Below are 70,778 nucleotides of genomic sequence, written 5' to 3'. Positions count from 1 at the left end.
ATCTACATCTATTTTCTTACCTATTTTCTCACATCAACTGAGTATGACACATACACACTCTCACTTTGTCTCTGTCCTTGTTCCATTTCAGACAGATGGAGTATGTGTGAAGTTCACACAGAGAACATGTCCACCTTCCCTCTCACAGCCAGAGACATTAACCACTTTCAAAGTGGATTGCGTTAGCTCGCTGAGCTGATTAAGGAGGTTACAGGGTCTATTTTTCCTTTGAAAACCCATTACCAAGGTAACAAATAACCCACAGCTACATCTAAATGTAATTTAGCTGTGGCAGCATTAAGCCCTCACCCCTTTAACCAGGTTTACACTCTGCATCAACACTGGGCAGAAAAATTGGATTCTCCCCAATCGTGACCTGAATAGCCCAGTCTGTCACTCCTCACAGCAGGTAGTCTAAGGGTAGTCTAGTCTATAAGGACGTCTGACAGCATTCACTCTAGGTCAAGGTAACTGTAGAAGTATATGGACACTGTACAGACACAGTGTGTAACTAGCAGGGTACTGATAAGCATACAGAGGGTCATTAGGATGGATTTCAGAAGTCATAAACTGAAGCCAACCGCATGGGATTCTCTGCTACGTGCTGCGATTCAGGTCCATAGTATACGATGTGTCTGCATAGTGGTGAAATGTTTATGGTGTTGACTGGGTGAAAGGTGAACTTCCCTTCAGGGCTGGCTCAGGAGTGCGCTCACTGCCGTTTGGAAAACGGATCAAAAGCAAATGCAAAATCATAGTGGAATGGCAGGGGTCTTTACAGATCTGAAAATTAAAACGGCAGTGCATACAGTATACCACTTTGTAGGGCCGGTTGTGTGCAGCCTGGCTCCCTACCTTGAACACGTTGATGGGGATGGCGATGAGGATGTACAGCAGATCCCCCAGGGCCAGGCTGCCTATGAGAACGTTGGGACTGTTCCTCATGCATTTGTTCTTGTAGATGATCCTCAGGAGCGTGGAGTTGCCGATGATGCCCACCACAAAGATCACGCAGGACACCACCGTGTTCACATACTTGAAGGCGTGCTTGATCTCTGTGGGGTTGACGCACATGGGGGGGTGGAGGCCGTTGGGGCGTGCGGGCCGGGGGTGGGTGGGGAGGGTGCTGTTGGGGGCCTCCACCTCCCCCGGGGTCTGGGAGTCTCGGCTGAAGCGGGATGCTGCACCCAGACCAGCCCCGGCCGCAACCAGGACACACAGCAGCACTACTGCCCTCATACTCGGACACATGAACACACACTCTCACGCTTATACACTCGAGATAAGTGTGCGCACACACAAACACACTCACACAAAGAGACACGCACGCTCCTGCTCGTGGACACACATAAAGACACACTTACACACACACTCCTGAGACTAGCGAGAGTATGTAAGCCCGTTCTTGTTAATTTCCTGCAGAAACAAGCAGAGACGATAGCCTTATCAGTAAATATGTTTTCAACATAGGCTGATTCAATATTTCAACAGTTTCATGACATAAAATAACTTCTCAAACAGCCAAACTAAGCAGTAATGTTGCTTAAACTCAAGAGTATTTTCTAGTTAGGGTTTAGTAGGTATGTTGTCTAATGGTATCTTGATTAGAGACTGTCTTCTAGGCAGTATTTTTAGCGTTGTGGTTTAGGAATGATAATGTGGATGAGAACTGGGTAATGACAAAATGGGGTTAAGGATGAGAAACCCAAAAGGAGGGGCAAATGTAGAGGTGAGAGGTAATGCTGAGGGTCAAGAGAAGGGTGAGGTAGGCCTGTGTTTGCATGTGTGTGTGTGCATATTTGTGTGTGAGGGTGTGTGTATGGTAGAGACTGATAGACAGAGAAACATTGTTTCCCAGAGTACTCCACAGTCATGAGTCCCCCAAAAATGCCTTGGGGCATCTTTTGATGAATGGGCTAATTGAGGGGTGGGTGGGACATAGTGGAACAATGCTATGCCCACAGACACTCATACACTTGGGCACACATGCTCTGTATCTCCTTGTATTTTCTTTCCTTGCTTTCCTATTTCATACTTTACTGACAACCATGACTGACTGACACAATAGGGTCAAAATGAAGTGAAGACTGGAGAGAAGCAAAAAGTTCTTCATGAGCAACAATCCTCTAACGTTACTTTATATAATTCAACCTTCAAAATTCTAAAAGGAGGAATGTAATGACTGCTCTCTCTCCTGCATGCACAAAAAACACAAACACACTCACATGGCACTTTGCACTCATACCACAAGGAATTTGTTTCTAAGTAAATTGGGCCACCTCTTTTCCTCAAGGGAGGCCTGCTTTGAACTCTGAGTTTTAATTGAGTTGATGTGTTTAATCTGAAAAATGAGTTTAGAAACAGTCTCTGGCAATTACACTCTCCTCTCCTGACTCCAATCACATTTGAGAAGGAGCGGACCTGCAGGGGAAAATGGGAAGCTTTCGAGGGGTAATGATAAAGGAAAGGGTGGAAAGGGGAAAAGAAGATATGGAGATAGAAAACTAAAAGTGGAGAAGTTAGAGAAGACCGGGAGAGAGGGATGTGTGGAGTTAAAACCGAGTTGCACTTCTTCTGCATCAAAACAAACAAAGTGTTCAAATGTACCCAAGTTATGAGATCTAGCATACATTTACATAGAAATGCCACTAACATAGCGTCAGTCTGGGCAGATGGAAAACTTGTGAGATGTCAAGGATCCTGTCTGGAAGCGTAAGTCATGATTCTAGAACACTGGGCAGAGGAAAACATCAACACAGCTGTGGTAGGAGGGCCCTGGACCACTCATGAACCACAACCACCCAACACAACCAACAATATTTCAACTGTAGCCCACTCATATGGGTTTTGTGAAAACCAATTACGCCCCTACCAAGTCTAAATAAAATATTTCAAGTATTCTAGTTACAGTTGTTTAAAAATTCAAATATTTATGTTATTATATTACAATTGACTTTGACAATGCTGCAGTTTGGTATTTATGTTTCAGTCTAAATAAAAGGATTTAAGGGGAAAGATAGACCTAAGTGTAAGAAATTATAAGTCTGTGCCATGGCAACCAATATTTTTATATTAACATATTTAGTCTACATTCATGATCATCATGCCTTAAAAGTAATTAGAAGTAATTGTTAAATGTAGGTCATTAAAATAATGTATCAGGCTAGCGGTTATATGTAACCTGTTTTGTTACATTTCATTTTAGTTACATTAGCAGTTACATTTTAGTGCTTCTGGCTTTCAATGTAAACATTTAGCGATGTTTTCCTGGTCTTGCATGAAGACACTAGGAGCTGTGCTTGTGCGTGCGTGGGTGCGTGTGATAGAATGGCTGGTGTAGTCTACAAAATAAATCATTACATTATTTTGCTTGTTTCATTTTGACACACATCTCACTCAAACTCAAAGCTACTTAACAAACATAGGCTATGGGCATCCATGGCAGTACATTATAGCCTGCTTCTATTTAAATATATACATTTCATCGAAATGGTTTCTGTGTAACTAAGTATCTGCATTTATGTCACGGCCCAAGAAGAACGAACCTGTAAATAGGTTTATGGGAGATTGATAAAATTGGTAGACCACAGCTATCAAATTCAAATCATTAAATTAAAACTAAGAAACCTTAATTTATGTGTACATACTTGTTGTGAGTAACCGAATATGTAATGTGATAACCCAAATCAATTACAACGTTGCATGAGGTTGAGCGTAGAGCTACATAACCCGATACCCTACCCAAAACGCAAAATTAAATCAAGGTCAAGCTTAATAACATTAAAAGCGTTAGTGAAGTTGAGGCATCTCTCCGACCCAGCTCAGAGTTTGGATGTTGATCTTACCCTTTTTGTTGTTTTCGACAGTCCCAATCAACAACCCAGCACATCCGTATGTGTTCAAATCCACTAAATGACCAAGTGTTCTCTGTGTTTGCTCCTTTCTTTGCAGTTTTGACTTTCGTTAAGCTAATTCGACTCCTTGTTCCGCCAGACGCCACCTACATCATTTGTCCAAACTACTTCTCTCTGCTGGTGATGGACTGGCGCGCGGGGATAGTGCAGTACTTTATAGCCGCGAGCCCGTAGACGCTGTTTCAACAACCAATCAAATCGCAGACACATGTGGCAGGACCCAATCTTCCTCTGGTCTTTAAACTAAAAGCCGACCATGCTCTTCTACTACAAACTATGTAGAGTGGGCTGGCATTGATGTACGCCTAAATTGTAAGTTGGACTGTCTAAATGCAGTAAATGGCATGTTCATGAGAGAGCTTCAATAGGCTTCAGTAGGTTATTGCTGAGCAGCATTTACCCTATCTGCTTTACAAACAACACATTGCTTTTTATTCCTCTTATGTCAACAATGTAGCCTTTGAGCTACTTTCGCATGTGACTATTACTTCTGCTTTTCTTGTGATGCATCCTACCTAAAGCCTCACACAATCCAACTGTAGAGATGTATAGGCTAACACATAACTCTTACTCTAAAGCATGCACATTTGGGTTCCAATGTGTATCCAGTGTGTGAACAGAGGAACTGCACCAGCTTCTCTAAAATATCTTACACATAAGAGACAATAGCCAGCTCACTCCTCCACCCCATCCATCTCCCCAAATTAAATCCGTATGATGGATGGTCAAGCTTTGTCTAGAGAACATTCTTTTACTGAATGGGACCAGCTACAACAAGCTAAAAGGGTTTTGTGTTTGTGGTCAAACAGAAAAGTCCAATGCAGAACCACATCTGTATTATTAAGCCTCAGAAATTCAAATGACATGCACACATACACACACACAGAAATATCTTTTTAACGGCTCTGGGTGTGTTAATGGTCCACTGGCACACTAATTATAGAAACACCCCTCACTTATTTTATTTTTAGGGAAGTTGTTATTAATAACCTGTCATTATTCTCATGAAAACATTACAATGTAATTATCACAGATCATCTTCATTACACACCTCAACCACACACTATGTGCGTGTGCGTGTGTCTATTTGAGCATGCATGCTTTTGTTTGTATGACTAATGAATCGTGTGGACGTGCTGCTGCTCCTGTGCTATGGCCTGCTAGGAGACAGAGCATCGTAGGGATAAACTTTAAACCCATCTTCCTGATCCCACTGTAAACACCCTTCATCCTCTCTCACAGGAAATCACTCCACGTCAGGAGCTGGTAGATACACAGGACCTGGATCATCATAAAGATCTCCAATATTTATCAAGGCTCACATCATCTCTGGGCAGATATCTTTGATGACAAACTCAATATTTATCACGGCTCACATTATCTCTGAGCAGATATCTTTGTTGACAAACTCCTCTCTCTCTTCAGATGGTCCAGAGTTGTGGTTCCTCAGGCCCGTTCTCAGTGAGAGGATTCCTGCTCGTAGGGTTCCTGGGGCGGGCTTGGTCCTAGAAACTCATGTAGACCCCTCCAGGGCTGCAGAGGAGGTCTCTATACATCGATATGAAAGCTTTCTGTTTTCACAGAGCCTCTCATAGCTGAGAAATTTAGAACAATCAAGTTTTACCGACAGTTCCGTTTTTCTTCAGACTTGTTATCGTATTTTATGAAACCTCAGACAGCAGAGAGTTAGGCCCAAGGGCTTTCCTGCTCAGTACAGTGTATGTAGGCCATACATGGAAAAAACTGTATGTACAGTATGTACTGAATAAAATGTCATGTGTTGAGCTGGGAGCTGTCTCTGTCTTTTTCTCTTGCTATATCCCTCACCGCTCTGGCCACTCTCTGCTCTCATGGCTCAGGCTTGGTTTCACAACAACGTATATACATGGCAGAGATACCGTACTTACACACATTGTGTGAGAGAGCCAATGCAGACAACTCAGACGTTAAATTATTTGAGTTTAGACTTTAGACCTGGGCTCCAAAGACACAACCCAGCACGTACACAGTGCTCAAAGCACACACACGGGCCGCACCCTACGTTTTGGGCCATGTGGATTTGGTGAGGTCACAGGCTTGTGTTCAAACCTTTTTCTATAACATATACAACTAACTATTGTCTAGTGAATAGCATGAAACATTATGACCATGTCTCTTTGTTGTTTTCCCACCCAGTGCTTCATCATTGATATACCTTCATGGGGACTGTAGATTCACGTCCTCCTGTGCTGTGCCACTGTCCCAGTTGGTCATGTTATTTCAAACCGTCAAAAATGGATTTGTGTTTTTAAGATATGGTTGTCAAAAAGAAAATGAAAATGACTTTCAGGATTTGATAGTGTGTAAATCAAAGGGTGTAACTTCAGTTTGCATGCAGGAGGTGTGCTTTCTCCAGCTGTCTGGATTTACTCCATGTGTCTGATCCTCTCAGGACTAGGCCTCTAAAATGAGACACGTTTTTGTGATTGTCTCTGTCTGTGTGAGTGTGTGCACATGCTGTTTTGATATGTATGTGTTTTGTGTAAGGGTCTGTATGTGTCTGGTAAATGTGTGTGTTTATATGCTTTTGTTTTTGTTTTAACAATGTGTGTGTCTGTGTTTTTGTCCATTGGTTGGGGTCAATATGGTTTATTGACTGAATTAATGTTTTTAACATTTCCAAAAAACAAGAAACACAGAATGGAACATGAACTGGAGCTGGATAAAATTAGTTTGGAGTTTGGAGTATTTCACATCATTGAACGAGAAGCATTTCTTCTAAACTCACATTATAGACAACTATAATACTTTTGTAACTAAATCGTCAATCCAAGTCAATTTGCAATCAATTTATCTACCGTTGTTAAAAGCCATTTCTTTCCTCCAGCTGGGATCAGAGAGCTGTTGCACTTGGCCATTCCACTTGTCCCTGATCCCAGTAGCTGTCCAGCAGGCATAACACAGGCTGCATTAGTAACAGACCAGTAGCAGACAGAGACATCACAGTAGCAGCAGTGTCAGGATGGCTGAAGGAACTCCCAATCTCACTGCTGATGAACAACAAGCAGCAGCTAGCTAAGGTGAATTACAGTTTACAGATCCCAGAGACACTTGTACAGCAGGACTAAAACACAGCTTCACCAACAGTAAAGATGACAGTATTTTTTATTGACATGCATGATGAACTGAGACCTATTGGACATGTGGGTCATCGTGTCCAATCCTGTCCCAGTGTTGAATTTCAATCGAGAGTTTAGTACAACTCCTCCATCCTCATCTCCCAGTGAGGAAAGACAATGGCTGCATGTGGAAGCTATCTTTCCTCTGGCATGCTCTTCTCTTGATTGTGTGTGTGTTTATGTGTGTGTGTGCATTCAAATGTTCATTTTCTTGCATGAGTGAATAGGCACCGTTTGTGTGTTCCTGTCTACAAGCATAAAGCTTTTGGGAATAAAATGTGTTTATAAAGAAGAGGGATCCCATTGGTTGTTACTAAAGATTAGAAAATTGCGTCCGGACCAGAAATAACCATTGTATCATTATCACCACCACCCACGCCCTCCACAGCCCTCTCCATATTCCAGTCCCAGATATAGTTGTGTTTGTGTGGGACGGTGGGTGAGGCAGTTGTAGCATCACTCTGCATTGTGCAGAGTCTGAGAATCAGAGAACTGATTGTCAGTCATTCCAACCAAAAAGTACCCCCTTCGACCCCTTCTTGCCTGATAACCCTTTCAACCCTTTACCCCCACCACACACACACACACACACAAACACACACACGCATGCACACAGTCCCTTTCCCCTTCCGCCCCCCTGGCCCTACCCATGGGAAACCGGACGCTGGCCCAGGCAGTGACATCAACAAAGGGACAAACCTGCTGCATGCATCCGGCCTGTTAGCCAAGGACCTCTTGGAAGGACCATGGCATTACTGGGAGGGCAAAAGGTCTCCATTCCCTGTCAGCAACAATTTGAAAGCAGAGAGACAGAGAGAGAGTGGGGGATGGAGAGAGAGAGATCCAGGATAGGTGTGGACTTCCTCCCTTATGTGTCCCTGTGCAGGAAACTGAAGGAGAGAGTGGAGAGGAAAGAGAGACTGACAGAATGAGAGAGAATATAAAAAAAATCAAAAATGTGCTTTTGAAAAGTATTTTCCTTCTTGAACTTTGAATACACCTCTTACAGATGTGAAGAGGAACCAGGGGCAGGTCCAGACTCTCTCCACTGTGTGACCATACAGAACAATTGTTTCTCCTTCAGTATACAATAAGAGTAAGTTGAAGTTAAAAGATAGTCATTGCTATTGTATGGAACTGTAGGGCAGGATGTGAATTTCCCTCAGAAACACAATAGTGCCTAAAGGACAGTCTCTCAGTCTAAGCCCAGTTTCCTATATGCTTACACTTACCCTCACCTTGCATGTCAACGTTTATATTCTAGAAGTTGTTTCTGTTTTCTTCCCACAGTGGGGTCAAACTCTGTCCTCTCCCCTTCTCTTACTCTTCTTATGAAAGTCTGAGATTCAGAAAGATAGATGATAGAGTGAGTGAAAGATTCCCAAAATAAAGAAAGAGAGAGAGATAGTGACAGAGAGAGAGAGAGAGACAGAGAGAGAGAGAGAGAGAGAGAGAGAGAGAGAGAGAGAGAGAGAGAGAGAGAGAGAGAGAGAGAGAGAGAGAGAGAGAGAGAGAGAGAGAGAGAGAGAGAGAGAGAGCTGGAGCTAGTGGGGGTAGATCAAGAGCCAGTTGGACTGGCTCTAGCCACTCTAGATTCAATAGACTGACATAGAGTATGACGGATGGTCAGAGTTACCAAGAGAGATTGCCAAGAGAAAATATGTTCCCATTTGTATGGTACTTATGAGAGACTTCCCGGCCCTGATGGTGTACCCAAGTTGAATTGGTTAAAACTCACTCCTCAGTATAAATACTGATCATCCACACCATTGAAAAACTATCCCACAATGTTTTTAGAAGTGGTCGTTGCATTCGAACTCAGAGGGCCTGAGTTCAAATACGGCTGTGGGCAACATCAGGGGCAAGCAATACTGATGGGCGATGTGACTATACCTGTGAAAATTGCACACAAGGAAAATGTGTTATTCCACATATCTGAGGTATCCGTATATAACTACATCTTAACCTGATCATGTTGGAATGGAGCCTTGCCGAGTATTACCAGGGTTCTGTGTGGCTGCTTAGCAGGTCTGTTGTCTGTCTCTCTTCCTGTCTACCACCCTGCAATTCTGTCTGTCGGCTGCACGTCTGTCTGCTTCTCTGTCATCAGGTTTTTTGAGACAGTTTTGTGTTTTCTCTCGGGGCTTCTACTTGACACTTGTTGACACTGGGCATGTGTTTGTTATTGCAATGTATGTGCAGGTATTTGTGTTTATATGGTATGTTTGTGTGAGTAAGATTTCACTATGCCATCTAATAGTCATATAATATGGGGAATTACCAGCCAACTACTAATGCACCCCTCATGTGTCCTATTAGTGGCTGGCAGACACTGTAATTGGGGCCACAAAGCAGGCGATTGTCAACAGTTCAGAGTGGTGGCCATGTTACACAGATTACAGAGGTCCAACAGGTCCTTCACTCTACCAGCAACAACAACCCAAGAGGAGAGGAGATGAGAGGAGGGGATGAAGAGCCATGTTCTGAGAACTGTGTCTGGAAAGTCCAGCTGAGACTGATTTACATTGTATTTCACAAGACATGACATTTTCACAAGGATTAATATCAGGCTGTGTACTAAGAGACTGATCTGGACAGTAGATAGCTTACACATCAACGAACAGTATACTGTGAAGACTTGGAACCGTCCGGCTATACATCTGCTTCCGATAGACCCCTCTGTGTGTGTGTGTGTGTGGGTGTGTGTGTGTTTGCACATAAACTGGCGCTCTCCTGGCCCCTCATGGCCCTCAAACCGTATCAGACCAGAGTAGGAGCCGTCCTCAGCCAAAACCTGAGTTTATGGAGGTAGAGAGAGAAAGAGAGGGAGACTAGACAGGGCATACAACAGCCTGACTGACAGTTACACAGGCAGGCAGGTTGAGAGGCAGGCAGACAGGGTCCTTCTCCTGAAGAGTATCAGCCCCGTGGGAACACTATAAGGCATGAGCACACCACAACACTCAGCACATTCCCTCTCTGAGAGTAAACCCCGTACCTGATCACACCTCCTATATCTAAACTGCAGGCTCACATAGCCCATACCTACCTGTCATGTCCTGTTGCACAGGGGCTCAGTGATGCTGGGAGGGGGGGGGGAGGGGGGGGGGGGGGTTGCTGTACAGACGGACTCTGGACAGGACATCTGCTTCTGATTTTCTTGGTTCTGGTCTTTGGATGCAGACACACCATTAACACCAAGAAGCAGGATCATGGTATGGAGTGGAGTGGCCTCAGTTGTGTGTGTGTGTGGTTGTGTGTGGGGGGGGGTTTGTTGAGGGCGGCAGCAGAGTTGGGAGAAGGTGTGTGTGTCTGTGTGTGTTTATGTGCGAGTGAGAATTGGGTGGAGTGGAGTCTAGTTGAACAGTGATTTGCAGGGCCTGATCTCCTCTGGTAGGAGGTTGGGACAGAGCACAGCTGGACACTGGAAACAGTGTGTGGGTGTGGAAGCATGTGTGTGTTTGTGTCTGTATGCATTTTTGTGCAATTGTGTTCAACACAGGATCACATATCAATTTGCACGCTTTGAGAATAACACACTTTCTGGCCTCGAAAATAAAGCACAGGTGGTGAAACATGACTTATCACACACACACAATTGGAAAGCATCCAAACATGGATTTTTGTGTCTGAGAAAGTTATCATGGTCAGGTTTTCCTGTCGCGGTATGTCTAAATGTTATAGACTCTGTGTCTCCGGCCTGTGAGACTGACTAATACCAGTAAATCTAATAAATGTTACGAGTTTCATAAATCTTGGTGTTGGGCCAGAGAGGCCATCAGGCTCCAGTGGCTGTGGGACTAAGTAGACAAAGCCCATCAGATATGGGTCCTTAAATCCAATTTCTCAGATGTCGGGATCCTAAGTCAGCCATTATGTCTGTTCGAGCACCAAGTAGTCCTCTTATTTTGATCTGTGATATGTCATGTTTACATTTTGGTAATGAAACATGAGCTCAGGAAAAACTGATGGAAGCTACATCAACTGTGGCTTCATTAGGAGACGTCAGTGGCCTGACAGGTCTGAAGGGATGTGTGCTTGCTCTCATGCTCCCAGGGGATTAAATGGATCAGTTGGTAGTTCATGAGTGGAACTGTGATATTAAGTGAATAAAGACGTCAATTTAATGTGGCCGGTTGGAGCAGGGGTGAAGGAGGAGAAGGACAAGAGAAGGTGGATGAAAGAAGCAGAAGGAGTATGACGAGGAAGAGGAGAGGGGGAGGAGAAGCTATGGAAAATAAAAGAAGAAAGAAGAGGTGGACAAAGGGAAGAGAAGAAGGCTATAAGACACCAACACAGCCACTATGAACGCGGGGCTGCACATTCTGTGGGGAAAACAAACAGCCTATTGTGAGTATGTGTGCATGTATACTGTTTGTGTGTATGTGTACTGTCTGTGTCTGCTGTAAACGGAAGGATCTTTCCAGCTCTGATTAGAAGTCTGTGACCAGGTGTCATGTGATGGGAAAACACAATGGCCATTTGAGGGAGAAACCCCTCAGCTTTAACCTCCAAGCAAATTGGACCCTCCACATACACAGTACCACTCAGTCTACACTGTTTCCCTCTGTGTCCATCTGTCTCCCCGGTCCCCCTCAACCATGCCCAGTCTCCCCCAGTCTCCCCCAGTCTCCCCCAGTCTTCCCCAGTCTCCCCCAGCCTCCCCCAGTCTCCCCCAGTCTCCCCCAGTCTTCCCCAGTCTCCCCCAGTCTCCCCCAGTCTCCCCCAGTCTCCCCCAGTCTTCCACAGTCTCCCCCAGTCTTCCCCAGTCTCCCCCAGTCTTCCCCAGTCTTCTTCTTGTTACTTGGACATGAGAAACTCATGAGAATTCACATGAGAAACATGAGAACATATACAGGTGATAGAGAGACAGTTAAACTCCCAGTGGAATAGACAATCACAGATTACATGGTACCACACACACACACACACACACCTATTAAAGTGACTGGGGTTAGAATGGTAAACACACTTACATACTTTCACAAACTTCCCTTTAAGGCCAGTTAAGGGGGAGACATAAACACTCCTGTTTACAAGACATCTATTTCGAACCAAACCTAGCCTTAGGCCACAACGGTGTTTTTTTTTTAACCTTGGCTTTGAAATTCAGACACAAGACCCCTGAAACAAAGGCCCACAGTGGCGTCCTCTCTAAACAGAAGACGGTACAGAACATCCTCAGCCCAGAGAGCTAGATCACACACACTTCCTTGTTTTTCTCTTTTATCTGTTGGCCAGCGTGATCCTTCCCTGGGTGATGCCGCCTGATCCCAGCTGTAATCAGGGCCCTTGGATGAATCTGCAGCGTAATGAATCTGCAGTGTAATGAGTCTGCAGCCTAACCAGGCTCCAGGCCGAATGGCAAATAGACAGTGACACTGTTCAGTGACAAACCTGAAGATCAATCTCAACCCGGCTGAGGGAATCCATTGAGCCCTGCCCTCCGTCTGTGATTGTCCTTATGTTCAAGGTCAAGCCACCGAAGCAATTAATTTGTTGGAAAAGGCACATGCCAGACCAACATTGTGGGTTTAAATGCCCCTGGCAGTATTGAGACACCTCTTGCAGAATCCTTGACTATCCCTCCCTTCTATAGTGTACAGTTCATACTAGCTATGATAACCAATTCAAAACAAAAATAAGTTGAAGTTACTTTACATTATTTCCATTGTCAGTATCACAGAGAAGACAGACATTAGAACAAAGCCACATAGTTACAAATGTTTACAGAGTAAACTTTTATACAACCCCCCGAAAAATCACAAAAGACAACATCGGCTGTTCCAGTGCTTCCTCTAGCCTGGATAAACTGTGAAGCTCTCAAAGCTTCTTTCCAAATTCTTAAGCTACTTGTAATGCTCAAAAGAAGCAAATACAATAATAATCTACACACCCAAAACATTAGGCTGCCTCTTCCTAGTAAAAAAAAAAAAAGGATTCTGGTGAAAGGTTGTGGGTGTTTTTATTATTTTATTATTATTCTATTTATTTAGGGGTTTCCTCAAATGATCAAAGTTAAACATGAACACGGCAAACCATCACACATACACACCCATGCGATGTGTTACAGTAGGCTATCTTAAAAAGGCACTCAAACATCACAAACGTCTTTAAATGTTTTTAACAACAAAGAGCTGGGATTCACCACCATTTAAGCATAAAGAACACTTGCAAATATTTATCGGTATCCAGACAAAGATGGAAAGATGTAAATATTAACCGTTGGAGTTTGACTCAAGAGATGTTGGTGTTTGGTTACTCTCTAGAGATACAGACAACCATGTTGTGAATCATTTATCTATAAATCCCCAAATCCTCTACGTTGTCGTACTTCAGCAAAATTGTGTTTCACCAAGCGGCTTTCCCTTGGTGGCCGTATTCTTCAGTAGAGTCCTTGAACACTAGAGTGAGTCAGAAGATGTGAGCCCACAGAACGCAAACAAAGCCCTGTTTTGTGCCAGTGGCCCCCTCGTCCAGTCTTTGTCTAGTCAGTGCTCATGTTCTCCTCTGCTCACTTTTACATATATATACCATCTCACGCGCTTCTCCTCCTAAACTCTGATCTCTGTCTGCCCGCTAACAGTTAAACCCACTAACGCCCTCTGTTGGACACACACAATACAACAGCCACATTATCATTTATCCACTTGTGGTGTATCAAATCACTGATGGCAGATGTTCAAAGTTGAGATTATGCATGATGTGCTGTGGCATTAACTTTACACTTAGGCAGAGTGATCCACTTTGGACTTTGTCAAGCAAGCAAACAAGCCAGCGGTCATTCACATCAGTTTCCTGTGGGCCTGTTCCTGTTGACTGAGGCGTGCGGTCATGATCCCTCATGATAAGTGTCTTTGTGTGGGGGCAACAGTGAATAAGGCAAAGCTTAGGGTCAGGGTCAGAGTCATGAATGAGGTCAGGGGTGCGAGAAACCAATGCGGGGAATGTTTTATTTTCAGCAAAAAACATACATTGTTTAAGCCATGATATATTTAGAGAGATATTTAGAGAGTTAGAAAGTGAGAAGTTTACAGTAGATAATGTGTGTGTTTGAAGGGGGAGTTCAATAATATTTGCATTCGACAGGGACACTATTGAGGTAAAAAGCTTCACAACCACATCAAGTACCACATCACAGACCGATCCACATGAATTGATTTGACGGAGCGTATCACCTTATCAGTAAATTATAAAGAGTATGCCATTATGAATGAGACATTAGAAGGAGCCTGGGGGATGGGGCCGCTTGGCTGATTAGGGACAGAAGGGTTTCTTGTGTTCCTCGTGGTCAGAAGAGTCCCTTAGCCTCTGGGCAATAAATAAATAAAGTTACCATTTCACTGTAATTCCAGACTAATTTTTCGTCCAGATGGACCCGGTCGTCTGTTTTAATGTAATTCTGGCATGTATGTTAGGAAATTCTTCAGTTCACAAATGGGCTCTTTTGAGGTTCACAGTACTACTGCGCTATTTGTGTCTACAACATGACGTGTTTGGTTATCCTGTCATCCAGTTGTACGTGACGATTTGAAAGGTTCCACTAAATGTTATTCTCGTCACTTCCTGTGATATTTATGCACGAGGAAATACAATTTTCTAGGCCTTTAGATTTTTTATTTAAGGATGGGTTTAAAGTAAATATGACTAATTTAATGAAATAGAACATAGTTGAAATTGTGTCATATTTACACAAAATATACAGTGATATCAGTTAGAGATTACATAAAAAGCCTGAGGTAGGTATTCAAGTTACTACAAGTCTTTGAATTACTCATTTATCATTTAATATTTATCATTTAAACCTGATCTGTCATTCTATTTAAATTTGTAAATGGTTTGTGCCCTGGTTACAGCATCTAACACACTGGTTCTGGTCTTTTCTAGTAAAATGTGGGTTTGGTAAATGCCAGAAGACTTGATATGATTTGGAAAGCGATGGGGTGATAACATTTTGACTGGAGGGTCACAAACACTGAAGACCCTTTCTCTCCAAGTAGTGTGTGCGTCACATCATGCTCGTCAAGGAGACAGAAATACACTGGCAGACCAAAATAGTCTCTGTGGAGTACACAGGCCCTGTGGAGGAGGCCGGCTCTCTAGTCACGGGTTTCATGTTAGCAAGGAGATGGACCCTAGTAAGGAGGGTGTGAGAGAGATGGGGTGGGAGAGAGGGATTGGAAGAATAGGAGAGGAGAGGGCGACTGGAAGGGAGATGGGGTGGGGTAGAGATGGATTAAAATAGCTGGATTGTCACAGAGAGACTTGGCAATTAGGGCGAAAACATAGAAGGACGACGACAGTAACTGGGACAACGGGTAATTGTAGAGGAAGGAGAGACTGGGTGGGAGATGAGGAGACTGTAGGGGTATGGGGCATGGGGAGTTGTGTGAGAGGACAGGGCCGGTGAGTATCACAGCACTGGGGTGAACAACCAGCCTAACGTCTGACTTAGCACCAGTGACATTAGCTATGTTCATGTTTCAGCTGGTTGGTTATTGAGTGAGAAGTGACAGACTCCTTATGTGAATTGGGGCACATTCCAGGGCTACAGTGGTTCTCCAGACTCCAGACCCACACAGTCCCGTCTGCACCTCAGCTACCACCCCCCTGAACCTTGAACCTGAACCCCACCCATCAACCCTGAGACACCCACCCCGACACACCCACGGGGTGTAGGGGTGTGTGGGCGGCACTCGCACTTGGCTTCTGGTCTATTTCAGGTTGTGCCACAGACATGCAGGGGCCAGCGCATGTGTAAACATGCAATACTCTGCATGCTTATACACATGCAAATGCGTTTATCCACATTTACACGCAACATATTTGCACCCACGTGCACACACACATCCACAAATATGTAAACACACATACCCGATGATGTTAGTTACAATGGGCAGTGATGATGCTAAATTGCCCCATTGTTGTTCTAGCATCCTTCCTGCCCTTCCGTTACGGAAATGGAAACATGCACATGCACGCACACGCACACACACACAACCGCACACACACACACCCAGTCAGTCCTGGACAGCCTGACCGAAGTGTCCTTGTGTGTTCTGCTCTATGGGTCTTGATTCACTGCAGACAATCCTCTAGCACTCCTACATGCTGACGTTTGCTCTGCGGTACCTCCCTCCAAATTTCAGATGTCACCGGATAACCCTAATCTTGAGGAAACCGCTAGAACATTGAGCTTCATCTTTAAAATGACTTTTGGCAGAAACGACTGAATGTGAGCAGAGAGGCGCAGGAAAGGAAAAGCGCTGACACAACAACTAACCTGCGTTGACATAGAAAGCTGTATCACGTGTCAGAGCCTAGCTGTAACATGGATGTGTAGTGTATGAAATGTGTTCTCAGAACTTGAAGATAAGAATTTCATGGGAGAATTTTCATACATTTCTTAATAACTTACATGAAGTTCTACAGCTGTCTGTCACAGACAGAACAGTAGATCTACACACAGGGCCTTTCACCCTTTGATTACTCGAAAGTTAGTAACAAACTCATTCATTTCTTTAAGGAGACAAAATATGAAAATATGAAAGGTGGACTTTACACTAAACTTGATCTTGATTGTTCTACATTCTGGTCAGGGTCAAAGGGGGGTACACTTCCCTCAACATGCAGCGCAGAAAGGAGGATTTCTGCACTTTGCTGACACATAGTGGCTGAAAGAGTGTATTGCAGATAGGCCTGGACCCGATCATTGGAGCACAATATTTAATGGATTATGAAAATTCAAGAATTATTCTTTGCATGTGTTAATCCAAATCATTAGATTTTCATCATAACGATATGTATATATATATATATATATATATATATATATATATATATATATATATATATATTACATTCTTGTAAGCACCTTGTCATGTGTTTTTCATGTCCTTATGTGCTTACAACAGGAACAAAGCTGTCAGGACCATACAATAACAATTTTATTTTTACGTAGAAATCTATGTAACACAAGAGCAGACAGGATTTAAAGCACACTTAGAAGTTTTATGTTGTGTGCAAGAGTGCAAACTTTCAAGTAAATGAAAGTTTAGTACAATAAGTTCTCCAACCCAACAGCTGTCCTACAATACTGGCCACAAGTTAAGCGCAAACATCAGACCTGATGAACGTGAAACCAGTCATGAGACAAATCCTATCCAATATTTAAGTGCACTAGATTTAATTAATCACATATTGAATTCAATACATCAATTACTCATCATCAATTACTCACATTGCTCATATACATAAATACACACAAACACATGCAATAATTTAATTGTCTAGTAAGATAGAGATTGAAACCAGTCAGGGAATACCATTTAAATGTTTTCCCTGACACTTTGTCTCTCAGTCTGTATGTCATAATCAGAATCCTTCTATCCTCCCTTTTAAAGTTGTTACATGATATCTTCAAATATGCAAGAAGGCATAATTTCACCAAATGGTGATGAAAGCTAAGAGCTACATTAGCAGAGCACCAACACTGGTTTTAAGTGTTTGGTTTGAGGGAAACATTAAAAACAAACAGGTAAGAGGCAGACAATGGGGCATTATAATCTTCTGTGTATACAACCAGCTTGGTGGCATTCTAAGGAAGAAGGAAGTTTCTGCTTCAGGTCAATTAATGAATGCCCTTTCGATAGTGAATGGAGTGTTAGCACTATCGCCATAGAGTGAGTTAGAATACCATCAGAAACACAAAAGACTGTCTTCTCTGGAAGTGCAGCTCCTCTCAAGACACAGTGTCGGGTCAGCGTGTGACGACTCTAACCCACCTCTCTCTCTCAAGCGTGTTGATGTCTGGCTCACTGGCACAGCATCAGTGGGCCTTCAGCTGGCAGTTCTCCCCCTCAGGACTCTCCGTGGGGCTGGGCAGTGCCTGGGGCCTGCAGTTCCCTACCATGGTGGGCTTCCGCATGGTGGACAGGCGACGTCGGAAGCCCTCCCCGGAAAAGAAGTAGAGCAGCGGGTCAAAGCAGGAGTTGGACGCGGCCAGACACAGCGTGACCACCACCGACTTCTGCATGGCCACGACCTCGTCGCAGGTGGTGTCGGTGCGCGTCAGGAAGCTGAGGTGAAGACTGCGCTGCACGTGGTAGGGAGTGAAGCAAAGCAGGAAGGCCAGGGCGACGATAATGATCATACGGATGGCCCTGGAGCCCGAGCCGCGATTGCACCGTGAGGTCTGGGCGCGTGACAGCAGTGCCCGTATGATCCCGGCATAGGAGATCAGGATGATCAGGAAGGGAAGGATAAAGCCCACCGCCAGGGAAAAGTAATTGAGCATGTTCAGCTTGGACAGGTCAGCTTGGACAGGTCTTCCGCGCTGCGAAGATAACGATTGTGGCGGCTCAAAGCACTTAGTCTTGTTGGTGGCTGGGTCGTAGTACTCGCCTGACATCAGAAAGGGCGAGGAGACGGAGCAGATGAACACCCAGATGCCTACACACACCAGGCGAGCGCGGCTCTGAGACACCAGGCGCAAGTTCTGGACAGGGAAGACGATGGCAATGAACCGGGTGACAGACATGGCGGTCATGAAGAAGATGCTGCAGTAGAGGTTAACGTACAGGGCGTAGGAGCTGATGCGACACAGGAAATCTCCCATGTTCCACTGGCCTTTGTTGACGTAGTAGAGGACTCTCAGCGGGAGCGTGCTGACACACAGCAGGTCGGACACAGCCAGGTTGAGCATGTAGACATGGAAAGGCGAGCTCTGGCGCTTGGTTCGGACCAGTACCAACACAGCGAAGCCATTTCCTACCAGGCCAAAGACGGTGATTAGGGAGTATACGGTGGAATAGACCTGGTTCCGGAACTCATCGATGGACGGACAGTTCTGGCTGGAGTTGTCTCTCAGAGTATTGTTGTCCATATCTGGATAATGGGAGAGGAGGGAAAGATAGATGAAGAGATAGAGTGACAGAGAGTAACAAATGGGGGGGGGGGAGTGAGAGACAAGGACAGAGAGACAGAGAGAAACAGAAGAAAATCAAACAATGAGAGACAGAGAGAGAGAATAAGTTCAAATTGTAGGGAGAGAAAGAGAGAAAGGGAGAGATAAATGTAAGAATGAGGGAGAATGTGAGAAGATTTTCCTTACATTTACATTTAGTCATTTAGCAGACGCTCTTATCCAGAGCGACTTACAGTAAGTACAGGGACATTCTCCCCGAGGCAAGTAAGGTGAAGTGCCTTGCCCAAGGACACAACGTCATTTGATTTGCATAGCCAGGAATCGAACCAGCAACCTTTGGATTACTAGCCCAGTTCCCTAACCGCTCAGCCACCTGAATCCTTAATGCTTTACTTTACGCCTCTGAAATACCAAGTCACTGCTTGACAACAACTTCAACCTTCTGTTTTCTACAGAGGTTAATAAAATCTGTTAATATTTAGCTCCCAGTCTTTGTGAATGTGTGACTTCCCAAGTCTATTTTCCTATCAATTTTTGTGTAGCAGTATGCTGTTGTTCACCTAACACAAAATGTATCTGGTCACGTGCACAGTTGATCAGGTCACTTGGCTTTTTCTTTGCAAATGTGTGTTATCTACATTTTGCTGATGTACTTAGTTCCAAATGATTACACCATCCTGACATGTGTCTTTATAGCATCCTAATCCGACAGAAGACTCCCACGAGCATAGGTTGTAGTAGTTACATCTTATTTCATTTTATACAATGTTTTATATATATAACACATACATATGTGGGAAATGTATACATATAACATATCTCTCCTACCTTATGCTCTTCTGCGAAGATGGGCTTTGCTTCCTCTGTTGTTATTTAATTATTCAATATTTATTCATACATTTTGCATACTCCAAATTCAGCCAGTTGTGTTCCTTCTTAAAGGAGCAATTGTTTGCAATTGTCTTAGAAGTACTGCTTAAGGCGTGCGGTTTTTGTTGTTCTCATGTCTTAATCTCTTGTCATTCTCGCTTCTATTGTGCGTATCTGGATACGGTTTTGGATCTGTGGAAATTAAGTAGCCTACCTTTGATTGGACAATATGTATTTGGAGGAAGGCACGCTAAAGATTGTAGGTAACCAAACTCTGAGGTTAAAGAAAGCAGTGGAATTCGAAACCAAGATAATAAACTACATCCTGCTTGTCAGGAAGATTGTGTGTGTGTGTGTTGTTGTTAACAAGTTTCAGTGTGTTCTTGTTTGTGTATTCATGGGTGAGAGCTCTTACATTAGGGCTCTCAAGTCTCGAGTCTCGTGATCACGCATCCCCTGTTTTACAGTATTTCGGTCAAACGCGCACCTGTCTTGCCTTGACTAATTTACTCTGAATTTCAATTCTACACATTATCGCAGCTATAAATAAATAAAAATAACACCGTGCATCCACTGCAATAAGTGCAAGAATTACATGAATAGTTTACAACAGCATCTAGATTACAGTGGCTATAGCGGTTGATCAGTGGTGAACACAAAATTTAAGTAGCCTAACAGTGCAAGCTTTTAAGTCTCAACCAACACAACCAACCAACACAACCGGTTATCAGGCGATAGGTGTGTGTTATGGAAATTGGCGGCATAGAGAAATGTATGATGAAGTGCGTTTGTTAAAAGCGACTTGTTCTCATTTTACCTAGCCTGTTTCTTTGAGATAAAGAGTTGTAGCCTTGGTGCAGTTTAGATCGATACCACAAATACCATCATGCATAGCCTACTTCTGCATTCTGAAATGTCCTTGATAGGCTATTCGTTGAAATGTTATTCATTTAACATTGACATAAAACATTTATATAAAAAAAGCAATAAAATAGACATAATTATGTTAAAAACCATCTATGCATGGGATGTATATTACTTGCTCTCAAGAGTTACAAGGCAGGTAGCCTTTATGGCTCAAGTACATGATGTTACAATTTACGGTAACAAACATGTTTAATTAAGATTTGATGATAAAAGGATATATGATTTTAACATGCTTAATTATTGTCATACATAGTTTAGTGAAACCTACATTGTTCTTGGTCTTTTCAATTAGTTTTCCGTTCATACCAAATCGAAAACGTAATGTTACGCCGCTGTTCCGCGGAGACAGCACCTAGTGCAAACGCTTTCGAGACGAGAGCTGAAGTCAACGTTTTAAGGATAAAGTTTAATAATTCTCAGTCACCTAACCTAACCATAACATCTAACCCTAACCCTAATTCTCACGAGGTTGTGAAAACAACGTTTCTTACCGTAAAATTCCAGACCGTTATTCGCCCGGGCGGAGCGCAGAAACCTTTCACTTCAGTTAAGAACCTCCTGCAGAATGCACGCAGTTTTGTAAAGCCTGTAGCCTACGCGTGGGATTGTTTAATACTGTGATGATGTGTCTCTCAGTCCGAGATGTAACTGTGAGGATGCTCTGCACGTCGTCGCGTGCCAGTAATTATGTCATCACTGTAACATGTCACTGCCAGGACTGACTTTTTTTCTCCAAATAGAACTAAGCCTTATACTTTCTTCAGACTTTGAAGTTCAGAACTCCATACACTTCTCTGGAATGGTCCCAGTTATTTATTGCTTTACTCGTTTGTTTACCTTTATAAAGGATACACTGGGTGTCTGATGCAAGGTTAAATCAATATTTGTGTAGCTAAGTCAATCTACCCACTGTGTGTGTCTGGTGTGTCACGCAAGACACCTGTCAGACCTCTATTCTTTGAAAACGAAGTGAGCTCCAAGTATATCCAACATTTTCCTTCTGAACAAGTTAATTATTGTTGTAAGAAAACCATTCAGTTAGGGTTAGGGTGAGAATTTCTGCACAAACTGTTAGAAACCGACTCAGGGTAGCTCATCTGCATGCTCGTCATCCTCATCGGGTGGTCCTCATCGGGTCGGGGTCTTGACTTGACTGTGGGTCAGGTCGAGGGTTAGCTCGAGGGTTAGCTAACCCTGACCCTAACCCTAATTTAGACAGATTTGTGAACAATATTTGACAGAAATAGGCCTTTAGTGTACATAGAAAAAGTCTTAGATCTTTGAGTTCAGCTCATGAAAAATGGGGGCAAAAACCAAAGTGCTGTATTTATAATTTTGTTTGAGGAGTGAGGTTAACCAATTCACATCGGTTACACTCACTCCCCTAAACTCACTCTGACACCACAGCAGGTTTATTTCAGAGGCAAATTCCTTATACTGTTCTCAAGCCTCTTCTACAGTATCATCCTTCAACAAAGACAATGCAGTGTGGGAGTACAACCATGCCTAAAACATAATTTAAAGTAAGGAGAGAAACCGTCAGTTACTGTTTGTGTCATGGTAGGCTACACTATGTTAAAAGCTTCAGGGGTTGTTTTGATTGTGATACCTTTGTAGAGGGGATGTGATAAGAACAGGAAATCAGCAGGCACAGCAAACCAAATAATAATGTTCCGTCCTTTGAAATAAATTATTGAACCATGTGAACCATATGGAACTTATTGTCTTTTTAATAAATTGAGTTTGAGTTTATTTTATTTTTACAGGGACAGTGCACATTAATCAACGTTTCAGTAAAAGTGGTTTTAGCCAGTAGGCTAATTTTCAACCGCAGTCCCTGCAGGTTATTAAAAACAATTACAATACAGACAATCATTGAGCATTGAGCACATGCAGGGCAACATAGGACAAGCAAGACATAGCATACAGAGAGAACAAAAAGCAACAAGACAAAATCCATAAAAGCAACAACGTTTTTCCACACCTCACCAAGCTACAGACAACATGGAAAGCGACAATACACAGCTGGGATTATGTTCAGAAATCTGATTGACCTTTAGCCATATTTTCATGTTTTTTGTGAAAGTGTGATAGGTGGTGCAGATGGCAGTGTATTCCAGACATGGGAAGCTCTTACAGAGAAAGCAAATTTACTAAAGGTGCTTTTCCTTAAGGGAACTATACAAACTCTCATGGCAGATCTTGTGGATCTGCTGCCATATGTTTGGGTTTTCTGTTTAACAAAAGTACAGAGTGGAGGGGGAGCCAGGCCATGTAGGATCTTGAATACAAGACATGCGTCGGTGTATCGCACAAGATTTTCCCAACTCAGGAGCTCATGCTTTCTGAGGATGTAACAGTGAGTTGGGCTTTCTATCATGCACTTTGAGAGCCTGTTTGTAGACAGACTTAATAGGTTTTAATGTTGTACAGCAAGCTTGGGCCCAACTAGTCAAGCAGTATGTTAAGTGGGGGAGTATCTTAGATTTGAAGTACAGTTTTGCTACTTCTGTAGTTAAACAATTTCATATAAATCGGAAATTATCTAGGTTGAATTTGGTTACTTGAATTACCTTTTTCACCTGCTTTTTAAAAGAGAGGTTGGAATCAATTATGATGCCAAAGTACTTAAAATCAGATACCACCTGGAGCTTCTCCCCTCACACAGACATCTGACTCAGTAGCATCTGTTGCCCTCTTTGTGAAGAACATGCACATGCATGTTTTTTTCACATTGAGATGCAAACACAAGTCACTGAGCCACTTTGTAACCTGGACCATTACAGTAGTGAGTTCTTGTGCAGCTTGTTTTTTGTTCTTTGCATGCACATATATCACTATATCATCTGCATACATTTGAACTTCAGTACAGACAGTACAGACAGAAGGCCCTTTGTCCATCTTGGGCCAAACTGCATGGAGTGTAATGTGAAGGGGCTGTTGTTGAGGTGGGAGTTGTTCTGCTACAAACTTTTCAACAACCTTTGACACCACAGGTAGTATACTAATGGGCCTGTAGTTACTCATGCAGAATAGTAACCTCTGTAACATTTACTCTCGAACTCTCTATCCCTCCTTAACACCCTATGAATTTTCTCTTGAACCAAGGTTCAAGAGACTTGCTTATGCAACTTGATGGGAATCTGATGGTTCAAACCCCTTACTGGAAATGAAATAATGACAATGAAATAATGAAATATAGCATTGCTGTACAGTAAAGCTTACAATAGTCCTAATGTTGTTCTGTATGAGCACTGGCTGTATTACCAAGTTACAGTTTAACCACTCTGCTCCCTGAGTGCCTTCCCAGTGACCCACAACAACCATATACACACTTTTAATTGAGTTTATCCTTTCTCATTTCCACTGAAACATCCCCACTCCATTAGCCAAACACTGTATTTGCGGCTCATTATGAGTCAGAGGAAATGCACTGTCATAAAAGCATTAGTTAGGAGTGGGTCTTTAGTGCGAATTCTGGTATAACTCCCACTGCAAAATCTTCTGGGAGCATGAAACATGATGCAATATAGGACAGAATGTCAAACAGAAGTTTGGCTTTGAGATGAACCCAAACAAAACAATGGTTAGAATTGTACTCTCCTCTTCCACTTCCCTTCACAACTCCTCTTTCTCCTCTCCCTTCTCAGTTTGACACAGGGGAATCTGACAGCATGCCCTACTACGGTATACCGTCGACTATTTTTTATTGTCAACGTATTGTCGACTAATCGTTGCAGCCCTAGGCTCAATACTCATGACACGCAGATGAAACCTGTCATTCTGAGAATGAGACATACAGAGAAAGATGGACTGAACTAGTCAAAGCAAGCGGATGTTCCCCTATCTCAACCTACATCTCTGCTGCTCTTGGTTGCTTCTGATCTCTCAGCTGAGAGACATCTCAAACATCTCAAAACCTGAGAATTTTGAGTCCCCTTCAAACTGGTTAAGTACTTCACTGTGAATTTATTGACGCAGTATGTGTAGACTTAAAAGCTTTGAGAGCTTACCTAGCTCACATAAGATGTCTTATATTGATTGTCTTATAAACACACACACATACAGTACGTAAGTGAACTATTAGTTCTGAGCAGAGCAGACACTGATCAATGAAATTGTTTTGTAAAAGTGAGTCAAAGAACAACACTGAACAATGTGGTAATGGAAGCCATTTGACATGGTAACCAAAACCAGGTGAGCGGCGGGTCATTTAGTCTGACTCACTATGCTCCTCCCAGATACAATGACGTGAACATTACATCACAGTCTCTATCAGCACAGATGTAACAGACACGTCTCTCTCACACTCTCACACACAGGTCTCTCTTACACTCTGTAAACATGTTGTCATGTTGTTAAGTTCATTCAGAGAATTGTTTAGCTTTAACTGCATAGTTTGAAGGCCATATGTGTTTTCTGGTAAGTTTATATACACAGAGAACGTGTTGAAACAATGGAAAGCAGAGTGTGTATGTGTGTGTGTGTGTGTGTGTGTGTGTGTGTGTGTGTGTGTGTGTGTGTGTGTGTGTGTGTGTGTGTGTGTGTGTGAAAAGCTGTCAAGCATGTCTCCCCATAACACCACAGACTCATAATGGCACAACACATTTAGAAATGCCTCAAATATAGCAGTATGTCTGCTGATGTCAGAATCAGACAGGGAAAGCCTAGGGCTGTGAATCTTCTCTGTCCTCCCCCTCATGAAAGACATACACACACACTCTCTCTCTGGCACAAACACACAAATGCACTGACACACACACACAAACACCCAATATTGTTGTGAGTCACAGTAAAGTCTGGCACTCTTCCAGACTAGATGGGATGACAGTGCCAAGCAGTGATTGGCTGAAACAGGTCCCAAACGCACATGCAGGAGACTTCGCTACCCTGAGTCAGAAGTGAGAGAAACAACTCCCATATACACCAGCTCATCTGCCACCAGACAGGATCGCAGCAGACCAGCAGTAAGAGTCTACCAGTGACAGAGACAGACGACACCAGCTCAACCAGCCGGGCACCAGGCAGACACAGAATGAGATTCAGCCGCTTCACTCTAACCAGGTTAGTAATGGATAACAGAATCATTGGATTTACTTTGTTAGGTTTAACAGGTATGATTCAGAGTAATTGGTGAAGTCTATGATGAGAAGCTGATGTGAAGATTTGTGTCGATTTCTACACTAGAGTCTGACCTTGAAATACCCTGTACCTTTACAAGGATATCAATGCAGTCAGGCTGGATTAGGTGCCTTACACTGATGCCTGTTTAAATCGTCTCGGCAGGCAGCTCCAGGCAGGCTGGTGTCAAGGGTCAGGAGGGGACGCTCACGGAGCTCTGCGTCGCTTCCTCCTGATGAAGGTTGTGATCGTACTGCTGTTCCCTTCTGGCGCGGTGCTCCCCCTGCTGGTAGGGTGTGCGTTAAGCCTGCAGGCTCTCCTGCTGCTCCGTTCCCCTCACACCTCCACCAAGCCCAGCACTGTCCTGCTGAGACAGCTGGCTCTCACTGATGCTCTGGTGCTGCTGCGCTGGGGACTGGGGCTAGGCATGCAGGTGGGCCTGTGGATGGAGGTGGGCCTGGGGACGCAGGTGGGCCTGGGGACGCAGGTGGGCCTGGGGACGCAGGTGGGCCTGGGGACTCAGGTGGGCCTGGGGACTCAGGTGGGCCTGGTGGCAGAGGGCGACCGAGAAAAGGAGGTGGGCCTGGAAGTGGAGGTGGGCCTGGGGACGCAGGTGGGCCTTGTGGTGCAGCTCGACATGTTGTGTCAAGGATTCCTGGATGCCCATCACCTGGCTTCTCTTTTACTGTTGGGAATGCTGGGGCTGGAGGCCTCTCTGGTCTCCCACTGGCCTCTGCAAACACGTTGGGTGCGGACCTCTTATTTTGCCCGACTTGCCTGCACCTTTATCTGGATGTTTGCTCTACTGGAGCCCCTGGCTCTGCAGACCTGTTGGCTCTGCCAGGCCCTGGGGCCTCATGCTGGCCTTCAATCTCTCCCAGACTCTGACACTGGCTCGCTGGGTACGACTGCAGGTCTCCCGGCCTGTGCTGTTTTGGCTCTACCTTTCCACACTGCCTTGACCTCTCTGAGGGTGACGCTGTGGTTGGCTAATGCATGGCTACACTATGATGTCCTCTACAACAAACCACAAAGGAGAAAGAGCTTCTTCCATTAGAAACCCAATCTGGGGTTTCCTTCTAAACAGCCCTCGAGTCATTCCTTCCACAATCTAGGAGATTAGTGTTGACTGGATAGGTTGAAGTCATGCTAGGGTTGCCAAATTGCTTAGTCTGGTCAAATCCACTTGGATCTCTACATGTGCAATGGAACACTAAATCAGTTTCAAGTGTCAAGTGTTTGCTAAGACTTTTTGACCTCTTGGATGTTTTAGGGAATTTTAAATTGAATGTTACTATCAAGTTATTTAAATGTAATTTATTACTAACTACTTATATACTTTAAGCAAGTTTGACAAAAATTAAAATCACTTTATTATTTGTTACTTTTCTTCTTATTTATTGACATGTTGCTCTAGTGGTATTAGAATATGATTGTGTGTTTGTTGCATGACAAAAGGGCTTGGACTGGATGTGGTTAGTATAAACGCTATGATAAAAATAAATAATAATAATGGTCTTTATTGAGAATACTAGGAGAATCAAACGTACATAATGAGGTGATACTTGTTAAAGGTTAAGGATTCCAACAGAGATACCTTTCTCCAAGAATTACATGACTTGAAATTTACACTGTGAACTTAGTATCTTCTAGTGGAACAAACAGTCTCCAGGACATTATGATAAGTATGTGAGAACTACTGTAACATTTTGTCTTACAGCATACAATTGATGGTGATCTCAATCACTTTGTATGAGAACTGAATGTTGGAGAAAGTGCAGGCATTTGTTATGTACCGTACTCTTTGTCTTTAGCTCCTCATGAGATTGTGAACCTTTAATGACCTTGCAAACATTTCCTCAGTTAACAGTTTCAAACGTTTGTTACATAGCTTCTCTGAAATTATCTAAAAAGATTTTAATCTGCTCTCTAAACAACACTACATTCCCGACTGAGCTTTTCTGTTTCATCCTACTCTCCAGTCCTCCCTGGAGGACCTGTGTTGTGTGAATCAGGTTCATAGCAACGAGTACGCACACAAACACACCCATGTTGCACGCACAAACACACAGAGGCATGCAGGCAGTCACACATGCACACACGCAAACAATTACACTAATACAGGCACAACACCCTGCACGTACTGCACACACATGTATGCACAGAAGCTCAAACAAAGAGGCATCCACACATAGGAACCAGAACAGTACCACTTAGAGTGAGAAAACATGAAAGAGTTGTAAAGGACTCATTAGGTGTTATGCCTACAGTTCTGGAATACAGTTTTTTACAATCGCTTTGACACTAATTTCAGAACCTTGATGTCCTTTTCCAAAGCTCTAGACACAAAACTCACAACTGATGATCAAAATGCTATTTTTTCAAAACGCTAACACAATTTTCAATTGTTTGGATACAATACACATTCACCTTAGATCATTTGTTCATTGAACTATAATCATCTGTTCAAAATGACACAACTTAACATCAAAGTATCACCATTTTAAAATGCAATTCACACATAACATCTGAAATGTCTGTCGTTTCCTTACATTACAATGATCTGTCAATTGATACTACTGCTCAAAATTATAAGTAACTGTTGCATTATTCTTAATGCATAGTTTTATAGAAACTGACAAACATTATTCCAAGTTTAGAGCATGAAAGTTTCAGTATAACGAGATCCATTGACATCGTGCTCAATTGGTGCAAGCATGGTTCAGGCAGGAGGACTCAGTTGTAGTATTTACTTGATACTTTATTTCACACAATACATGATTGTAATACTTGAATTTGGCATAATGGTTCTGCTCGCCGCGGCTCCCTGCCGCACCCAACGGAGACACCGTCTAGACATCCGAGCAGAGAGATTCTTTCGACTTCTCATTTGACAAGAAATACTGAATAATCCACTCAGTACACTACCACAACTCAGTTTACTACAACTCCTTTTGTCATTCAGACGAGCTGTAACCACAGACAACGCTGTTAGAGAAGGTCATAATATAGTCATTAGTTAAACAAGGTTAGAAGTGGTGAGGAAATGAGAGGAAATGACCTGAATTCTTGTCTTTCCGTCATACCCCCCTGTCTTAGACACACAGTCGTTTCAGAATAGTAATGACTGCATGCACATATGTGTTTGTGCACACACATACAAGCACACACACATATATACACATCAGTATGAAAGCTTGCATACACACACACTCAAGTCATTTGGAATCAGAGGCTTTGAAAACAATGCATGAAACATTTGTTTTTCTGGTGGAATCCCATGGAGAAACAACACACACACTTGAGAGGAAATGACTAACAGCATCAGGCTTGAATCATCTGGTGACTAATACAGTTTTTTACAATCACTGACACTAATTTCTTTTTTCAAAACTCTAGAATCTCTACTCTCCCTTCCTCAACCCTATTGAGGATGTTGTCCTCCACATGGAGGTGGAAGGTATATGATAGGCACCCTAATGAACAAGTTACCCTTCTCCAGGCCATGGATGAGGCATGCAGTTACATCATGGCACACCAGTGTCAGGCCTGGACTCGCCATGCCCGGAGATTATTTTAGAGATGTTTGTCAAATGAAAACATCCATTGCGATGTGGATGAAAACTTGTAGCCAAATCCTCAAGATAGGGTTGATGGCAATGTAGAACAGTAATCAATCTTTTGTTTCGCTTTGTTTGTTTGTATTTTGAGCCAGGTAAGGAACACTTCATTACATGTTTTACGTACTGTACCATAGTTTTCTTTTGTAGCTAATTATGTTTGCTTTGATACGAAAAAAACAAAGAAATGTAATTTGATTGTATTTCATCAATACATTTCTGATTTTGCTCAATGATTCCACTGTCTTTAATATTCTCTCTTAGTCCATTTATGGTGATGTAGTATCTTATGAAACATGTATCCCATGGCTTCTCCTACCACTGCTATGCTGACGACACGCAGCTGTACCTGTTGTTCCCCACGACTGATCCGGGCATCTCAGCTAGAATCGAGGCCTGCCGCACAGACATCTCGACCTGGATGACCGAGCACCACCTCCAGGTGAACCTCGCCAAAACAGAACTTCTCATCATCCCGGCCAAACCCTCCATCTCCCACGATCTCTCAATCACCCTGGGATCTGCGACGTTGACTCCTTCATCCTCTGCCAGGAACCTCTGGGTTACCATGGATGACTAGCTCACCTTCACGGCCCCACATTGCTGCAGTCTCCCGGTCGTGTAGATTCACCCTCTACAACATCCGGAAGATCAGGAGATACATGTCCACCAAGGCTGCTAAAATGTACATGTTCTCGTTGTTTTTATCTCATATTAACTACTGCTTACCCACCTGGTCTACTGCCAACTCCACTACCCTTAAACCAGTAATGTCTCTTTACAAACAGGCTCTCAAAATACTTGACAAAAAACCTAAATCACACCATCACTGTTCAGTCCTCCATAAATACAGACTTTTAAGTTGGGACAACATGATCACATTCAAGAACTGCTGTTTAATGTTCAAAATCTGGTTTAACCTGGCCCCCCCACCACTATGCAGCCTAGTCAAGTTTAGAACACCAGCAACCTGTGCTACTCGAGGGGCAGCAAGAGGAGACTGTGTTATTCCTTTAAAAAAAAGTGTATTTGGACAGTCGGTTTTCTCGATTAGGTCAGCCCGGGAATAGAACCATCTCCCTCAAAACATTAGAGAATCAACCTCATCCAACTGTTTTAAAAGTAATTTCAAAACATGGTTGATAAATAACCAAAAATTTGATCACTAGTGGGTAAGCAGTAGAACTTGTATATTGGGATTGTATTTTATTTTATTGTTTCTTATTTTTTTATATATTTTTATTTATTTATTGTCAATGTTATGTTTGATATACGTTAATGCCTTTTTTTTTAGGTTGTATAGCCTTTTTCCCTCTGGCAGAGGGACTGCCAATGGAAATTAGCCTTTTGGCTATAATTGGGTGCATTTACATTTTAATGTTTATGAATGTACACTGTCCCTCTTGATTAAATAAACAAATTGAAAAGAAAAAAAAATTGATATCTGTCTGAGTATTCCACCCAGCTGCTAGTCCAAGCACTTGTCCTCTCCAAGTTGAACCACTGCAAGTCGCTTCTCGCTCTTCATCTCCCTCCACTGGCTACCCATCACGGCCAGCATCAGATTCGAGACCCTGGTACAGACCTTCCGAGCGGTGAACGGGACTGCACCTGACTACATCAAGTCTCTCCTCCAGCCTTACACCCCCACCTGCCACCTACGGTCTTCTTTTGACAACCATCAGGTGGCCCCACCTCTCAAGAGTGCCCGCTCCCAACACAAGCTCTTCTCCTATCTGGCCCCCCAATGGTCGAATCACCTCCCCACCTCCATCAGAGATACTGACTGTTTCTCCACTTTCAAGAAAAGGCTAAAGACGCACTTGTTCCGGGAGCACACCAGCGCTTAAAAAAGATTTGTGGGATCAGATGTTAGCCTATTTTCTCCAGGAACACTGACAATTATTGAGGGACTTGTTGCTCTAGCTGGTTAGTTGTAACTGATCTATCTTGTTGTTTATGATCATTGACCTATGCACTTTTTCTAAAGCTCTCTCTTGGAAGTCACTTTGGATAAAAGCATCTGCTTAATGAATAAATAATGTAAATGTATCACACATTTTGTTGTACAATATTTAATGATTGTACAAACAACTACATGGTGAAACTATTGGCATCTTGTGTGTGGCTGATCTAAGTGAATGTTCCTATGGTATTTCATGATAAGTTTGTTATTTGAACTAATGATTCTGCATGAACAAGGTGTCTTTAAAGATATTAAGATACAATGCTATGCTTTGAACATGTGACCGTCTGTGTTACAAGTCATGACAGTTTTGAACTTTTTTTATCTAGAGTTTTGAAAAAGGACATCAAGGTTCTGAAATTTGTGTCAAAGTGATTGTAAAAAAACTAACTCACTAGTGTATTTGATGCAATGGTATCATTTCCAGTTGAAGTAATATACATTTCCACCAGGGAGCAGCACACTACCAATGAGTTAATTCCACTTTTGATGGTAAAATTGTTAAATAGTAGATTAAAGAAGAGGGGAACACGGGAAAGCAGAAAAGAGAAGTAGAGTATCACAGAAAAAGAACAAGGGAGGGAGGAAATGGAAGGAAAAAAGGTGCGGAAAGGAGATGAGTAAGGATAAGGGAGGGTATGGAGGAGAGGAGAGGAGAAGAGGTCAGAGTCTGCTGCTTGACCACAAACATGTGCATTCTTGTATGTGTGTGTGTGTGTGTGTGTGTGTGGGGGGGGGGATTGTAAGAGTTCCTCGAAACAATCACTAAGACAGGCAAAGATGGAAGGTAGGTAAGGGTTAACAGACAACTCCCTTCCCAACATGCTTTTTGTTTGGCAGTCAACAAAATCTCTCTCTCTCTCTCTCTTACACACACTATAGAATATTTATCTATAGCATTATTTAATTCAGATATTTTAAACTGTAAATTAGTTACAGAATACAAGTAGCATTGATCCCTTCCCACTGCTGAGCTGCTTGTTAAAAGCTAAAACACTAAAACACCAGCTGCCTACTGACTCTTCTCCTGGAACTGCCCCAATCAGCACAAATATGACAGCCCAGGCTCCCAAACACCAGCACTAAGAGCCTGCACCTGTGACCACTGTCCCGAACATGTGCAGCCACATTAGTGTTTGCTGCTTTAGCAGGTGTTCTTTAAAAACCTTGTTCTGGTCCAAGATATATGGACCGTGTCCGGAACATTCCACTCTTTTTGACGCATGTCACACAACAACTGTCAGGTTGACTTGGAACACCAGAAAAAAGCACATTTTTAGTTTTACCAAAACACTGATGGCCCATCAGTGTCAGGTCTTCAACACTTGTCTGACCCCAAGAGCAGCAATGTAATCAAGCCTGGTCTCACAAGCCGGCACAGCTATTACAGCTTACCTTCCATTTTTTTTTTTCTGTTGACAGTTTTTCCTTGTCTTCCTTGAGGGTTTAGGTTGGTTGAGGAGCAGTTCTATGGGCGTATGTGAAGCCCTCTGTGACATGCTTGCGTGTAAAAAGGGCTATACAAATAAATTTGATTTGATTACCACAAATGGCCCAGCTTCTCCATCCATTACACCACAATACATACTACTGTGACAGATCACAGGGATTCTGGGTTTGTGTTGTCGGTCTGTTGGGAACAAATCTACTGTCCAGGCAGAATCTCACAGTTGGGCTATGTTTATTTTCTAAAGTGCGACAGAACAGTCCTTTTCCCAGGACCCGAGGGAAAAGAGAACAACAATGTACACAGTTCATTAAAAAAAGTAACCTCCTCGTAAGGGAACCAAAATTGGGGTGGATGGACCAAAAAAGAAGATAGTCCACAACTTCCTCCACTCTAACTGATATCCGTCGAATTAACCAATACTCTTGACATAAGCATAAATTACAGATCGTACTTTTACCAGTCGATATCACTCCTCTTCCAGTCATCTCTCTCTCTCCCCCCACCAGAATCCTCTGCCATTATATGGGTCTCAGCTAATTACAAAACTTGATTCAGGTGTGTATAATTAGTCCTATCCCCATGTGTACTGTTCTGTTGGAAGACTAGAGCTCAGTAGGTCTGGCCTATGCCTCCACCTGCTCGGAACATAGCATCCCTCCAAGGTGACCTGGGACCATATGTCACAATACACACACACACACACACACACACACACAGACAGACACTTTAATGTCTGTTCCCAGCAGATAGGAGCTAGACCCAAAGCTACCAGCAGACCAATGATGACGGGTGGACAGACCCGTCATCATGATTGGCAGTCCCCAGGTATCTGCGGCCAGTCCAGTGGCCCGTGTCGCAGCTCAGCCAGGTCACCCATGACCGGCCTGCCTGTGCCTAGCAGTGCTGTGGGGTAAACAGTCTTACTCGGCTGGCTCATGTGGAGCCGGTCTAAACTGACTCAGACTCAGCTGAGCCAGGACAGAGGGAGCAGGCTAGCGACCCTTGTGTGGAAAAGCACATATCTATATTATGGGTGGAGGTGTGGGGGTGGTATGGAGAGAGCGTGATAAAGAGAGTATGTGTAAGAGAGGGAGAATGAGATAGAGAGAGAGAGAGAGTGTGAGGAAGTGTGAGAGAGTGACAGATACAGAGAGAGAGAGATGGGGAGTGCAGCAGCAGGCTTCCAGTCTCAACATTAATGTGCGTCCATAAAGACAGAGACGCCTGGTCTCCAGGACTGTGGTGCTCTGCTGCCTTTGTCTCAGGCTTGTTGTCAGGGCAGAGGTATGTACGACACAACCAGCCGCCCTCTACCCTCCGAGACACACACTCAATGAGAGGATGGACAGAAAAAGAAGAGAAGACAGGAAACATCAATTTGCTGGAGGGAGACAGCAGTGGGGTGGGGGGTGCAGAGAAAGAGAGAGAGAGAGAGAGAGAGAGAGAGAGAGAGAGGGAGGGAGAGAGAGAGAGAGAGAGAGAGAGAGGAGAGAGAGAGAGAGAGAGAGAGAGAGAGAGAGAGAGAGAGAGAGAGAGAGAGAGAGAGAGAGAGAGAGAGAGAGAGAGAGAGAGAGAGAGAGAGAGAGAGAGAGAAGGGCTCAGTAATGGGGTCTTTGTTCTGGGTGGTGTGACTCACACAGCCAAGGCCAGGGTTACACAATTTAGTAACCCTTACCAAACACTTGACTGTGTGTTAGTGTGAGTGCAGTGTGTGTTTGTGTGTGTGTGCGTGTGTGTGTGTGTGTATGTTTGCATGGAGGAGAAACAAAAACTGTTTGAGTGAGTGTCCATCCATCTCCTGTGAGTGTGTTTGAGAGTTGTATCGTTCAAAATCATCTAAAAATACTCACAGTTTATTTTAACAGTAACACTTCCATTATCCTCTTTTACAGTTACACCATCTCTTAGTTAAGGGTTTTAAATGGTTTCATGGAAAAAGTCTTGTTTTACACTGATTAACAAAAGGTGAATCAAGGTAAGGGTTGATCACAAGGCCAAAATAACAGCAAAAAAACTATCGGTTGAAACAGATGTTACGCAACATCATGAAGTACAATTAACTGTTTTCCTTTGACACTTTTGGGCAGTGTTCATGCATGTGTTTGTGCTTATTTATGTGGGTGTTTGTGTGTGGGCATGTTTGTGTGTATGTCCATGCATATTTGTGTGTTTGTAAGTGTGCTAGAGAGCAATGAGCAGGATATCCTGTCCTCCCTGCTGCTATTGTTGAGAACTTTGCCGGACTGCCTGAGACACCAGCCCAAAGATCACATCCCTTCTATCATATGCACACACACACACACACTCACGCAACAGTGACCACACACGCACAAACACATGATCCCAGCTCTGTGCCAGGTCAAACACAATGGGAAATTCTCCAAAGCAACGCCTAGACACCTGGCTATATATAGGCCAATTTAACTGCAAGTAGTCTGTATGGTTTGAACAATAGTGTGGCACAGCTTTGATCAGACCCCAAAGATAGCTACTCGATGAGGTCAGCACCACCAACGGTTGAAAGCCTATGAAGACCTTTAACCTGCCCCTAACACAATTAACACAAGGGTATTACATGCCCTCTCGACCTTTTACTTTGTGATGTTACACTTTCAGATGTCAGCTACAGTTATTGTGGGATTTTGGTAATGGAGATAAGAAAGATCTGTAATTACCCTTTCATTTAATGTTGTGTTATTAGTCGAAATAAGTCAACTTTTCAGGAAAAGGAAGACCTATACATCGCAAAGGAAAAGGGCTTGGGCCCAGTCCAACAACAATCAGCTACCCAATTTAGCTACTGATGACACCAGCCAGCCAGTGTGCCTCTCTCCCTTTCCTCCTCCCTAAAACCCTACAGTCAACCATTCAGCCGCCCCCCTAGCCCCTAGCCTCTAGCCCCCCACCCCGCGACCCCTCCCCTGCGTCCCGTCCCCCTCTGCTGCGACCGAGGTGCTATTGTCTCGTTTCCTGTGGCCATGCAAGTCGCCGTCCAGCCCATGCACACACACATACACAGTCACAAATCAACGCGATGGTGAACATACTCCAACAAGCGCGGAAAGCTGCGAGCTGGATGTGATACACTATCGTTTCGTCGATGCTGGCTGGAGAATTTTGGGAAGTTGTGACTAGCAAGATTAACGGAAATATTTAAATTTTCAAGTAGCCTTTTGCGATGTTCGATTTCTAAAGATAGAGAACTTTAACTTTTCACAGCATCTATGTTTGGAAATAACCGATGACATCGAGTTCGGGCAACAATTATGGAATTAAACATCTGATGTAGCCTAGATCTTCTTCATTTGATAAGACGCGGTAGACCTTTCCGGTTGTATTGAGCTGATAAAGCCAGGCGACAACGAGGTGAGCTGTCATCATCACTAAGATAAATCATGTCAAATCTCAGTTTCACCAGAGGCCAGTGTACAATGAGCATAGTAGCCTATATCGACTGCCTGCCAACAGTGTACTTTGTTAGAGTGATATTTCCTAAATATGTTGCTAATATGTGTATTTTTCGAACGTACTATTTATCCAGTTATTTGATTATTTTTGTTTAACTAGCCTATAGGCTATACAGAATATATCCAACGGTTATTACAAGACATGCTTAGTACAGGAAATTCTGTGATAACTGAAACGGGCAGGCAGGGCTCATTGTTTTGAAGTATCATGGACAGTAGTCTTTCCTGGCAGTCTGTTATCAACTTGAGAATGGACTCCAACACCCCCCCCCCCCACCACCCTTCCGCATTGCTTTTCAAAAACAGTTAGAAAAGTGCCAGTCAACATATTGACTGTTAATTCTGGACATAATACATATATACTTGTATATACACTTCCCAACCTGGAAAGTTCCAAGGGATGAAATGTGTTTCTGTTTAGGCATATCTCCAATATGTAAGTGACTCATGCTGCAGTTCCCTTCACTCCTCCCTGGCCCAGAGAGTGAGAGAAAGGAACAGCTGGATTAGAGAGGAGGCTGAATCTGATATCTTCAAGCCAGCAGGTCTCTAAAGAATGTTCCCCAAACCGCCTCACTTACCCTCTTTTGCTGTGATCAAACTGTGCTGCTCTGCAGCTGTCCAGACAAAGTCCAGGACCTGGGCCCCTACACACTCACTCCCCCGCACCGCACACGTGTGTACACACGTACACACATGTGTACACACATACACCAGACACACACACACACGTCAATGTACGCATATGCATGCATTTGTTTGTACATTCTAAAGAAAGCTTCAGGTTTTCAGTATCATAACCTGTAGGATAACCGTACATTCCGGTGTTGACAGTGACAGTGAGTCCCAAGCTGAGGGTGGTGACCGCATGTGTGGTCGCCTTTATTTAAAATGTGGTCACAGGAGAAGAATGATATGATTCTCTGTTTTCAAAACCGAGGCGAGAAAAACAGCTGATTGAGATGTGTGGTGACAGAATGCTCCAGAAAACATTCACAACCCAATACGAAGGAGTTTCAGTTCAAATTGAATCCCCCCCTATTCTACGCAGTTAGAGCAAGCAATGTTTTGACCACTCCCAATCCACACCCACACACACAACAAAAACGTAATGAAAATGATTTTAAGATGGTTTGGATCACTAAATCATTTCAGATGTAAGAATGGGGTCGTTGACCAAAACAGTTTGGGGTATCTGCATCAGAAGAGAACTGGTGCAGACAAGGCACTCATATTCTATAGAAGCCAGCTGAATCTGGGACAGGCAGTATCAGGGCCACAGAATACAAAGTCTTCAGTGTGTGCGTGTGTGTAAAAGTTTGTGTCAACGTGTTCATTTTTGTGTATGTCTGTGTGTGTGTAAGTGTTGCGTGCATGTGTGTTTGTGTGTGGATGTGAATTTGTGTAAGTTCATGTGCCTGTGTGAGAGCTGGTACAGGGAGGGTATTGTGAGGAGCAGTGAAGCCTTTTAGAGAGGCGTGTGAAAACGCAGTAAAGATGTCACATGGCAGCTGGCATTGAAACAGACTGATAGACTGCTCATTCCTACAGCCCAGCTTCTGTGCGTTTGAGTGTGTGCGTGTGCGTGTGTGTGCGTGTGTGCGCGCGCGCGCCGGCCTCTTGGCGTCATCGAGCGTGCATGTCTGCACAGACTACATCTGTCTTCAGTTGGACCTCTGTCAGTATGTTGAACGAGACTAAGTTAAGCTCCACGATAGACCTGTGGTCTGTCCAATCCAGTACCTGTCTATTGGCTCTCGTTGTTTATGACACGAGGAGTCAGAGTTGGAGCAGAGGCCCTCCCTTATCTACGGGGGAATGTTTGTGACCCCGCAGGCCTGGCAGACATGCTGGCATGTCTCTGGCTCTCCTCAGCCCACCGCCTCGCCCACTCCTACCGATGCCCACACACATACCACACCAGCATGAGAACTGCTTTCCTCTGTGTGTGGAGCACAGGGGACTCACTCAGCCTTTCAGAGACGGGCCCACACACACACACACTGTACAATACAGTTACTCTCTCAGACATACACCGCACCACAAACCCAGGCATCATCTCAGAGAGTCAGGGGTTAAGGCAGGCCTAATGTTATCCAGGTGTTGTGTGATATTTGTAAGCAATGTCATATTTATTTACTCATAGGCCCGCGTGTTAATGCTACTCTAAGGGTTGTTTGATTATTCAAGGCCAACTCATAACCAGTTCAATCGGGTCAAATTCTTGAGAAAGTGCTGAAAATCACCCACTCCTCTTTTATCTCTACAGAAGCCTTGGAGTGTGTGTCTCTGCGCATTTGGGATTTGTATTGAGGTTGTGTGTGTGTGACCGCCGCAATGGCCCGGAAAAGGCTCGCCAGGTGGACGCCCCACTGACACCGTACCCCACCCGCTCCACCAGACCAAACCCCGCCCGCCCCTGCCTGTCCTTCTGACCCGAGGAGAGGGGACGGCCCTCCTCCCCACACGACCCCGCCATGGCCAGCCTGGTGCTCAACGAGACGGGTATGGAGGACTGCGGCATCGACGACTCCTTCAAGTACGACCTGTACTCGGTGGTGTACAGCGTGGTGTTCGTGTTGGGTCTGGTCACCAACTGCGGCGCCCTCTTCGTCTTCTGCTTCCGTATGAAGCTCCGGAACGAGACCACGCTGTTCATGACCAACCTGGCACTGTCCGACCTGGTGTTCGTCTTCACCCTCCCCTTCAAGGTGTTCTACAACGTCAACCGCCATTGGCCGTTCGGGGACGGCCTGTGCAAGGTGTCTGGCACGGCCTTCATCACCAACATCTACGGCAGCATGCTGTTCCTCACCTGCATCAGCGTGGACCGCTTCCTCGCCATCGTCTACCCCTTCCGCTCGCGCTCGGTGCGCACGCGCCGGAACGCGGCGCTGGTGTGCGCCGCTGTGTGGCTGACCATCGTGGGCGGAGGGATCTCCGTCACGTTCTTCTCCACCATCAACCGGGCGAACAGGGCCACGGCTTGCTTCGAGGGCTTCTCCAAGAGCACCTGGAGGACCTATCTGTCCAAGATCACCATCTTCATCGAGGTGAGCAAGGGGAAGCGGGAGGGAGGGTGGGAGGGAGGGAGGGATGGAGATGGAAAAAGGGAAGGAAGGAATAGGGTGGATATTTGGAAAAGTATGGCAGTAGAAAGAGAGATAAAAGTAAAGCTCATGTAGAGAGATTAAATTGCTCATATTGCTCAAAGTAAGGCTATCATTGGATGAACCCAGTAAAAGAAATACAAGCTTCTCTGTGAAAGTCAAAGTCCTGCTCTGGGTTCAGTTTCAGTTTATTTACGAGTGTTGTCCTTCCTGTTCAGATCGTTGGTTTCCTGCTTCCTCTGCTCATCAACCTGGTGTGCTCCTCCATGGTGCTCCGCACACTGCGCCGCCCCGTGACTGTGGCCCACGGCTGCGACAGCAAGCGTCGCGTCCTGCGGATGATCCTGGTCCACCTCGCCATCTTCATCATCTGCTTTGTGCCCTACAACTCCATCCTCTTCCTCTACGCCCTGGTGCGCACCCAGGCTCTCGCCAGCTGCGCCGTGGAGCGTTTCGCCCGCACCCTCTACCCCATCACCCTGTGTCTGGCCACCCTCAACTGCTGCTTGGATCCCGTGGTGTACTACTTCACCTCAGAGAGCTTCCAGAAGAGTCTAACCACGGGGGCCAAGAGCCCGGGTGCGCGTCAGGAGAGCAACCCGCGGAGTGACACGCACCTGAGCAGCGATGCCGAGACCAACAACCTCAGTACGCTCACCAGGGACACGTGTCGTGACGCAAACGCACTGGCCAGCAACGGCAAAGAGACAGACGTGTCGGAGACCCAGTTCTGACAGCAGGGGGACAGTGTCGAGTCCACAGGAAGTTCTGTTTATGACCCCTTCAAGGAAATAAGGGGGGAAGAGAAAGAGAATACGAAAAGGACAAGAGGGGTACTGGAAGAGAGGCCGAGAAGACAAGTGTCAACGGAAAGAGAATGCAGACACAGACAAAGAGGATAGGTCGGAACCAATTTTGAGGGACTCGAGGTCTTCACCTTGAACTTGGGCCTCACTTGAGAAACAGGGCGATCAGCAGTTTGGTCCTGGAAGTGATAAACACATAACTGAGCAGATTAGCTAAGTTAGCTGAGGTAAATCTTAAGATACGGCATGGGCTTTAGGGATTAACCACAATAGGAGAGGAATGTGTGTATAAGTGTGTGTGTGTACGTGCGAGTGTGACTGAATAGGACAGAATATTGGGGAACCCAGCCTCACATCCCTAGACACCCAGAAAGAGTCACACATCTGCATCGTTCTGATGGACCAGAGACTTTGACACTATTATACTCAGGCTAAACACACAATACTAAAACATACACAGGTGCATGCACGCACAGACACAGACTGACACACACACAAACAAATGCACTGTAATTAAGACCTTTTGAGATTTTGTAACTGTTCCTTAATGAGTGTAGTGCTGTTAAACACTGTTGTAAGTCTGCTGAAACAATGCTGTTGCTGTAGTTGCTGTTGTGTTGTTCTATATAACCTTTAAGCCTGAGACTGTTTAGTGAGGCGAACGGTTCCACTAATGTTGTTACACAGCAGCTCCTAAACCCGCTGAGTTGACTGGGTTTTGCACTGTCTGTTTGCAGCCTGACTGAGGCCATTAAAACCCTGTTCCAAACTGCTGGCTGGACTGTGTTCATCTGTCCCCCCCCCCCGTCCCCCCCGTCCCCCCGCCGCCCTTCCTCTCCTGCAGTTGGTACAGTCCATTTTATTAGAGCCCATAAAATCCAGGCCTGGAGTATTGTGGATTCAGGGGTGATAGGCTTGGGTTTAAGGGGTTGTGATGGTTGTCTTAGTTTGTTTTCACCCACTACTTACTGTAAGCTTGTCCAGGGTTCTGGAGGGAAACTCTTATCCAACCAGAGCTTGGCCCATGAGCTGCTGGATGGTTCCGGCGCCAATTGCTTATTATGACCGGAGCAATGGCCCATTGTGTGGCTCTGAAAGAGTCCTCTCTGCCTTAATCGGGCCTTAGACTGTAGAGCTACTCTAAGTCTCTTAAATACACACATAAATACATGCTTGGGTACACACACATACCCACTTTTCACAGGGGTACTTGCAACACAAACACTTGACAAAATGTTACATGGCCCAACCTGGTAGGTAACCTTCCCTTGATTAGCAAGCAAGTACCGGTGGAATTGTACAACTCCTGATCGTGTTTTCAAGTTGAGTGTGAGTACAAGCTCAAGTATGAGTGTGTGTTCAGGTTAAGGACTGGGCTCACGAAGACAAAGACACGTTCACCATAGACAGGCCTCGGGCGCTGTCTGGGACTTAACATGTTGTTGGCCTCAGTTGTTTATCACTTAGCTTCCAGAGTCTTCCAGACTGAGGCTGCCTTACTCAGCACTGCAAGGCCTGTATGTAATTGAATGTAATCAGGTCACCCTAAATTACATTTCAGCCATCAGTAGGTAATGCAGTGTAATGTCTATCAGCAGAGACAGCCTTGGGACAACTGGGACCTGGAAAAACTTGTAAGCACACAGAAGGAGAGGGAGAACGAGGAAGAGGAAATGGTTGCCTTTTTTCATGACTTAAAGTGAGATTAGAAATTCAGTTAGCTACCAGCTGTGTCTACGTCTTCTACAGAAACAACCGCTGGCTCCGCCCCCAGGGTTGGTGTTTATCTAGTAATCCCAGCTCTGACACACGAGGCCTCCCTGGCACCGTGATTGGCATGAGCATGTGTCCAGTCACCTCCTGAAGGGACTCCTTACAGATGGAGGTGGTGGAGAGAGGGGGGGGGGCAGGGAGGGTTGTAGAGGTAGAAACTGTGTGAGAGAAGAGGAGAAAGGAGGGCTGTGGGTATGTGAGTTGGGAGGTTGTGGGGTGGGGAAAGCGGATGGGGGGTTGCAGTTATTTAAAATTGATGTCTAACCCAGCATCAAACGTGATTTGTGTCCAAACTCAAATGATATTTTCAACTCGGCTTGAACTGCACATAATAATTTCCTTTACTAAATTTGCACAATCATTCATGCAGGGATTCAGGCTTCATTCCAAAGGTTTAAGAGCTGGCCTGACCTTGAAGATCTGTGCAGAATCAAATTGTCCTGACCTGCTCTCTGGTGGTAGGTCTGGAACTGCAGTGAAGCTCACTGCTCTGTACCAAAACCAACCAGGAGGTGGCACCGTGAATCCCAATTTATCCTGCCTCAAAAACTCTAGAAGCATGCTCCTGTGAGTCCTGTCTGCTCTCCAGCACAGATTTCAAAGCATGCAATTGATTTAATGGCGGAGGCTTATTTAAAGTAATCTTGTGACAAAATGAGTATCGGAAAGTGGACACATGCTGAAAAGGGCTGATGTGGAGATCTTTGACACTCAAAGTTAAATATGGATGAAATTCTAACACTTCAATGCAAAAATCTAATGTTTATTTGCATTTTCTATAGGCTACTTTCCCTATCAGGATAGATGCCAGTTTGTTGTGTGGATGCAGATGCTGTTATTGCCCCTGTCCTAAACCGTAATGTACAATGGGGCTTATTTGTTTACCTGAAGACTATTGCATCTAGACTAAATAAATGTGCATGCTTTGGCAAGGTTTAGTTTCTGAAAACGAACTTGACATTGTCACATAGTAATCCACTAAAATTAAGAAGGGATTTTGTTATTGTTATCTTTTTTGAGTATGTTATCATTTCCTTAAAATAATACTGCAGGTTTGAAACACATAAATAACCAATGATCGTAAACAACAGGGCTACCTGTGCCTGGTGATTAGGAAGTTGCACACATAGCTAGATTGATGGTATGAAGATAAAATGAACATAGGTGATGAAACCACAGAGACCAACAGACTGAAAACAGTTCTTCTTGTCACATCTTCCTGCCTCGGCCTAGTTCTAACTTCTCTCTCTGTCTCTCATGTTTTCAGATGTTAATGACTTAAACAATGTTATGTTGCAGAATACATCGAAGATCTTATTCCCCTGGAATTGCAGTTATTTCTGAGGAATAGCTGAAAGAACACCATGACTTGCATCTCAGCAGTCTGGAGTGGACTTGATCTCTCTCTCTTTATCTGCAGAAAGGAACACAGAAAGCTAAAGGAGGTGAACACACAGTAAGAGCAGAGCGGTGGAGGGAAGGAAAGGAGAAGATAGCAGAGCAGATGGAGCCACATCACAATAATGGGGCAAACCAAGGCTGGCCAAGAGTTAGAAGGCACACCATAAAAACTTAAACCAGGAATACAGTCAGAAAAATGAACCTACACTGAACAGCTGTCCCAATGTTTGCAGACAGTTGGAAAAAAACATAATCAGTAAACGGAGCCAGCTCTTCATAATGGAGGGAAATTTTAATAAAGACGGTTTGAAAAAGGAAGTTACATATTTCATAAGAGGAAGCAGACACACGTTCTTTACTCTTTTTGGTCAGAGATCCTATCTATGCAGATGCATAGCAAAGCTGTTGGGGAGGCAGGGAGATATCTGAGCATCAATGATAACGGTGTTTATTTGGTTTGGAGCAACGTGTTTGCTTGTAGAACAGAACAGACCGACAGCTACAGTGTGATCTGCATCTTTCTGAAGAGACGTCCCTGCATATCTTCCCTTGTGATAATGTAGGTAGTCTGTCTGTATCTCTGTCTGTCTGTCTGTCTGTCTAACAGTTAGATCTCTGCTCTCTCCCTTGGCCTCAATACATACAGTCCTGTCTGCTCTCTCTCTCTCTCTCTCTCTCTCTCTCTCTCTCTCTCTCTCTCTCTCTCTCTCTCTCTCTCTCTCTCTCTCTCTCTCTCACTCGCTCGCTCGATCTCCTTCATGTTGTGGTGCTGGAGCAACACTGACATAGTTTATGGTACAAAAACCCTGAGGCAGTCCCGGGCAGAGTCGGAGTGCCATCAGAACCACTTCCTGTACCCGCGCTCAAGACATCGGACTGAGAAGGCGGCGCTGCACCAGAAAACTGCACCACCCAACACTGACACCCGCACGCACACAAACAGGCGTGCTGCGCGCCAGGCCGAAAGAAACAGGCCAACTGCACATGCACACAGAGGTTGGTTTGCCTTTTCACCAGTTGTCTGATTGGTATAGATGTGTGTGGATGAGTTCATGCAAAAGTGAATTCAACTGAACGTGTGTGTATATTAATCACAGGTAAATAATGCTGGGGATCTTATTGGTAACACAGAGGACTTTCCACTCCAACTCTTAACCAGACCAAAAGACCAAAGGGGATTTTAAGGTAATACATCCAGATAAAAACTAACTTTGTTAACTGTGATTCTAGACACGTAAGATGTTAGAAGTTGTCATACTTCTGACGGGGTTTGTAACATAGTATCTTCACAGAAAGGCTAGAAAAACAACATCGATTATCCCTCTTTTCAATAAGAAACATTTGTACACTTACAGTTACAACTGTAAGTGTATAACCCAGTGTCAGGAAATAATCTATTTTTCTTAACCTTCGGTGTTGCTGGACATGTGGTGCAGGCTGGCCTAGCACACAACAGAGGTGAAAGAGAGTTTTCTTTTGATCATGTTTTGTGTATGTGGAGATGCATTCTATATCTCTCACTCCCACGCAGACACATTTAGGCTGCTTGTTTCTCAGTTCCTATTCCATCCTCCATCTCTCTGTTCCTCATGCTTGTTCTCTGTCGGTCACTCCCTCCTTCTCTCGGTCCATTACAGGAAGGGAGTTGGCTAGCGGAGGTTGGAAAACGTTTGACAATTGTTCAGATGAGGAGATAACTCTCTCTCTCCCTCTGTCTTGCATTCTTACCCTCTCTCCCTCTTTCTCCCCCCCTCTCTCCTTCTCTCCCTCTCCCCCTCTCTCCCTCTCTCCCCCTCTCTCTCTCTCTCTCTCTCTCTCTCTCTCTAAGACATTTCCTGCCTAAGCATGGGGGTCCTAGAGTGGACTGTCCTAGATTGAAGACTGTGTAGGAATGGCAGAACATACAATATGGCAACAATGTGGTTTAGCACTGAAACAGGCAGGAAGATATACTGGGTTTTCTGGCCAGCTGTACTTTCACACTGCAACCATGAGTCATTGTTCTTCTGCAGCTGTAATACGTCAGTTTGATCCCATGTTCAGATTCCACTCATATCTGTCCACCTGGCTCTCTGTTCCAGATGCACCTGCCCAGTGTGTGTAAGGGTGTGTAAGATGACACGGGATGCTGTAAAATTGGGGTTTGTTTAACTCAAGCCCTTAGTGTGTGTGTGGGTGTGTATTTGTGTGTGAGAGAGAGAAAGAGAGAGAGAGAGAGAGAGTAAGAAAAAGAAGACAGAGCAAGTATGTACCCGAACGCGTCAGCCTTGAAAGTGGAGCTACTGGCTAACTCCTCCTCACAGTGTACGTATGATCTGAGTGGATGGGAGCAACACATGGACCAGCTGTACACATACTTTTATCTGGTTCTCTTTGTGCCTGGCCTGCTGCTGAATGCCACAGCCCTCTGGGTACTCTGCACATACATCAGGTACATGCACATGTTCCCTTCCACACACACCCTCACACACACACACTGACTCCTAAAACCTATATGCACACTCACACACTGTCTTTCACACACACATGCAGAAACACCCTTACTCACTGACAACTTCACACACACACACAGTCACACACACACACACACACACATACCTTAAACTTCTGCCTTCTCTTTCCAATCCCACAGAAAGAAGACCAAGGCAGTGATCTTCATGATGAACCTGGCTTTGGCAGACCTGGCCCATGTCCTCTCTCTGCCTCTCAGGATCTACTACTACTTCACCCACTCCTGGCCCTTCGGACAGCCCCTCTGCCTGTTCTGCTTCTATCTCAAATACCTCAACATGTACGCGTCCATCTTCTTCCTGGTGAGCAGAGCCAAACACAGGCCTTGGGCAACAGTAATATCAGAGAGAAAACAGGAAGAAGGGTAGGGTGACGCAAATGGGTCCAAGAGGGCCTCTTGGGCAGAGGGTTCTGATTCAGCATTTTCCTGAGGGAGATTATTACTCTACTTGAATGATGAATGCTCAGGGTTTGGGCAATCATTAGGGGTCAGACAATAAGCCAGTGATCCATGCAGACAGGCAGGCAGATTGACACACACACACACACACAGAACCGTAACTTTACCAAGCGCTCTCCTCCTCCTCTCCCCCAGGTGTGTATCAGCGTGCAGAGGTGTGTGTTCCTGCTGAAGCCCTTCTGTGCCCGCAGGTGGAGGCGGCGCTACGACATGCTCATCAGCGCCAGCGTGTGGCTGGTGGCGGGACTGGGCTGCTCCCCTTTCATCCTCATGAGGAGCTCCACCAGCACCAGCCTCGTCCCGAACGCCAGCCCCTACTCCCATTCTACGCCTGGCCCTGCGGTCAACTATCAGGCCTATGTCTCCCCCCTGTATACAAGCTTCCATCCCAGCACCAGCCTCAGCCTGACCTCCCTCTCCACCGCCCGCGACACAGCCAGTCCCGGCTGTTTCAAGGACCTACCTATTCGCCGGCTGCCCCTCCCCCTGGCGGCGGCCATGATGTCCGTGGCGGAGCTGTTTGGCTTCCTGCTGCCGCTCCTAGCCGTCAGCTACAGCTCCTACCGCATCGCCCGCTCGCTCGGACAGAAGCAGGACAAGGAGGAACGTGGACAGACCAAACCGGCGGCCCACACCCCCGCCACCAGACCCTCTAGCTCCTCCTTCTCTTCCTCCTCCCGCCAGGAGGATGGAGAGAAGCGCCGCGGCCTCCGCATGGTCTTGAGCTGCGCCGCCCTCTTCCTGGTCTGCTTCGTACCCTACCACCTCAACTTCCTGCTCTACCTCATGGTGTCGCAGGGTTTGGTGTCCCACTGCCCCACGCAGAAGGCAGTGCGTCAGTTCCACCCGGTGTCCCTGTGTCTGGCCAGCGTCAGCTGCTGTCTCAACCCCCTCCTCTACTACTTCCTGACTGCAGAGTTTAGGATGCACCTCCGCAGACGCACCTCCTCCTACTCCTCCTTCCTGCTCTCCTCCCCTCCGTGCTCCTTGCCGCAGTCTCGGCCGACCAGGGAGCGTCTCACGAGCATGGAGAGCGTCTCCTCGTACAGGGAGTAGCGGGCGAGGGAGCAGAGGCGCCTCCTCGGTCTGACAGCTGCTCCTTCAGAAGCCCCTCGTGCCTCTTAAGGAGGAGCACTTCCTCTCCTCTTCCCACTCTGCCTCCTCCTCCGTGTCTGCCTCTAATTCAATTCAGTTCAATTCACTCTATTGATCCCAAAGGAAATTCAAGACACTCTAACCCTTTCCTCCTCTTCCGCCCTCCTCCTATTCCTCCTCTACCAGTGATCAGATGAGCTGCAGCTTGGTCATGTGGCGTCCTTGATAACAATGTGATGGAACACGTCCCAACACAATGACTTCAGATGAGGAAGTGAGGAGAACTTCCCTGGGTCATGTGACAGTGGATTGTTTATAGACTGAAACCTGGAGCGGCCTGACCTTAACTTGAGTGTGTGTGCAGCCAGAGGAGCTGTTGTTTAAAAAACATTTCCAGAGTTTCCAGAGGACCTGAATTGGTCCAGAGGAACTTAATTGGACCCCGCTTAGTAGTGCTACTGGACTATGTGTTTGTGTGTGTGTTGGTATGTGTCTGGGTGGCATGAACAGTGTACAGTTATGAGTCATCTGAGGTGTCTTTCATATCTAGCACCACAGGCACACCCAGACTAAGATAATAAGGATGCCCACAACTGCTGAGCAATCTCATGAATACACACACAAACTCTAATTTTTAAATCCGCTGTATTTCTAAAGCATCATTTGACGTTCTTCACGTCCAGTTTATGGCCTCAACCTAGAGATCATGAATAAGCTGCAACAGATAAGCTAGTGTTAAGGGGCCAGTATGAAGCTAGTTCTGTGCTGCAACTGCTGCTGCACAACCTTCTAGTTTATAACATTAATAAATGTCAAGCTTGTTTTAGTTTGAAAGATGAAAACATTCTGTTTGTTTATTGTGTGCTAGTCATTCAGAAGTCACCGCCAGTGTGATAATGACTCAATGTTCATAGAGGTGTTTGACTTGGAGATAGACTGATGGGTTGTCCTGTCAGAATGAAAGGGGTGGATAGCCTGGTTAATCCAATGTGCCCCTCAAAGGGAGGACAGGTGAGAAGGCAGAGAGGTGCGTGCAGAGAGACTGGATTGTGTGGCTCATCTGACAAGACTGGGTCACTGTGGATCACTGTATTCATGTATTCATGGTGATACTCTGACTAGGTAGCAACCTAGTCAGAGTATCACCATGAATACTTTCTACCAGGGAGTCAGTGGGTTGACAGGATGCTAGCGGTGCACCTTAGGCTCATGTAAAAAGGAAGTCTATGGTACAGCAACTGAAAACAAAGAAAACCATTTACACCATTTTGATTACATAATGTTCTTTAAAGTAACAGGAACAGTTTCTTGCACAAACCAACTAGAACAACAGAAAAGAAGCAACTTGTAGAGAGGAAGCACACCAACAGGGGCAGTGCAAGATCATTTGTAATGCAGGTGCTGATGGGGTGCTATCATTGACAGGGGGAGTGGCAAAATGATATATATAGGTCTATATCTATATCTATATATTGATATATATAGATATATATATATACTATTCATAAATTAGCTAAACTTGGCCACCCGTGATGCTAATTTGAATGGAACTGCAGTTGTGCTAGCTGCTTGCCAGCTGTTTTTGTTTGTGAGACAAACCAAGGAAATCACAGTACTTGAATCATGGTCAAGTCAAATGACTAAAATAAGCAGGGCATGTGTTGCACCCCTGACACATGCATCCCTTTCGAAACTTGATTGGAGGCTCTTTTGTTTTCACACATCTTACATTAACTGTTGCTAGTGTATCTAACACAGACCTTTTTTTCAGTTACAGACCACATGGTTTCTGGTGGTATTACTTTAAAGGTACAGTTATGAATATTTTTTGCATGCACTGTTCCCAAGATCAACTATTCACAAACATTTGATACTACTTAGTTTATGCAGTATACACAAAATATTTCACAATATGCACTTGGTGTTTCTGAACCTATTTTTGTATGACTTTCATGCAGGTTTTATCCTTTTTTTTTTATCCCTTCCAGTTTTATACAGGCTGAAACTCAATCTAGCGACAACATAAGTGGTTTCAAGTATAACAGAGATGGATGGATAGATGGAGAGATGGATAGATGGATAAATGGATAGATAGTTCTGTTTCAGTTTTCTTGAATAACTTTGACAGATGTCAAAGGAAAACTGTGGTTGGCAGGATCTAGGTTGACAGTTAAACCGTCCCTCTGCTCCCCTCTCTTGCCATGGCAACCTCGACCTCAGTTTTTGGCAAGCGCTCCAGCAGGCTGCTGCCAGCGGGAGCTGCCGGGTGGTTCAACACCCTCACCTAACCCTGCCCCCCCTTCCTCCTCCACCTACCCTCAATCCTTCCTTCCAGCCATCACATTATTTCCTTTCTCTTCATCATCAGCAATATCTAAAAGATCTTCAAAACATATTTTTGTTTAGACAACTGTTGATAATCAGAGAACAAATTAATGTGTGTCTGTGTATGTTGGCATTGGAATGTGTTTAGATAAGGATTTGTGTGCGTGAGAGAGTCCTGGTCTCTGAATGCTAGAAATGAATCATCAAGTTCAATAGCATCTTCCCTGCCCTCGGAGAGGATGAGAAAGATGACAGTAGACCAGTGACCACAGAGAGATGAGAGGGGAAATGGATACCCTAAAGTGGTCCAGTCCCATTGTGGCAGTGTCTGAGAGGTTCTGAGTAGAAGGAGATTGCATTAGATTGGTTAGATAAGGGTAGAGAATCGATCTGATGTCATCCTTATTAGAAGTGTACAGAACTAAGCTCATGTCTCATGCATATGCAGATACTTGAAGTACATCCTGGTGTCACAATGAAATGCCACTCACTGATCAGAGCCACGCTACATCCAAAAGCAAACTGAATTGCAGAAGTGATGGTTTCAGTAGCCACACCCACACAGACAGGAAACTTCACAGGAGTGTGAAGTGAAAAAAACTGATAGAGATAAAAAGTGTGTAAAAGAGAAAAGCAGACAGAGAGACAGAGAGCGAGAGAGCGAGAGAGCGAGAGAGCGAGAGAGCGAGAGAGAGAGAGAGAGAGAGAGAGAGAGAGAGAGAGAGAGAGAGAGAGAGAGAGAGAGAGAGAGAGAGAGAGAGAGAGAGAGAGAGAGAGAGGGAGACAGTCAGAGAGAGAGCTGGTTGGAGCATAAGCATGTGTGTGAGAAAGTCAAAGAGCTAGATACAGAGAGCGAGAGAGATATTTCATGACATATTAGGAACAGGAAACACAATTTTGGTGAGTACCACTGTGTAGCAAAGGAAGGTAGAAGAAGAGAGGCGCAAAGAGCCAGTGTGGGTGGAACTTACGGTTAGTGGAGTAATGTGTGTCCTGGCTTACATCACAATCTGCTGTCTGCTGTCTACAAATACCTACACTGCTTGGACCCACTGAGGTAAGATACTCTGCCTAGATAATTAATACCAACAAGTAAGTCATATGGTTTCTCTCTGCTAAAGAGTGTAATCTCTCTGTGTGTGCGTGTCTGTGTGTGTGCATTGGAAGGGAGTCGAGGGCTAGAGGGTTGTAAGAATGCCTAAACTGTGAAGTCATGCCCCACGGGAGGTCTCATATGTTTCCCCCGTGTGTGGGGAATGTCTGATATGCGAAGGAGTGTGTGTGTGTGAAGGGGGAAAGAGGGATTTCTTGGTCTTAGGAAGGGGAATGAGCATGGCTGCTGAGAGGCAGTGTGCACATGGATGGGCCTTATCATTAGCCCATCTACCCACATACACATACAGTACACACTTTCTCACTTTGAGTCTTATTTGCTGAAGGCATAAGAAACCCAAAGAGAAATGACTCACGGTGGATAAATAACACAGACTTTCCACTGGTAAGATCTCTTTCTGTTTTCTCTGATCACAAGGTGTCCCATAGAAATACATCCAATCCAAAACGGATTGAGAGACTGCTAGTTCATGCCTGACTGAGACATAAAGGTTGAAACCCACTGAGGTGCTGTGATCTGATTAGTATAATGGAAGTGGATGACAACACTCTTAAAATGTTCTGTTGTTAGAAAGTTAACCTTCTCTGATTGCTTAACGTCTGATGGAGTGACCTGGCTTACTTGAACATTTTGACCTTCTTTGATACTCTTCAAAAAAACAATGAGACTGACACCTCAGAGATAGTGTCGGATGTAATACAGGTGACATAAGTATACTGTGACCATGTAAGTTGAGGCAGATATGGTGAGGGAGGATATCAGGGCTGTCCCTTTCAGCCCCCCTCCCAGGATCAGCTCCCTTCTCTGGGTTAGAGGTGACCAGATACGGGAGGGGAGAGGGTGCTTGAGAGACCAATGTCTGGAAGAACTCCTCTTTCTGGCCTGAGAAGTAGGGTAGAAGGGAGGACAGCAGAGAGGGGTGGGGAGATCAGAGTGTCCAGATATCTGGGGGAGATTCAACTGCAACACAGCCAAGAGTCAGGGGTCAAACGCAGCTTCTCCATGTTCCAAGTCACAGTTATACTAACCAGTGAAATGACAGGCTGGTTCTAGGCTCAGTAGTTTCACTACCTTCTCCCCTGAGGATTTCTCACACAGATAACATGGATTGGTATGCTTAGAAACAGCCACATTCAGTTAGTTTGTTCCTGAGAATTTCCCTGTGGTTTGTTCACATTTGAATGCCATTGCAATCATACACTCCATATGGTGTATGGAAATGGAGCCAGAGAGAGAGAGAGGGAGAGAGAGAGAGAGAGAGAGAGAGAGTGAGCGAGCGAGAGAGAGAGAGAGAGAGAGGAAGGAGAGAGAGCTATGTTTTACAGCTTAAGAACACATGTGTTGCCATGGTTAAGAGGACACAATATGTAAAACAGCACAGCGTAGTGCCAAACTGCACTACTGTACATAATACAGTTTGCAGAGGCACATGCAAACACAAACAAAACACTGTTCTATGTTCAATTTTATTCATTTAGCTTACATCACTGACAGTTACAATGCGGTTGTCACTTCTAGGTATTTTGAAACTGAGATGATACAGGAACTAAACTGGGACTTGCCTGGGACCTAACCGGGACTGCACTTGAAGTGGACTGCTGCTACATACCATCTCTCAACCAAGGCTTTTTCTCCTTTGGTCACTACAGTACTCGTGAACATTTACAGCCATGAGGGACACTCTAGACTGACATACACCTGGACACATCTGAATACACACAAACGGACCACTGACCAGAGGACTAACCACACAGGGCCCTCTATTTCTTACTACCCCGAAGCCTAACTATTGGCCAAGTTCTTGATTGACACCTGCCTGGACCAGTGGCTGGACCCAGTCGAGTGGAGGGAGGATGAATGTATCCAATCAGAGCTGTGGAAACAGTGATGACCTGCAGATCTATCAGCACCGGGTATATGCCATCATCTACAGTATGATCCTGGTGCCGGGACTGCTTGGGAATGTGCTGGCGTTGTGGGTGTTCCAGTCCTACATCAGAGAGACAAAGAGAGCCGTGGTCTTCATGATGAACCTGGCTGTAGCAGACCTCCTGCAGGTAAAACCATCACTCTGCTGAGTGAGAGAGATGATGTTATTCACGTTATTCAATACATCGTGTCGAAAAGGACTGTAGCTCCCTTTTCGAATCTCCCCCCTCACCGTTCTCCTGTCGTGCCCCCCTCCTTTGCTCTCCCCTCCTCATCCAGGTGTTGTCCCTCCCACTGAGGATCTACTACTATCTGATCCACTACTGGCCCTTCGGCCACTCTGTCTGCATGCTCTGCTTCTACCTCAAGTACGTCAACATGTACGCCTCCATCTTCTTCCTGGTGTGCGTGAGCGTGCGCCGCTGCGAGCTGATCATCCGGCCGCTCCACTGCACGGCGTCCAGGCGGAGGAGCGACCTCTGCGTGAGCGCCGCCGGCTGGCTGCTCGTCTGTCTGGGCTGCCTGCCGTTCCCCTTGCTGCGCAACGCCGGCCGGCCGCCCGAGCCCACGGCCCCTAGCCCCGCCCCGGACACGGTGTGTTTCTCCGAGCTTCCCATGGTGCCCATCAGCGTGCCCGCTGGCTGGGCGCTCATGGCCGGGGCGGAGCTGGTGGGCTTCGTCCTCCCCCTGGTCCTAGTGCTGGCCTGCGCCTGCCTGGTGGCCAGAAGCCTGCGGGAGGTGGGCGAGGGGGTGCAGGACCGGGGGGAGAAGCGGAGGGCCCTGAGGATGGTGATGAGCTGCGCCCTCGTCTTCCTCCTCTGCTTCGCCCCCTACCACATCACCATGCCCCTGGACTTCCTGGCCAAGGCCGACGCGCTGGGCAGTTGTGCCCTGAGGGAGCTGGTGCTGCGATGCCACCCTGTCACCCTGTGTCTGGCCAGCCTGAACTCAGGCCTGGACCCTATCATGTACTACTTCACCACAGATGAGTTCAGGAGACGGCTGAGTAGGCCGGAGATCCCGGAGAGCTTCTCTCTGGGGCCGAGACCGTCCTGCACCCCTGCAGAGAAGTTCTTAACCTCAACTGAAGGACCACAGGACTGAAATCAAACGCTCTCAAGCTCAGGTCCGACCTCAATCTTGAGTCAATTTGAGCAACTTAAACCTGGGTTGTCTTTAGGGTACATTTCAGGAATGGGACACTGAAAGGCTCAACAGCTAACCTGTAATCCAGTCTATGGACTTTTCTTCAGTGAGGACTAAGTTTTATGATAGACAATGACTCATACATATAGTCAAACACATTCCATTATGGAAAGGTTTTGATTAGTTAAGGGTCATTCCTATCGTCCCCATCACTGTTGGCAGCTAACTTAATAACGTTTATGGAGATAAAAAACGTGTTTCTCAAGTTCCATTATGCTGCTGTAGATGTGTGATCTGATAAGACAATGTGTGAAGTGAAATAAAAAAAGTACATGCCTCGCTGTTTCCGTGTGGTTCAACACATTGGTAGAAGTGTCTGTGTTGAGGTTTGAACTGTCACACCCATCTGCTGACAGTTAAGTTCCATGAAACACAAAAACAACAGGTGTTGCAGCGGTAGGTAGGTAACGAAATTCATCTTTATTTGACAACAACCAAATACAAAGTGAGCGTCACTCTAACAACATTGCCACAGTACTCTCTACTCGTTGTTCAAGACAGACATCTCCCAGTGCTTGTGCATCTGAACCACACACACACACAGTACAGAACTCCATACACACTTCCTGTCTCCTGTCTGATTGTCTCTCTAAGCGACAGCGATTAGTTAACTAAAAGGGATCTATACAAACACAAATACTGTATTTTTGTAGGACACTAATCTGAAACTCTTTAAGGGAACAACACCACAACCAGATAGAAAACAATCAACCACAGCATGGGGGTGGGAGACCCCAGGGGAGCAGCAGGGCACTCTGGGTAATGTCTACAGCAGGATTACTAAGGGGTCAGCAAAATGTAACTATACGTGGGTCTTAGTTTGGTTAGGAGTGCAACATCTCAACAGCCTCTATGAGTTAACAAGGTAAACAGCAGTCCAACACAGACAGGCATGTTTGATATGAATTACTTGACAACATTGTGGGGACTTTGTCCAACCGGGTAACAGCTTGTCCCTATACTGTTGAGCAACAGTACATCATAAACTCTTGTGGCTGAGGGGGATGACGCTGAACGACTCACATGAGAGGTCATGTTACAGTATCCACACAAACAGAAATACAGCAGAGACATGAGTTTTACATCAGTTAGCGAGATGAAAAAGGGGACAAATATTTACTCAGTAATAACTTAGTACTAACTCAATATTAACTCAAAATTAACTCAAAAGGATCTACCTCAGTACTAACTCAGTTAGTAGTACTAGTTTAGGAACCAGAGGGGGCGGCGGTTATTACGACCCTCTAGGGGTTAAAGGTGATAACAGTATATGGAAAGAACCAGAGGGGGTCGGGCATAAAGCTGCACAGTAACTTGTAGGATAATCACTGTTCACAGGAACAAAAGCAAGAGAAGCATGATCTGCAAGTTAGATTTGTACAAAAATATCTCTCTGCCAACACCACTGCTGCAAGAGTTGGAAGACAGCCTTCTCTCCCTCTATTGCTCTCTCTGCCTCTCGTTCTCTCCTCCCTTCAGGGACCTCTGGTCAGTCTCTCCCCTCCTACCTCCTTCCCTTCAGGCCTTGCAGATTCTGGTCTCCGTCACAAATTTGTTCTCAAAGTGGTGGATGGTGAAACACTCTTCCACGGAGCGCTTCTGCATGCCTCCCCCTACGCACACACACAGGAATTTGAATACAATACAAAACAACACAGACCCATGTGTATTTCAGTCGGCCACTTTGGAGGATTTCAAACTGAGTTATCAGTAATCGTTTATCCAACGACAACAGTTATAACTGTGTGTCTTTTCCTCCCTCACTGGTACAAGGAAGTACTTATCAGACCTGATCTCATTTCCCCACAGGAGACACAGTTGGCTTCACTGCAGAAATACAGTCGTTCTGGCACCTTTTCATGTCTCTTAAAAGGGACTAGCCGTGAATATTTTGTGGATGAAATCTACGCTTCAATCTGTACATGCCAGTACATTAGTATAAACATTGATTAAAATGACCTTTCCAGTTGGTTAGATGAATAACGAAGAAAAAAAAAAACACGATAGCTTGAATTTCTTCTGTAAGAAGAAAATCCCCCCCCGCCCCCCCTCTCCCCTCCCACGCACCTGGGAGCTCACTGCGGCGCTGCATCCTGTAGGTGTCCTTGCCCTCACACAGGCGGCGGATGTAGTGGCCCAGAGCTTTGACATTGTCAACACGCTCCGTCACCACCAGGTCCTCCTGAACCAGGTAGCTCCGGTAAGAACCAGACTGGGGAAAAGGGGTAAACGACAGTCAATGATTTACAGGAATTCATAAAAAGGGGTGACGTTTCCCCAACACACATACACAAATACACACACCCACACACACACAAATGCACACCATGAGCTGCATGAAGAGGTCCATGAGGTCTTGGGGGGGCAGCACCACGGAGGTGTTGAGGGGGATCACAAAGCAGGTCCTCAGGGTCAGGTCAAGGTACGCCGTCAGCTTCTACACACACAATAACTCATTATCATTAGTCACATGAGTGTGTGTTCAAGTGTGTGTGTGAACAAGTAAAATAACGAAAGGGAAGACATGAATAGGAGAGAGAGAGAGCTCATTGTTCACCCTGTTGAAGTCATGCAGGATGTAAGCAGGGTCTCCGGGCCTGAAGCGAGGTGGGGGGACGCTGATGACGGCCATGTTGTCAGATATCTCCACTTCTTCCTCCACCAGCGGCAGGTAGTACGGCTGGCTCTCCTCCGTTGCGCCGCTGGACACGTCACTGAACTGCATCGCCCCATGATACAGTCTCTGCAGGACAACACACACACAAACACACACAAAATTACCACCGAAAGCATCTGGACAGGTTTGTTTTTATTATTCAGTTCTACTCCAATTTGGAACAGTTACAGGGTAATAGTGCTGAGTCTGTATCTCCTTTGGAATTGAAAAAGTCCTGGACTACATAAACAATATATGTCCCTTTTGGAATGAACTGTATTGAGAAACAGGCAGGATTCAGCAGAGGCACAGAGTCTTGCAAGAGAGATGGGACATACGTGTGTGCACGCACACACACACGCACATCTACATACTGTACCTTGGGGGTGAAGTAGCGATAGAGACAGGCTCCTCCAACGATGAGTCCACTAAGGATGAAGGCTAGGCCAAGCAGTGTTAGAAGACAACGACCTGTGGAACCCTCATTGCTCCTCGACGCAGAAGCTAGCTCAGGGTCCTACACACACACCCGCCCACACGCACACACACACACACGACAGATACATGCTTAGAGTTTGCTGAAAACACTGCCAGAATATATCCTTAACTATATTCATCTTATATGACTATAAAAGCAATGCTATTAGACCCTGCACGGGTAATCTGAATAATGCAAAGTGTAAAATTAAGGACCAGGCCACATTATTAGATCAATCTAATAATAGGAAACCTTTCCAACGCAGTGAATGACGCTGGAGATGCTGATAGGGCCCATTTCGTGCAGCTTGTTAATGCGTCAGAAGCAACACTCAAAAAATGACTAATACCTAATTTGGCTGTCTATCAATGAGATGGTGTGAACGGGACAGTCGGTCTACGCGTGGATGTGTGTCAACATACAGTCGCAGGGAAAGCCCACGTATGTTATAAAGGCCTCCGCTGTACGAATGCAGAAGCACCGTGAAAGCCACCGTTGCTCCACTATGAGCAACAAATACGCTTACCTTCTCGGACACTGGCAGCTCCTTTCCCAGCGCCTTCTGAGCTAGAGCAGAACTAAAAGCTATCTTCACCATTTTAAATCGGAAAACTGAATCGGTCTGTTTTTATCTAATGGACGGTGAAGATTATCCCCGTGAGCAGGTCTCTTCGATGACGCACTTTGCATTCAGGCTGAATCCCGCTTCCGGTCACATGTTAGGGAATTTAACTTGGTCCGGCAAAGTACAGCCGATGCAGAACATGTTTTATTTAGACAGAAAAGCATTACAAAAGTCAGGAATTCGTTGCTGTTCGTTGTAAAAAATAAAAAAAACATTGAATTTGATGCACAAAACTCGAATAGAAATAGAAATGTGGAATTATGGTGACATCTTGTGGACAAAGAAACAAGTCTTTTACAGTAAATGATCAACAACGGTCTTTTAGAAAGTTTACTTCATGATAATCATGATAAATTAGTGTTTCATATTTATGCTAAGATAGACTAAAATAGTGGAAAATAGCCATCTGCCACTGCAGTTCCATGTAAATAACCTCCTACACCACCACATGGTGTCTTCCACAGTCTCTATTGCCCTTCGCCTACACACACACGCACCCACCTGCCTCCCAGAATACTTGCTCACTGACAAGCTCCACAGTCTTCACAAGCTAACGTGGAAACTCAGCTCAGTGCCAGGCACACTACTAGTGTCTGAAACAGTTTGTAGCATAACACACACGCACACACAAACACTCGATTTAAACATGCTGCTGGGCCACGGTGGTCCTCTTCCTCTCCTGTTCTCTCTCTCCGCTGACTCACAGGGTATTTCATATTGTAAGTAAATAAACACATACTGGAGCCCCACACAAGCCAGGAGCTCCCTCCAGCACTCTCTACTAAGGTTCTACATGGCATTCATTCACACACACATACACACGCACACACACATACTTACACACACACACGCATACACACACACGCTGACATTTCCTCTGTTATACAGACAGATTGGACCGGTAATCACCAGTGAAAGGTACATAAACAGAGCAGCTGATTTCTGTAGTGAAGCCCCTCACCACTCCCCCAGCCCTCTCAGAGAGGGATAAGTGGTCCTGAAGGCCTGTTTATGGGCTCATCTTACGGTGTGTTTGGAACTCTGGTCGCACTCTCACACACACACACTCATGCGTGCACACTCACACAAACTTAAACTGTACACTTGAACACACAATAAGGAAGTATAAAAAATACATATTTTTGAGGCAAAAGCAAAACATAGTTACAGTTGACCCAAGACTCAAGGAGAGGAGAGGCAGAGGAGAGGCAGAGGAGTGGCGAGGCAGGAGGGAATGAAAGGAGAGGAAGTAGGAAGAAAGAGAGGGGATGGAAGGAAAGGGGGGAGAGAAGGAGGGGCAGAGCGAGGAGACAGAGGGAGGCAGGGTAATCTGTGGCTGATGATGCATGAGTGAGTTTTCCGAGGCGCTGATTAACAAAAGATTAAACTCTGTCGCTCCGCTTTAGAGCTCAAACTGACTAACACTCCATAGGCTGGGCCTTCTCTGCCTCACAGTCTCATATTCTAGACACACTCACACACATACATTGAAAAGACTTGCCATCCTCCCTTAGCTGAACAGAGAATAACCTCAGACTTGGAAAACCACTCTTTCCCTGTGGTCTGAAGTACAGACACACACACACACACAGACATAACACATCCAGCACACTTACTCTGGCAGTAAACTGTTAGGGTCTGAAGGCAGAGCCGGGTTGAAGAGTGTGAGAAAGCAGTGCTAACAGTCATGACATCACCTACACACACACACACACACACACACACATGTGCACCCTTCAATTTCTGTCACTGGTCACAATCCTGTGACTTGCAAAGCCACAAATGACAAATGATTCTGTCCTGTTCCCTGTTCATTATCCCTGACAACACACACACACATACACAGATGATAGACAATAGCAGTATAATGTCACTGACACGTTTGTCTGTGAAGTGACTATAATCACCATGTGTCTGAGGTGAGGAGAAGTCAGTAGACAGAGAGAGAGAGAAGAGAAAGAAACAAAGAGAGAGAAAAAGAGTCCTTCAAAAGAAAAGAGAAAGAAAGCAATAAAGAGTGACAGACAGATGATGAAGACAAAAAGAAAGCCTCAGGCTTTGTTCCGGAGGCAGATGATATGAAGACCGCTTCAAAGATACTTCATCAAAAATAAGCAGACTTCATTCTCAGGAGCTCCACTCCACTTGCCAACACACACACACACACAAACAGACACACACACATCCTTACACACTTCATCCCACATAGAGATCACACAGGTTCAGAGACAAGGGTGACAAATGAGGGTTTCCTGTTCGTCTCAACTTCTAAAGCTCCCGTCTCTCAAACACATTCTCATCCTTCCATCCTCTCACCTCATTCACAGCCAACCGTGTGTGTGTGTTTTTGTGTGTGTGTGATTGCTTTGAAAATGGGATAATTTCATCCGGAAGGGGAGAGAGGCAGGAAAGATCAAGTTTCTTATCTTGTTATACAAAAATATTCCAAAATATTCACCTTGATAAAAAAAAAACTCATACCCCCCACCATGTACCACACACACACACACACACACACACACACACACACACACACACACACACACTCTTCACTGTAATCAAAAGCTACACAACATGAGTAGATTCGTAGGATAACATGGTGTAATGGACTTTATTCAGAACCCGTGTCCTTTACTCTGGGACTCTCTCTGTGTGGGCCAGGAGGAAGTGTCTCCAACTGCTGCCTGTGTGCCGCTGACAGGGCCCTGGGGGAGGCCCAGCTCACACACAGAGCACCAAGAACCAAGAGAGAGGAAGGTATGTGTGGGGGGGGAGGTAACAAGTGGAAAGGGAGAGCTTCTTCTAAGGTGAGAGAGAGCGACTGAGAGAGAAAGGAGGAGGGAGAAAGGAGGCAGGAGTGCTGTCTTTGGCTGGCGAGTGACGATACGTGTGTTTGAGGGAACGTGAGAGGGAAAGAGATTGACCGTGTGTTCCGATGAAGAGGGGGACATGTGTGAGTGATAAAGAATGATTCAAGGTAAATAGACAGGGAAAAGTACAGAGGGAGCAGAGAGGAGAAGAAAACAGATGAAAAAGGACAAGCGACGGAGGGAAGATGGAGGGATGTCGGCGTGTTCTCCGAGCACTGAGCTCTGGGGAAATGACCTCATCATCGCACCGCTCCAGAGCACTGCAAGAGCACTGAGCTTCGTCTTTGTTAATTCAGAGACATATACACACACACACACACACTGCTGGAAGATGGCCAATAGCATCATAGCTAAACGGAATCACTTCCAGACTCAATGACGTCATGTCATGTTAACAGTAAGAACACACACACACCACAGACCACTTGGGGGCGATAGACTGACCAAAGGCTGTGAATTTAGTGCTCAGTGACACCCTGGTGGCTGGTCACATCAACACAAGTCATCCAGAACATTCATACTTATTCATCATATTTTTCTCCTCTTTATAACAGTTTATAAACCCATAACAGATCACCCAGAACCGCCCCCCCCCCCCCCCCACCGGTTACAGTCAGAGGGCCAGGCTCCTAAACACTTTAGACTGTGGTTAACAGGAACTGATCCACACTCCCTACACACAACCTTTTCTTGAGGAGGCATAAAGATTTACATGGTAAGAAAAAAGTGGGAAAGAAGACATTCCCTCCCTACAGAACAAAGACGGTGTGTGTGTGTGTCACAGCCTCCCCAGAGTGTATTCCTGATACCTGGTCACAGAGATGTATGATTGAGATACTGGGTAGTCAGGTGGCCTTGTCCTGAATTCAGCCTCTACAAGGGATGCCCAGGAGTGGATGCTACTCTGGGAGTGTGTCTGTTCTCAGCTTTGTGGGCCAATTGGGATCAGGGAAGGGCTGGAGGGAGAGGAGGAGGAGGAAGGGTTAGAGAGAGGGGGAAATTGAAGATGGGGGGGGGGGGGGGGGATTTGCTAAAATTGATGACATCCCCCCACTGCCCCACAATCCCCGTCCAATACCTCCCCTCCCCCAACCCCACAGATGCCAAAGTTCACCATGCGAAGAGATGTGATACCGTGTGCAGAGATTGAGAGAGGCAGAGCGTGTGTATGTGTGTGTCTGTGTGTGTGGTGTGTGTGTGTGTGATGGGTATATGGTCTGGAAGGACTTTCCTTTAGCTTTAGAACTCTAAGCCCTGGTCAGGATGTAGTTATGGAGCGCTAATTTGAGAGCTGTCTGATTGCAGCCCCTTAGTAGGCCCCTACAGAACACACACTCAAACACGCACACATGCACTCATACAAACACACACTCATACAAACACACACTCATACAAACACACACACACAGACGTTTCTTCACACACAAACTTAGAAACACACATGCTTGCACACACATGCACACTTTATCGGTCATTAATCTATCAGGTGTCGTTAACAGGATGAGATGGGCTGATTGGAACCAGAAGGAGACAGAATGATGTCACACAAACAGACATGGCCGCCAGAGTGATCATGTGTCTTTCTTTCATCCTCGTCATCATTATCATCACACACACTCACACTCATACACACACACACACACACATGCACACTGCACATCAGAAATACATAAAGACAAAACACTTACTTCCATGCTTTTCAATATTTCATCCAGTCATAATGAGGGATGCTCTTTGCCAGCTTGAGCCTCTATAAAATGCTTCAGTGAGGAGCGGAGGAGAGGAGAAGAGAGGAGGAGAGAGGAGGAGAAAGGAGACAGGAGAAGGGAAACCAGAGATGGACCTTCATGACTGAGAGATCTACAGGACTTAATGATTATAAAACATCCGATTCATCCAAATCTTGAGTCTTGCAAACAATTGTTGCGTGTCAGTATGAGGGTGTGTTGGTGTGTGTTTATGTGTGTGTGTTTGAGTGAGCATAAATCTTAAATGTGTTTCTTCGTATCAAAGTCTGTGTTTGGCAGAGTAGATTGTTTCCACCATTAGTGGCCCCTACACCCCCCCCCCCTTGCCCCCCCTTCCCCTCATCCCACAACACACACACACCACAATGCTATCTTTAGACCCAATCCTATTGTTTAGCAGTGACAGTAATCCCTTAAAGAGGCGCTGTGTTTCCAGGCAGAGAACGGGATCTCTTTATTAACAGTGACGGAGGCTCATTATCTATAAATACAGGCGGGAGCCGCTAATAAATCATTTCTCATGGTCCTGATAGAGCAGAACCCACAAGGCATTAAAGCATCATGAGAGCAAACCACACGCTGGCAGGCTGTGTGTGTGTGTGTGAGCGTGTGTGAGTAAGAGAGAGAAAGAGAGAGAGGCAAGGGGGAGACAGAACGAGAGAGATGCATGTGTGAAGGTGTATTGCGTGTGTGTGTGTCTGTCTGCGTGCGCATGTGTGTGTGCTTGAGTGAGAGTGTGACCACACTCTGGCAGGCACACTGATGGGTCTGGGACCAGGGTTCTGATTGAAATAGCATGCTGTCTTCGGAGTTCCCGTTTGAGCGGGGTTTAAATTATGGTGTCTCACCAGATTGAAAAATGTCTCTGGAGAGAAAGGCAGTTTGAGAGATGAAACATTCTTCTTCATATGAGGATTTCATCTCCTCATGGCTAAACCAGGATCTGATGTGGCAGGATTTCTGGAGATCTTCTCCAAACGTTCAGAAGCGAGACTAATTGTTTGTCTCAGTTCTGACCTGGAACCACCACCAGCCCCAAACCAGCGTTACATCACAAAGATGTAATCCAGTCTCTTCCAGGCCAGTCCCAGTTGTCATCGTAGGCCAGACTCTCTAGATCCCCCAGTGCCGAATACTCCTGCGCTCTGTGCGGTCTAGTTTAACCTTGCAGTTCATGCTCTCCTCTGCACGTCTGATCTTGGGCCGATCAGCCTAGACTAGCCAAGTCCAACCTATCCCAGTCCAGTGTAAACCAAGCCCAGCCAAGCCCTCACTAGCCCAGCCCTGACCCCATATACCCTGGCCAACCCATCCTCAGCATTGGCCAGTCTTTCCTATCTGAGGGGATGAGGAAGGCTTATTAGGGGCCTGGAAGTATTTCGCCTCTCTACCCTGTCCAAGGCCCCATACCCCTCATCCCCTCCCTCTCCCTCCAGCTCTCCCTCTGCTGTGCAGTGATTGACATGTGAATTACAGTGTGTGGTGATGATAATAGGAGTGCTAAGCAGGGCCAGGCCTGGGCCTTCCAGCCAGCAGTCATTCCCAGCTGGCACAGCCTGAAAAGACCAGGGCTGCCACCATCTGAAGAGGCAAATAAAAATGACAAGCTAACTGTTAAAGAACTGCTGATTTTTCACATGTTGTTTTATAAGCTTTTTGCGGTGGGGCAATTTTTTTCCATTTTTCTTTTCTTCCTTCAACTCCTTCTCTCACTTTTTGCCTCCAAACCACATCCCGATATGTGAAACCCCTCATTTATCAGAGCGATCTAAAAATAATACCATCCTATGTGGAAAGGCTTTGATGAAAAATATTTGTGTTAAAAACGATTGTGCCTGGGAGAAAGACGGATAAAGACAATTTTGTTTAAGTGTCTCCCCCGTTTGACTTTCCCACCCTCCCTCCACACACACACACTAGAAAAAACAGTGGGATGTCCCATCACTAACCATGGACCAACACTTTACCAGGGGATTGTAAACAGTGAGTCTACAGTCGTTTTAACAGTAGTTCTGCAAAGCCTACCAGTCAACTTGTTATCAAGTACAACCAACATTGTAAGACTAACACACACATATTTGACAGTTTCCTTCCTTAGTTCCTCAAAGATGACTATTCCCCCAATCCCAAACCCATCAGGAAATAAACGACTCCCCAAATCTCTGGGGACGAATCATGGAGCTCTCTTCAATCTCATCTCTGCAGGCCTGTCTGCCTGTCTGTCAGCCTGCATAGGCACCCAGGACACATGAGAGATGGAGGGAGGGAGAGACAGGGGGGATGCTGGGGGCAGGGGGCTGGGGGCAGGGGTCAGGGGGGGATGCTCCCCGGGGCGCTCGCAGGCAGAGAGTCTGAGTCTCATTATCAATTACGGCTGTTTTTGTTTCTCAAACCGCAACCATTAACCACACGGTCACTGGCAGCCAGGGAGAGGGAGAGAGAGTGCGGGAGAGAAGAGAGAGACAGGCACGGAGTGTTGGTGTGGGTGGGAGGGGGGGGTTTGGAGAGAGGCAGGGAGCTGGGAAGGCTAATTTTCATCAAAAAGAATTAGCTATCCAAACAAGTGAGATGGATGTGCCGCTAGGCTAGATTTACACGGACCCAAATGAAAGCTCTGTGGACAGATGAAGATGTATTTGTGTTAAATAGAGGAGAAGATGAATGGTGAAGTATGACTGAGGCTTAGAGCGAGAGAGGAAAAAGGAATGAGAGAGAGAGAGAAAGAAATAAAGACAGACAGAGAGGGGAAGCAGAGAGAGAGAGAGATAATTCTAAACACACTTGCGCAAAGAGATTGAGTCCCCCTGGCAGTCACAGCCCAGCAGAACTCTTCAAACTAGACTAGCTCTCTGGTCTGTTCCTTTTCTCCCTCCCTCCCTCTCGTCTCCTTCCCCTGTCCCTCGTTACTCTTGCTGCATGCTGCCAGCCCCGTTAAGGGAGCAGGCAGAGACTGTGGCACATGAGCCGGTAAATCTCCCCACACTGTGGGCACCATAGGGTGGCATTACCAGGCCTCGTGCCCGGTGTGCCTCGTCTCTGCCAGGCCAGAACCAAACAGAAGATGGTGGGAAGACGAGAGAGAAGAGCGGGCGAGATGTTTGTGTTTATGTGTGTGTGTGTTTATTTATCACATATCTCTAATCTTCGAGCTTTGGATCCCTTTCACACCGTATCCAGGAAGACATAATGTAACATGAACATAACCACTCTGACGAACTTTAGTAGCATCTACACTAGGTGAGACATCATGCTGATCCTGATCATATCAAACGTTTGATCACAGGGTGAAGTCTTCAAACCCGACAGGATGATCAGTGGAGTGAATGAGGAGAGACTTTGGACGCCATTCAATGAGCCAATCAAAGACCAAAATGCAATTGTGCGTGAACTCCAATTGGCTGGCATGCTCAATTAAGTCCAGGGCAGGGAGTGATGTGATTGGCGGCTCGTTGACTCTCCCATTAGTCCTGCTGTTAAAGGTCCCTGATGGGGGACAACCAGTCTCAGCCAATCAGGAGGCTGATCTCAACAGAACTGAGACTCCAAATAAACTATATTAGTATCCCTGGGGAGACAAGCTTCCAGCCCAAAAAGGAACACACAAAAAGAGCCTCAGATAAACTGTCTAAACCGTAAACAGGAATACATGAAAAAGTTACAGTATAAGGAGCAGATATGACACACATACACACACTCATATACATTTACACAGACGCATAAACTCCCAAGTTTATGCCCTCTCTTGCTCTTGCTTCCTTGGTCTCTCTCTCTCTCTCTGTCTGTCACACACATAGTACAGACGTGAATGCACGCATAATGTCCCAACCCAAAATAGAACTGACGACAAGGCAGGTTCACAGGAATTTGTCACTCTATAATCACTCATGTTTCAGTGCAGAGAGGCTTTTCACTCTCTTACTTACCTCCCTGCTACTTTCTGCCTCCGTGCTCCTCTCCCCCTTAACCCCTCCACCAAGGGAACACATTTCAGAAGTACACTGAACACTGAACCGCATGTTGAAAATAACAAAAATATATACCATGGAAAAACATGAGCTTGACTAACAGGAAGAGAGGGAGGTGTTAAGGTGTGTGTGAGGAGATGTGTGTGAGGGGGTTGTGTGTGTGTGTGTGTGTGTGTAAGAGAGAAAGAGAGAAAGAGAGAGAGCGAGAGAGAGAGATATTTGGGCTGGGGAGTTTGGGCTTCTGGACTGGTAGTGGTAATTCCCGTCTGCACCCCATGACCAGAAAGATCCCTTCTCTCCTCTCTCTCTCATTCTCTGGCACACACAGACTTACACACACAGACTTACACACACAGACTTACACACACATACTTACACACACAGACTTACACACACAGACTTACACACACAGACTTACACACACAGACTGCTCAGTATCAGGGTCCAACCTAAAACAAACCATCAGGAGCCCCGTCACATCCACTCAGCACTGAGCAACAGACAGCCTGCTCTGTTTATAAACACACACACGCACACACACACCCACACACCCACACACACACACACACACACACACACACAGAGAAACACATAACCTACACACACATATCACTGTGATGCTGTCTCACAAGGCTGGACATGATTAAGCTTTGGGCACCAGCCGACAACCCTGTTACACACACATACACACACGCACACACACACACACACACACACACACACACACACACACACAAAGGCACACACACAGGCATGTATCAAGCGAGGAACTGTAATTACAACAAGTATTTCTCTTCATTAAATGTGAGACAACAAAACCTGTCACTGAAGCAAAGCTAAAAAGCAACTGTTTGCTAATGTGTGGGTGTTTGTGTGCATGAATGTGTGTGTACGATTGCCTGTGCATGTCTGCAACAGAGAGCCCAATCTAACAGGTAATCTCTGCAATTTAGGATGAAAATGCATTTAGGTCTGTTTAATAAAATAGATTAACGGACCGACCAGTGTTGATCCAATAATGCCAACGGTTCATATAAATGTTGCCTTGTTGTTAGCCTGTATGATCACGATCCACAGCTTCGACAGTATTCTGGCAAGTGCGCCTGTAGGGCGGAAATGTTCGGGATGACTAATTGCAGCTGATCATCAAACTTCCGAATTGATGGAAACCTGAGGCTCGCTCTTAATTGGATTGGAGTGTCTCGTTTCCGCCAAGAGCGTGCACATTCTACTTAATAAGAGGAAACACATGTGCCAAACATTCCTGAATCAGACAAATTCAGATTTGTGTTGGATTAGGAATCATAAAACAACGAACAGGCTTCTTCCTGTCGGTTTGTGAGACCTATCACTGGCCTGCACGGCTATCACTCATCTGACAGCCACATAATCCAATAAGCATGAATTATGACCCCGAAACTGCGTCGCCGCATGTAGCCTCCAAGAGAAGATAATCTGTCAAATTACACGACAATTGAGCAGTCGTTATTTAGAGTGTGAGACTAAACTAGAGTTTGCTACGGGCCTAAATACAGTTTTTTGTCAATAATTGACCATTGTTATGTTGGGTTTAGGCTTTCCACTGTGCACAGAGAAAGACAGAATCACTTTTGTTTTTAGCAGGCCATGTGAATACTCACTGGCAGAATGCAGGCCGCTTGTTTGCGATGCACTTTGTCACAGCAATTTATCGAAAGAAAACAACAATTTAGAAACGAATAAACATCGAGACAATGCCTTAAACAGATTCTGATGACAGAGAACATATGATTCCAGTTGGTCATAGTTCTCCGGTTCCCGTCTGTTGTCAGTCTTGAGGCCGGAGTTTTCCATCTCCGCCGAAACCAACCGTGCCATAAACACCACTCTCATTTGTTTTTTCTTCAGAGCAATTATGTTTTGTGATTAAAAAACATTTTTAATAAGCCTTGCTGAACTTTATTTGTGTAACGCGGATCTATTTCATGTCAGACAGTAATGTAATAATCTCGACCTGTCATTAAGGCCCGTTCCCCCGCGCGCAAAACTCCATCTGATCTCCGCAGTTATGAGAACCAGACAGAGGCGCGCGCTCTCTCACCAGGTACCGCAAACCCACTCCCACACCGGGGAAACGGGAGACGAGAGACCGTTTTACGGAAAGCCTTCAAATTAATATAGGAAATGTTAGCTTCAACCGAAAAGCAGTGAGTTTCATGGAGATATTTTAAACAGGCTTGAACGTTCCATATGGTCTGTGTTAGTCAGAGCCAACTAGCTACTTGTCTATAGATTTTCCTTTCTTTTTAAATTCACTGTATTAACCTCCCGTCCAAAATGAGATAAACTAATGAAAGTGCATGCATAAGCAACACTTTATTTGGATAGGTCTTAAATAATCTCTGAATCTGTTAAATGTAGCCTAGGCTATACAGAACATAAAGTTTTTTTTTCTATTGAGCAGTTTTATAAAAGACAATGTTTATTTATTTTATTTTATTTTACTTATCAAAAACCTAACCCTGAATAAACCATTCGGTTGTTGATAGAAACTAAGATGACCCAATTTCGAAGCGAACAACCTTTTTAAATCGAGTGTTCACATTGGCCTTGATGAGAAAAAAACAAAACACAAAAAGATACACTTTTTTAATGGCGTATATTGTTGCGTTAATCTGTTTTGCATTGTATTTGGCTATGGTTAGTGTATGGTTTTGCGTCAATAGACAAAGTCTAGATTGTTGTGTTCGTTTTGTAGGATAACGACAAATGGACGAATTATCCATCTAAAATCCCCTTCATTTAATTATTTATGACGTATGATTTGTTTAATTCAAACCGGCTTATATCAGAAATGTAAGCCATAACATGGACAACACGTATTTTTTAAAAGTTGATTAATTTCTGATCACATCAGTGAGTTAATAAAAATAATGTGGTATCAACCTTGTCAAACCATACAGCGAATTGCATCCATCATGAATTTTCTATCAACAGCTGCCAGTCTTAAATGACCTAAAAGCGGTTTTATTGAGCCCACTGTTGGAATTCGCGTGGGTCTCCCCTCCGCCCTCTTTCTGGTGACGCGTTCGCGTTGGGACAGTAAGGGAAACACGGGAACTGTCAGAGAGACTGTCAGAAACAGATTTGAAGCTGTGTAAGGGAGACAGAGGCGGAAACAGTGGGACAACAATCTGGGTTTCATAGAGGCACGCGCGCACCTTGGAGACTTGGGAACACACAGGGCCAATTAGTCGCGTCACGGACCCTCAAGGAGAGATGCTGAGGTGCTGACGCACCGAGTCCTTGGATGAGGCGATAAACCGGAAAACAGCTCGACGAATTTCAGACGGACACCAAAAGAGGAGATTGACTTGCGCCGGGATGCAGGGTCTGAGCTCACGAGCCCATGCGTTCTCGGTGGAGGCGCTGGTCGGGAAAAGCTGCAAGCGGATGAAAGTGGAGAACGAGAAAGAAGCAAGCTCTATGGGAGACACCGGAACCGATGCAGGAACCATAATTCACGACTCAGAAGACTATGGTTAGTAGACCTCTCATAAAGTCTGCTTGCTTAACTTTTTTTTACCCAATCTATTTTTGTTATCTAGTCAGAAAAAACGACAATCCAGAATGGATATCGACTCAATTAATCTTTTGAGTTTAGTTCAATAATCCATGTAGGCCTATAGGGTATTTGAACATGATAAAGAAAGATGTCCATAATTCCAACTAAACGTAATTGTAGCCTATGTAAAACATAGGCTACAATTACGTTATGTCATTTAAAAATGTTTTTCTTGTTTTGTTCCTAAAGTAGGCTAAATGAGGAACATTTTCAATTTACAATGAAAAATTTCTTAAATTGATAGAGGGATTAATTATCACGATGTAGCCTAGGCCTTGAAACGGATACATGTAGTTTTATATGGGTACGTTTTCTAAAATGTTGCTTAGAAGGTTATTAGATTATGCATTTTTAGCAGTACACATTTGTAGGCTACAGAGTTGCTATATGCAATTAAAACGCCATTTTCTACAGTTGAAGATCCCCCGTCGAACCCCAGAAAAAAGGCACGTTCGACACCGATGACGCCTGGGTCTGACCCAGAAGAAGAGCCTCGGATAGTCGGGGTGGACGAGCCCGGCCTGGCTGAAGAGACCAGGGGGCCGGGAGAGAGTATGTGTCACCCGGGCAGAGATGTTCGGGTAGACCTGCAGGGTTCAGAGTTGTGGAACCGATTCCATGAGATCGGGACAGAGATGATCATCACCAAGGCTGGCAGGTAACAAGCTTTCTCACCCTAACTA

General features: G+C 45.1%; 7 protein-coding genes across 8 annotated transcripts in view; 4 read left to right on the top strand and 3 right to left on the bottom strand.

The window, feature by feature from the left end:
* Window positions 1-3,984, bottom strand: part of LOC136953923 (endothelin receptor type B-like) — a 6,863-nt gene extending 2,879 nt beyond the window's left edge. Inside the window, exons 1-2 of the mRNA XM_067247394.1 lie at window positions 3,846-3,984; window positions 856-1,416 (exon numbers count right to left, since the gene is read on the bottom strand). Coding sequence (XP_067103495.1) covers window positions 856-1,251 — 396 coding nt within the window. The 5' untranslated portion in view covers window positions 1,252-1,416; window positions 3,846-3,984. The remainder of the gene's footprint in view (window positions 1-855; window positions 1,417-3,845) is intronic.
* Window positions 3,985-17,001: 13,017 nt separating this feature from the next.
* cysltr1 (cysteinyl leukotriene receptor 1) lies at window positions 17,002-21,375 on the bottom strand. Of its 2 annotated transcripts, none has more exons than XM_067247851.1 (2): window positions 21,287-21,375; window positions 17,002-18,958 (listed from the first exon to the last, which is right to left on the bottom strand). In XM_067247851.1, the coding sequence occupies exon 2, from the start codon at window positions 18,954-18,956 to the stop codon at window positions 17,901-17,903; it is 1,056 nt and encodes a 351-aa protein (XP_067103952.1). In that variant the 5' UTR covers window positions 18,957-18,958; window positions 21,287-21,375; the 3' UTR covers window positions 17,002-17,900. The 2 variants fall into 2 exon arrangements, with proteins under 2 accessions (XP_067103952.1, XP_067103951.1); XM_067247850.1 differs by lacking the exon at window positions 21,287-21,375 and adding an exon at window positions 19,827-19,993.
* Window positions 21,376-36,012: 14,637 nt separating this feature from the next.
* lpar4 (lysophosphatidic acid receptor 4) lies at window positions 36,013-41,104 on the top strand. The gene is made up of 3 exons (XM_067247595.1): window positions 36,013-36,318; window positions 38,689-39,472; window positions 39,748-41,104. Exons 2-3 carry the CDS (start codon window positions 38,897-38,899, stop codon window positions 40,261-40,263), a joined length of 1,092 nt encoding a protein of 363 aa, XP_067103696.1. The 5' UTR covers window positions 36,013-36,318; window positions 38,689-38,896; the 3' UTR covers window positions 40,264-41,104.
* Window positions 41,105-44,277: 3,173 nt separating this feature from the next.
* Window positions 44,278-48,588, top strand: p2ry10 (P2Y receptor family member 10). The gene is made up of 5 exons (XM_067247594.1): window positions 44,278-44,505; window positions 44,607-44,694; window positions 45,591-45,940; window positions 46,142-46,322; window positions 46,616-48,588. Exons 3-5 carry the CDS (start codon window positions 45,756-45,758, stop codon window positions 47,534-47,536), a joined length of 1,287 nt encoding a protein of 428 aa, XP_067103695.1. The 5' UTR covers window positions 44,278-44,505; window positions 44,607-44,694; window positions 45,591-45,755; the 3' UTR covers window positions 47,537-48,588.
* Window positions 48,589-50,685: 2,097 nt separating this feature from the next.
* gpr174 (G protein-coupled receptor 174) lies at window positions 50,686-54,420 on the top strand. Its single transcript, XM_067247797.1, has 3 exons — window positions 50,686-50,957; window positions 52,533-53,071; window positions 53,223-54,420. The coding sequence occupies exons 2-3, from the start codon at window positions 52,868-52,870 to the stop codon at window positions 54,045-54,047; spliced, it is 1,029 nt and encodes a 342-aa protein (XP_067103898.1). The 5' UTR covers window positions 50,686-50,957; window positions 52,533-52,867; the 3' UTR covers window positions 54,048-54,420.
* Window positions 54,421-54,965: 545 nt separating this feature from the next.
* On the bottom strand, window positions 54,966-57,970 carry LOC136954705 (integral membrane protein 2A-like). The gene is made up of 6 exons (XM_067248348.1): window positions 57,810-57,970; window positions 57,185-57,322; window positions 56,707-56,892; window positions 56,476-56,586; window positions 56,217-56,361; window positions 54,966-55,762 (listed from the first exon to the last, which is right to left on the bottom strand). Exons 1-6 carry the CDS (start codon window positions 57,879-57,881, stop codon window positions 55,668-55,670), a joined length of 747 nt encoding a protein of 248 aa, XP_067104449.1. The 5' UTR covers window positions 57,882-57,970; the 3' UTR covers window positions 54,966-55,667.
* An 11,884-nt stretch (window positions 57,971-69,854) lies between these two features.
* tbx22 (T-box transcription factor 22) overlaps window positions 69,855-70,778 on the top strand; it is a 4,871-nt gene continuing 3,947 nt past the window's right edge. The window contains exons 1-2 of the mRNA XM_067248288.1: window positions 69,855-70,011; window positions 70,510-70,753. Of these exons, the coding sequence (XP_067104389.1) occupies window positions 69,855-70,011; window positions 70,510-70,753 (401 nt within the window). The remainder of the gene's footprint in view (window positions 70,012-70,509; window positions 70,754-70,778) is intronic.

The sequence above is a fragment of the Osmerus mordax genome, chromosome 12 (assembly GCF_038355195.1).
Source record: "Osmerus mordax isolate fOsmMor3 chromosome 12, fOsmMor3.pri, whole genome shotgun sequence".
NCBI classification, from domain to species: domain Eukaryota; kingdom Metazoa; phylum Chordata; class Actinopteri; order Osmeriformes; family Osmeridae; genus Osmerus; species Osmerus mordax.
This window is presented reverse-complemented; position numbering and strand designations above follow the sequence as displayed.

Coding starts and splice junctions, on each gene's coding strand:
- cysltr1 (XM_067247851.1), bottom strand. CDS start 18,956: ATGGACAACAATACTCTGAGAGACAACTCCAGCCAGAACTGTCCGTCC.
- p2ry10 (XM_067247594.1), top strand. CDS start 45,756: ATGTACCCGAACGCGTCAGCCTTGAAAGTGGAGCTACTGGCTAACTCC. Junction 45,941..46,141: donor GTACTCTGCACATACATCAG/GTACATGCACAT, acceptor CCAATCCCACAG/AAAGAAGACCAAGGCAGTGA. Junction 46,323..46,615: donor ACGCGTCCATCTTCTTCCTG/GTGAGCAGAGCC, acceptor CCTCTCCCCCAG/GTGTGTATCAGCGTGCAGAG.
- LOC136954705 (XM_067248348.1), bottom strand. CDS start 57,881: ATGGTGAAGATAGCTTTTAGTTCTGCTCTAGCTCAGAAGGCGCTGGGA. Junction 56,587..56,706: donor TCCTGCATGACTTCAACAGG/GTGAACAATGAG, acceptor TTGTGTGTGTAG/AAGCTGACGGCGTACCTTGA. Junction 55,763..56,216: donor GCGCCGCAGTGAGCTCCCAG/GTGCGTGGGAGG, acceptor GTGTGTGCGTAG/GGGGAGGCATGCAGAAGCGC.
- lpar4 (XM_067247595.1), top strand. CDS start 38,897: ATGGCCAGCCTGGTGCTCAACGAGACGGGTATGGAGGACTGCGGCATC. Junction 39,473..39,747: donor AGATCACCATCTTCATCGAG/GTGAGCAAGGGG, acceptor CTTCCTGTTCAG/ATCGTTGGTTTCCTGCTTCC.
- gpr174 (XM_067247797.1), top strand. CDS start 52,868: ATGAATGTATCCAATCAGAGCTGTGGAAACAGTGATGACCTGCAGATC. Junction 53,072..53,222: donor CTGTAGCAGACCTCCTGCAG/GTAAAACCATCA, acceptor CTCCTCATCCAG/GTGTTGTCCCTCCCACTGAG.